General features: G+C 38.9%; 1 protein-coding gene across 2 annotated transcripts; it reads left to right on the top strand.

Moving 5' to 3' along the window:
• Window positions 1-21,070: 21,070 nt before the first annotated feature.
• On the top strand, window positions 21,071-71,830 carry tbc1d12.S (TBC1 domain family member 12 S homeolog). Of its 2 annotated transcripts, XM_018227497.2 has the most exons (14): window positions 21,072-21,925; window positions 32,139-32,259; window positions 42,195-42,251; window positions 48,223-48,338; window positions 53,742-53,824; window positions 55,925-56,042; window positions 57,778-57,884; window positions 58,001-58,081; window positions 60,880-60,974; window positions 62,271-62,342; window positions 64,247-64,375; window positions 65,537-65,646; window positions 67,410-67,668; window positions 70,356-71,830. In XM_018227497.2, the coding sequence occupies exons 1-14, from the start codon at window positions 21,291-21,293 to the stop codon at window positions 70,419-70,421; spliced, it is 2,049 nt and encodes a 682-aa protein (XP_018082986.1). In that variant the 5' UTR covers window positions 21,072-21,290; the 3' UTR covers window positions 70,422-71,830. The 2 variants fall into 2 exon arrangements, with proteins under 2 accessions (XP_018082987.1, XP_018082986.1); XM_018227498.2 differs by lacking the exon at window positions 42,195-42,251 and having other exon boundaries at window positions 21,071-21,925.
• The last annotated feature ends 259 nt before the right edge of the window (window positions 71,831-72,089 follow it).

Raw genomic sequence — 72,089 nt, 5'->3', positions numbered from 1 at the left:
AGGGTTTTTTCCCATCTGAAGTAAGATGGGTTTTTTTTTACCTTGTCATGTTAAGTTGTTGTTAAACGAGCAAAGGGTGGGACTTCATAGACACGTGCAGTTAAAACCTCGTTTGTTGTCTTTGTTTGTCACGTTTGTCCTGTTGTGTGAGGCGTTACACCCGGCGTGCCGGTAACAAGGTTGAAGCCTTGACGTGGCGTTACTGCTCACATGTATAAACATGTGCTAATTCAACCAGTGGTGTGTGACTGTGATGTGTTGTTTCATTGCCAGAATTTGTTTCTATGTGTTATATACTAGATTTATTTATTAAATTGTCTTTGAGATTTGGGATTGAGCTTTTAACATTCATTTAAAGGAAATAATCAAATTTCAGTATGATGTAGACAGTTATATTCTGGTACAGTTGCAGTTGGTCGTCATTTTTATGGTTTTAGAATCATCAGACTGACTTTAAGCCAATTTTCTGAATCTGATTTTGTTAACAAACGTGAATTTGAGTTAATGTTACAATTTTATATAAGTGGCCCTTGAATAACAACACCAAAGCACACAAACACAATCCTATTTACTAAGTGGAGTAATGTTTCCGTTAATCTGTTGTTTTATAAATATATAACCCTGCAAAACCATTTATCCAGTGTTTCTGTTCTCTGAAAAGTGTATTGGCCAAGGCAACTATTCCATATGTGACGCCCCCCCATGATTTTCTGACACCCCACCGATCCTCCAGTGTCCTGAACAGCATGCTTTCTGTGAGTCTACTGATACAAGGAAATACCCAAATCTATACACCAAAATGTATAGGCAGATTTTGGCCTGTGTGCCTTTACACAGGGATCTGCCAGTAATGTGAATGCAGGTGGAAGAGGCACTCAGCTTATCCTACTCCATCTTACAATTGCACAGGCACTTGCACTCACTGTCATTCATTTTTTTATTTACACTTTTCTTACTCTCCCAGTGCACATACTTGTACTAATTCACCCAAACCAATGTATAGACTCCCTCTTTTATAGTCACCTTTGCACTCATAAAATATCACTCTTGCATTCAGCCATACTGTCTCTATGGCACATCAGCACACTCCCATGCACTCTCACTCTCACACTGATTCTTACAGTTCCTCTCTGCACTCAAGCTCTTAGTACATTGACCCATTTTACATTCACATTCATTCTCACTTATTTATACTCATGGCCACACATCTTCACTCCTGTGTAAACACTAATTCATTGACACAACCGTTTCATGCCAGTGTATGGGAATGTCTTGGACTTAATAACAGGTCAATAACTGGCAGTGATTATAATCTCCTATTCACAGATAAAACACACTGGCCTGCTCTACTATTCTGCTGGGCAGGGCCCCATTTACTTGCATCAGTGTTTCCAGCTCTATTCTCTGCATATTGTTTATGCAGATTGCCAACTCAGACAGAGAATATTCAGGGATGAAACAAGCACTTCCGGCTGAGATGTTTAATAAGCATTTCTATGGAAACCTGTTAATGGTACAAATATGTATCCACTGTGTGTGTTACTGGCAGGAGTTATAATAATTGCACATCTGTTAGTTTCTGTCCCAGGTGAGTCTGCTGCAGGAGGGTTGTTTCATTCCTGGGCCTGTGCCCACCTCCTTCTCTTAATATTTGGCCTGTCTCTGATTGACATGTTAAATGTTACCCATATGGAAAAGTTACTAGGGCCCAAATGCCACACACCCCAGGGACAATATATCACACACACAGTGAGCCCTCTGTACCCCTAGTTCCCCCAACAGCCAATGGTTATGAGTCTGACCTGACCTTCTCTATCTACCCCTGTTTGGGAATGTCAGGTGCCTCTCAGTCCAAGGAATCTGTACATTCACAATTTCAATTGATGGTTATACCCAAGTGCTTGCCCAGGTTCTCTCTCTCTCTCTCTCTCTCTCTCTCTATAAATATTGAAACTGGCGAAAGAGGTAATGTTCTGTAAAATTCACACTTTAGTGAATTTGCGGAGTAACGATTGTTCACCTGCGCAAAAGGCGAAAAAGGCGTGAAACTGCGCTAGCGAATTGTCCAAAATGGAAGTGACACCTTTTTCCACTATGACAATGTAAACTGCAAATGGCAAATTTGATGATAGATGAAAGAAAGAAAGAAAGAAAGAAAGAAAGAAAGAAAGAAAGAGAGAAAGAAAGAAAGAAAGAAAGAAAGAAAGAAAGAAAGAAAGAAAGAAAGAAAGAAAGAAAGAAAGAAAGAAAGAAAAAGCTAGGCTTCAGGATTGCTCAATCCCAGAGTGTCACTGCAAAATATGCTACTGCACTGTATTTTTGTATGGTGCAACCCAATGCACCAGACCTCAGCTTGCCCCCTGTTGCGGAACTGACTTTGTGTGCACAAATTATGACGTCACTTTCATTGACAAGTGTATAAAGGAGAGGTTCACCTTTAAGATAGTTAATGTAGCACATTTTTGGACTATACTGGGCAACAGGATTAACAACCAGCTAGTATACTAGAGATGGGTTACACTGAACTCTCACTTAAGGCAGGCCCTTCGCAAAAGTATTGACGGTGCGGTGTAGTGAAACTACAACTCCCACAGGCTACTGTGCTTTAACCAATAAAGAAATGGGCGCCAGGAGGTTCTTGAAGTCAAACAGAACAAATAGTTTATTTGTCAAAGACAAAAGGATCCACAGGTTACTTACATCAATAAAGAGGCATTTGCAGAATATATAGGCACAACACTCAGACAGTATATCAGAGGGAGATGCAGGTACATTCCCTGAGGCTGTAGTCAAGGCAGTACATCACCTCCAGGTAGAAATAACTCACACGTGGTCTGTATCTCACCCAGTGGAGTGGTCAGGAAGGAGAACCTAAAGCCTAACACACTATCCACTGTGTCGCTTCACTGTAGGCAACTCCCCACTGTAGCTACTCCCTGCTACACCTCCTTGATGGAACACACAGCTGATCTCTCTTACCTCTATGCCTTACTCTCCTAGAGAGTCTATAACAATTATATTCCTGCTTCATTCACGGGGTCCCTGCTTGCTGACTTAAACAATAGAGGTTCAGGTCCCTCTAAGGCAAACTGGCTTTACTGGGCCTTGGTGCAACCAGGCTCAATGGAGACATCTGGATGGGTCAGACACCAGGGGCCAAAGAGGAAGATCCACCCTTTCTCACTCACTATACCAAAGTGTGACAGGAAGTGGTCACAGCATCTCCTGGCCAATAATACAACTATGCAAATTACAAATAGCTACATGGGCATCTGCCCAGCAACTAGGGAGATCAGGAAGTGTAGGGATTTAAAGCCATATGGGCACATTAAACTTATGGGTCCCTACAGTAACTTTTAGTATGTTATAGAATGGCTAATTCTAAGCAACTTTTCCATTGGTCTTCATTATTTATTTTTTATTCTTGTTTTTAATTATTTGTCTTTTTCTTCTGACTTTCCAGTTTTTAAAAGGGGGGACTATCCCCATCTAAAAAAACAAATGTTCTGTAAGGCTACAAATGCATTTTTATTGTTACTTTTTATTACTCATCTTTCTATTCAGGCCTCTCCTATTCAGATTCAAATATCTTATTTAAATCAATGCATGGTTACTAGGGGAATTTGGACCCTAGCAACCAGAATGCTAAGATTGTAAACTACAAATCATTTGCAAATTGTCTCAGAATATCACTCTCTACATCATAATTAAAGATAATTCCAAGGTGAACAACCCCTTTAATCATTGGGTTTTGCCCACAAGTCTTCAGCAGAGGCTGGGGAGGTTTTTTATTTTTATAGAGAAAAATGTAATTTGTTATATACAGTAGGCACCCAAGGGCCACCCAAGGCACAGACCTTCAGTTTGTTTTTGGTTTTATGGTTTGGAAGGCAAGGCATAAAATGCATAGAAATAAGTGCAGTATGTCCCTTTTTTGCATTTATTTACCCTGCCTTTCATGGTAAAATAGTTTCCACAGGCCTCTGCACTGTTTTGCAGCACAGAAACCAGCTGCCGCCAATATGAATACAGTGCTCAATGCATTCACATCACTTTATTCATGAGGTGATGCCTTGGTGTCATCCATCCCCTAACTTGTTCATTATTTAGATATGCTATTGGGGAGCAGCGGCAGACACAGGTCACAATGGGGCCCTCTACTGACAGGGGCAAACTTGGTTGCTTATGCTGTGCTTTGCACCTTATGCCATATTTATTTATCTGGTACAAGGAGCAGAGCATTCTTTGCACTCTGATTATATTTTTTAATAAGTGTTACAAAATCTTATATGTATTCTTAATTTCTATTAGCCTTTAAAGTTGAATACCGTTATGCATGTATCTTTAAACAGTTATTAAAATCACCCATAATGCAGATCAGACAGGGGGCAATTGTAGTATTGCCTGACATAGATGGTATAGGCCAGCGGGGCACTGGGAAAAAACTTGGTGAGCCCCGGCCCTCATGGGCTCACGCCAGCCCAGATCTGCTCCATTGGCTGCTCTGTAAAGAACTTTGATGTGGCAGCATTCGTGCAGCATGTCTGTTGCGCATGCGTGTGGCTCGTCTTTTGTGCATGCATGCCGTGCGTGTACATGCATGACCATGCCGGCGCTGACAATTTTAAGAGTAGGAGGGGGCTGCCCTTGTTTTGCAGCCCTGGTGGGCCAACAAGGGTCCAGTCCGACCCTGGCCTGGTTTGTTCAAAAGGTAAACGATTTCTAATTAGAACTGAAATGCCTCTAGCATAAGAAGAGAATGTGGTGTGGTTTGTGTAAGTGACCTATGGTCTCAATAGGAAAAAGAGTACTTACTTGCCCTTCAAAGTGTGTTTCTTGTAACAGGAGAATGTGTGGATTATAGAGATAATTAAAAACAAGTGCCCGCTTTACCTTATCATTTATGTCCCTGAAATTCCAGGAAACTAATTTAACTGTATCCATTTTGTGTTGAGTGTTCCGAGTGGTTCCTCACTCTTAAGGACTCCCGGGTGCCCAGTTACAACTTGACGCTTCATCTTTGTGTAGGAAAGGAGCGTAGAAGTTTTGTCTTTGCATCATATTGGATAGTCTATTTAAATATACAAACGCTTTAGGGAGCTAACTTGTTGGGTGCTTAGCTGTGGTTTTGCATCAGAAACTGGAGAGTTAGCCTTAAGCTGGCTATAGACGCAAAGATCCGATCGTACGAATCATCGTACGATCGTATTTCCCCATCTCCCGACCTGCCACTAACCATTCCGATCAAATAAAGTAGAAAAGAACAGATCAGCATATGTTCTGCCCCTGACAGCAATCGTACGAAAGTTATGTCCGACAAAAGCTGGTGACAGTCTCCCACTGAAAATCGTACAATCAGATCTTTACGTCTATGGCCAGCGTCTAAGGCTCCTCCTTGGTCTTGTCCCAATCCAGTCTAGAGCTTCTTCCGGAGTTACAAACAGTGTGCCTTGTTTGCGTCAATGACTTTAAGCTTAGCTGGATAAATCATAGCCAGATATAAGTTTTGCAGCTTCCTTTTCACGCCAGCAAATGTACAGCATTGCTTTTGTAAGTGTGTAAAGTAATCCAGGTACAATGATTCTTTACCCAATCATGCTTCAGGTGCCCCACTGCCCTTGCTTCTGAGAGAGCTGCGTCTCTGTCACAAAAATGAAGCAGACATATTAAGAATGGGAGCGGGGGGCTCCCGCAGGTCCGGGACAGCCTGGAATGTGAAGAGCCCTTTCCACCATATAGTGTGTGGTGAATAGTGCTTTAGGCAAAAGTTGCTTTAAAAAAAACAAACAAGTAAAATGTTAGCAAATTCCAGTTATTTACAGTAATTGTTCTTTCTCAAAGCTGGAGCTAAAATCCACCTCTCAAGGGACTTACAAATAAAAACAAAGAAGAGAATTCATTGCAACATTGATGTCTGGGCCCATAATCTATTCTGAAATCTATACCTTTACCTAAAAGCATCAGCCCTTCCAGTGCCAAGTCCAGGTTGCAGACAAATAATTAGAGTATTGATGTGCGGATGGGAACATTGCTCCTATAATCAATGTTTGGTGTTTGAGTGGCCTGACTGCTTGTTATAGTTTGGTACATGCTTTCACATGGTTTATGTTAGTCAATTGTTACAGATACAGAACTAATGGGATTTTGTAACAAAAACAATAACACTTGGACCATATTTAAATGCACACTATTCACTGTATACAATAAACACACCTGCTAAACTTATTGGATTTGCAGAACATAAGAACATTATATTCACACATCCAAGTCTAGATTTCGGTAGCCCCCTACTCTGCTAACCCCAACTTGGTTTTTCATTCTATAGTTGCCTCAATAACTCAATACACAATAGTTCCAGCAGGGGATGTGGTTCCCAAGTATACCCACTTTCTGTGCAATAAAAAGCTCAATTGGTGTATTCCTTTACAAGTGTGGGACTAGAGCACCAAGGGCTCATCATGGAATCCAAGCATGGAAGCAACATACTGTATCTCTAACTGTTAATACCTTGGTGGAGGGATGCTCAAAATGTAAAACTATTTAATTTATGTTATTAAGTTCTGACCACTTAATTTCCCCTTCTACAAAGGGACCTGAAGATTCAACTTTATCACTGAAGCTCCACCTTGTTCCTCTGTATGATGCTTTTGACTTTCTGTATTTGCAATGCCAATACTTTCTCATAATAGTAGGGGGACACTATTTTTCTTATTGATCCTCAAAAACTAAGATTAGGGTACGTATTGCACTTTTTTACAGGTTGTATATTTACGTTAAAAGTGATATTAAGGTTATTTTCTTAAACAATGCAATCCTTAATATTATACAGCCTTTATAGAACCATAGTATGTGTCCTTGTCCTAGTTACACTTCATATTAATGAAAGAACATCATTTCTGTTGATAAATGAGTTTATTGTGCAACTGTTTATTGTTGAATTTTATGGGACATATAGTTAATGAAATATCTGCTTAATCAGACTTATTGTTTGCCCTGCATTGAGTTCTTTGAAAGTACATGCATAATTAATTGTCTGAGATGCAAGCTAAATAATTAAAGTAAAAATCAGCAGTGGCCCAGAGTCAATGTAATTATCCAAAATTCAGTAATTGTGTCCGACTTTAAAATATAAAATAAAATTTAAAAAAACGTGCGATGAAGTCGTTGTTTTTATGGTTTTTGTCCTTGTAAGTAAGGATACATATCCAGGTAAGTCAGTCTACATGCTATAGTGGTGATTGCATCTGTATATGTGTGACGTGCAATGAAGAACATCATAGAAATTAAGTACCATTATCCCCAAATTAAACTAGTTACAAATAGTACAGCTTATGTTATCATGCATCATCTCTCTGCAGTGTCAGGGGGAAGATGCCCCCTGATTGCTATGTATGAAAATGAAAGTGTGTAGGCCCAGCTAATTAAGTTCATGTGTGCTCCAAAGGTGGGAAACGGATCTTTGCAGCCCCATGTGCACGATGTGCCCTATGCCAGGGCAAAATTTACGTTGATCAACAAAAATAGCAGCACTCCGGTGTTATTTGTAAAAAGTGACAAAGGGCTACTATGGCCCTTTGTCAAGCCTCTGTCAAGGCTTGAAAAAGGGCCATAGTAGTCTGAAACGTTGCCTGAAGGCTCTTTAATTACAGATCTTCACTTTACATAAAGATCTTCACTTTTCATACATAGCAACCAGTAAAGGTGAAGAGGGTCCTGCCCGAAAGAGCTTAAAGTTGGTAAAGTGCAGTAAATGTTAGCCATGGAAGGACACCACTCTCATTGCAATTTAGGCCCCTTAGGATCCTGTTCCAATAAGCCTTCACTGTAGCTTTTGCAGATCTAGGGCCTAGTTAGGGACTCAGATAATTGCCCCATAAGAACCAGAAGGTTTAGTAGTCAGGCAATCTCTGAGCAGAGTAGGTTAGAGTCCAAGGTTCCAGTGCCTGTTAGGGTCAGTCACCCCGAATTAGCTAGTGGCCCTGTTCTACACAAATTGTGAGCCGGGACTAGAAAGAGGACAATGAAATCCCTGGGAATAGTGCATAGTGATATCCACAAATGGATTACAAACTCTGTGTGAAGAATTACATGGCTATAAAATTGGCAATTACAGATAAGTGTGCACCAACGTAAAGAGTACACAACAAGCAGGCCTGGTGGTGCACCACAGGGTTAATAAATTACGTTTCTCACACTTTTTGTATTTACTTATTCTTTTTTTTCTGATTTACATGTTTTACTAAAACAGGGAGTTCTGTGTTTACTCTCAGTAAAAATAGCAAGTGTGGCATCTCTGCATTGTACCGGGCTCACCATAGCTCACCAGGCTACCCGGAAGGTAACAGATAATTTGGTAAAATCTGGTATTGTATTTAGTACCTAAACTGAACTGAGCATACGTTTCTCTAAATAAATGTGTTTTAAAAGATTTTGAAAGAAGAAACGTTGGAAGAAAGTAAGACAGACCATGGGGAAGAATTGCAGACAAGGGGTGCAGCCATTGCAAAGCCTTGAATGCGAGCATGTGAAGAGGTTATGCAAGAAGAGTTGATGAGCAGATCAGTAGAGGTGTGTAGAATGTGGTTGGGTGAGAATTGAGTGATATTTTCAAAGATGTAGGGAGGGGCAATCTTAGAAGGGCAAGGTCTTAAAGTAAACATATAACCAGGTTGAGAAGCTGTCTGCAGGAGCCTTGGATAGGGAAGGAACTGGAAACATGAGTGCAGGGAAGAGTCCCAGGTTCCTTGGTGAGAAAAAACCCAGCCTCCCAGTTGCCAATAAAAGATTCCCCTCTTTAGAGGTCATGATGAAAACAGATTTGCAGGGTCACAGGAGCCTTGGGAGAGAAACCAACAGCCCGGCCTCTCACTTCCTGCCAGAAGATGTCCCTCTCTGGAACTCACCAGGAAACCATCCTTGGGAGTACAGGACAGGAGTCCTTTGTATAACCAGCCGCACTTCCCACACTAATGTGCGTCTGTCATGATGAGAACGGATTTACATAGTCAGCCCCTACAGTCTTGGGGAGAGACATTGGCAGCCTGGCTTCTAGGTTCCTGACCTGAGATGCCCCTCACTAGAAGTTAACAGAAGAGGAACTAGCTGCTGGAGTGCAGGGCAGGATTCCAGCAGTGTTGGGGAGAGAATCCCAGCCTCTCAGTTGCAGCTAAAAAAAATCCCACTCTGGAAGTCCTAATGAGAACAGATTTGCAAAGCTAGTCCCTGGATCCTTGGGAGAGAAGGTGGCAGCCAAGCATTTCAGAACCCCCAGAGGATGCCCCTCTCTGGAAGTCAACAGGGGGATGGACACAGAGCCCAGGGCAGGGTCCCTAGATGGTGAACACCATATATCTTGGTGGGTAAAAAGGGCAAAGTAATGGCAAGGTGAAGGTCGTGATGGGGTAACCACCACATGCCAAAGACAGGGTCCCAAAAGCCTTGGAGAAAAATACTGACCTCTCGGTTGATAGTAGAAGAGGAAGAAAGGAAGCGCTGATGAAGCAGGTTTGCATAGGCAGCCCTAGTAGTTGGCTACCCACCCTCTACAAAAGCTCCAACAGGAGCTAAAACAACCGGCTTCTCTGCTAAATGACTATGAGAACAGACAGTGCCTTAATAATGTTGTTTTTTTTATAATATGTGCTCATATTGCAGGTATAAATATGGCAATATGCTGTATGAGCTTCAGCCTTGCATTGATCTTATGGCACTACCATTTGATTAAACTATAGTGATTTCTTTTGGGTGAAAGCATCAGTAATATCTAACTACTTGTCTCAATGTAAAGCAGGACTTCACATTGAAGGACTGAACTCACAAACACAATACTAATTTAGGTGAATTATTCTTTACTCATATAATTATCATTTCATTCTGTTGCCTTGATATTTTGATAAATACATTATATTCATCATTGGGGGTGCTGTGGGAATAATTTGCACTTATTGTATATTTATGAATAACAATAATTTAATGTCCCATTGGGTGTTTGGTGCAAATGCTAAGTGCTGTCTGTTGATATTTGATTAGAATATTATTCATTTAAAGAAGACAAGATTATAAGGAATAAATACATTTTCCACATGATTGTTTCCAGGAAATACATTTTATTATGAAACCATTTAAATAATCAATCTAGCGCTGAGACTTCACCATTTTATCCTTTAAGACAAAGTATACATATATTCCCACATGTGAGTACCAGAGGCCATGGCCACTATCAGGCCCAGTTTTGTGGAGAGGCCACCAAGGTCCGGGCCTAGGTGGCAGAATTTTATGGGGCGGCAGGCAGACCAACCACATCCACATTGGTTCAGAAACACTGTGGATGCCCAGGAGATAAAATAGTTTTTTTAAATCTCCCATGCGCCAATCCCCATTGCTCCAGTCCAGATGATGAAAATTTGCGCCAATAAAACGGAGGGGATTGGGGCAACGAACGCCAGCGGGCCTAGGGGTACCAACTATGTGAATCCGGCCCTGGCCACCATCAGAAATTATGGGGCCCTGTACAATAACATTTTCTGAGTCCCCTCTAGCCAACCCTAGCCCAGCCCCAAGCTCCACCACAGATCTTGCCCACACCACAGTAAAAAGGCCACACAGACATCAGTTAAAAAAAAGCTAAAAATAATTATTATTCCCCCATAAAAGTTTTAAAAAGCATTGGTGGCCAGGGTTTTCCATTAAAGTGGAGCATGGCCAGGCCCCCCTTTAAAGTGTAAAAAACACCAGGTTCTGTTGCATAAGGAATCGTACATACGAGCGTAGGAGGAAGAAACATAGCCTATTGATTTAAACGGCCCCCATACTGACAAAGGGGCACGTAAGCACCAAATGCTGGTGGACTGTAGCTTTTTGCGCTTACATGTGCCGTGTCAGTACAGGCCTGCGCTCCCCTGCGCGCTGACGATTTAAAACTGACCGCAGTGGAGAGCACTAAGAAACACTCGTATGAACATGCACTAAACATTTATTAGCAGTGTGTACCTGTGTGATTTAAATGGTTCAACACCAAGAACTACAGGAATAGTCCACAAAAAGAGCCCTGTGCTTACAACCTTGTAAAGGCTCAAGTACTGGATTTTGGACAGCACTCCAAAATAATATATTCATATAATTAAAATGCTTTTATTTGTTTAACTGCCACAGGCCATTACAGCAAGGATTCAGGTCCACATTGACTCTTCACCAAGCTAAATACACATGTTGCACATTCCATTATTTATAGTCTGTAACATACTACCATCTAGTGGGCACTTATGTCATACAATTGTGAGATAATACATTTACACAGTAGCATACATTTACACAGTATTGGATGGTGTAACAAAAAAATCTCTACTTTCAACCTGTACTGAAGGGAGAGTCAATGTTTTGGCTTTTGTAAGTAGATAAAACATTTTGTCAATAAATTTCAACTATATTAAAGTAATCAATACATAACATATGGTTAACCTGCACCAGCAAAAGTTCTGTGTTTGTTTCATAAAAACTGCTATAGTTTATATAAATATGATGCCATGGGGGCAAACATTGAAGCCTGTTTTATCTGTTATCTCTTTTTCCAGCTTATACGGCTGCTTCCATGGCTACACAGCAGCTTTGTTTATATAAACTATAGTAGTGTTTCTGACGCAAACACACAACTTGTACCAGTGAAGGTCAATACTACATAATATTGTAATTATTTTTCCAGTTTTTGGTGTTACTGTTCTTTAAGAAATTAAAGGGATGCTGTCCTCTGGTGAATTTATTCATCATTTCAAGTTTCTCCTCAGTTTTTTGTGTATCAGATATAATCCTCTTTACCACAGTGAATCCGGGACCTAGTTAACGATTTCTTCACTGACTTTGGATAGAAAGACTAACAATAGTGGAGCAATGTGTTAGATCTGTTAATGTAACATACAATTCTGACGTACTGCAACTCATGTATAATGTAGGATTAAACTGGCACACAGCTCTAGCATAAATGATTAAAGTACATTGTGTACAGCATTTTAATGCTGGTCATATTAGCACTGAGCAATGCTCCTAGTGATCATGAATGAGCATTTACATATTGTTGTTTTACACAGACAACTTTACTAAAGATGTTATTATGAAAGCCTATTTGACCAAAAAAAATAATTAAAACTATTAGTATATACAGGTATGGGGTCCGTTCAGAAACCCATTATCCAGAAAGCTCTGAATTTCGAAAAGGCCGTCCCCGTAGATGCCATTATATTCAAATAATCCAAAATGTTAAAAATGGATTCATTTTTCTCTGTAATAATAAACAGTACCTTATACTTGATCAAAACTAAGCCTATTAGGTTTATTTAATATTTATAAGTTTTTTTTAGTAGGCTTAAGACATGAAGATCCAAATTATGGAAAGATCCATTATCTGGAAAACCCCAGGTTCCGAGCATTCTGGATAACAGGTTCCATACCTGTACTGTATGAAGTTATTTCCAACATATCCACCTATTAGCTGCCCGTAATAATCTTGTAACTATGGTTAAATGATTGCGAAATGAAGTTTGTTTTCTTTATCAGTAACATATATTGTGTACACATGGGCTTCTGTATCAGACTTCCTGCCTTCAGCTTAAACCTCCATGCCCAGCATGCTCAGTTTGGTTCCCTTCCCCCCCCTCCATTCTCTGCTGTAATTTGAGCCAAGAACTATGAGTGAGCAGGGAAAGACTCAGGCAGGAAGTGATGTCACAACAAGCTAATACTGCAGCTGCTATCCTAAACAAACAGAGAGCTTCTAGAGCTTTTTACTCAGGTATGGTAAAACATTCTCCATAGCTTCCTTCTCCTTTAAGGCACAGATAAAAGCATTGGGTTTGATTATTGCCTTTTCTAGCATTTATAGATATATACCGTATACACATATGTATGGCAGTTTTGTGTAAATTGAAACCTAGTAGTTCCTGTATTGTTGTACATGCAGAAGCGATCCTAGAGGGGGGCGGGCCCTGGTGCGTGACGCGCAGCCAGGCCCCGCCCCCTCCGTACGGCCACATTTGTTGTGGCGCTTGGACTGCCGGGGGGCCCTGAGGGGGTGTGGGCCTTGGCCCGCTCGCACCCCTGCTCCCCCGGTAGTTCCGCCACTGTGTACATGATCATTCTCTGGTGAAAGATATTCTTTTACTTTGTGGTTTATTACCTTTATACAGCTATAATGCATTTGGCACAGATTTACATTTAGTTACAGGAAGCAATCACTTAGGAAAATTCAAATTTATTATTATTATTCAATTTATTTTGCTTAAAACATGTATATGCACTCTTGATGGCATGATGTGGCAAGTGGCTGACCTTTGGAATTAGCTGATTTAATTTACTTTTTGATTTAATTTACAGAATGATATCATGGATCTCTCGGGAGTGCATTACATCACTTTGAATCTTCACCCACTTAGACCTGGAAGCCGCTCTAATTTATAGCAGTGTATGTCCTGTAGAGTTGCATGTTGTGTCAACACATGTTAGAAATTTGTGTGTGTATGTGTCTGTGTGTGGGGGCATAAGCAATCTATATTAGAGGGAAAATTGTGGAAGCACTCAAGGCTAAATCAAAATATATTTAAATATAATGGAAGTGCTACTTACAATGCACTTCCCTGGGCCCCTGTCGCATAAATAATTCAGTATAAATGCAAGTGCATGTTTACAAAACAGGGGTTTTTAGTTACCAAAGTTATGATCATAAAATTGAAAAGCCACCATACCACGTCAAGGTAAACCCCATATGGCGGTCCCTAACTTATTTTTAAAAAAGAAAGATTTCTCTGCATAATAGCATTACCTGTGTTCAGTGTGTGTTGAGCATTGGTTTCAATTTGAAGGCTGTTTGGGGTTTACCTTGACGTGGTATGGTGGCTTTTCAACTTTATGATCATAACTTTGTAACTAAAAACCCCTGTTTTGTAAACTTACTTTTGAGACAGGGGCCCAGGGAATGTGCATTAAAACTAGCACTTCCTTTATATTTAAATATACTATTACTTAGCCTTTAGAGTGTTTCCACACCCCTATTTTTATACATTGCATAAGCAATCTAGCCTTTCACATATTTTGTATATTTGTGTATATATATATATATATATATATATATATATATATATATATATATATATATTCCAGTAAATGTACCCGCACTCTTTCATTCTGGTGAAATAAATGTGCTTTATTCACAAATTCATCTCCAACGTTTCAGTCCTCTCTGGGACCTTTTTCAAGGGGTGCTACATGGGCATCTCTAGGGTCACAGATATTTACTACTACATGGTTATGGTTGCCCTGGGCTTATACAGAAGCCTTCTTAACCACACTCTATACAAAATATTACAAAACGAATGAAGTAATGTAGTTTGTTCTAATACCATGCCTTGTGAGTCAACTAAACAATGTGTATGCAATGCATTATGTTTTTACCACCACCGATTTTTATTAATCCCAGTAGATGTGCTGTTATGTTTTTTTTTTTTTTTAAATCTGTAATATTAATGTGGAAATGGCAATTCTACAAATAGAGGTCTTGTGACGGACGGGGGAAAGATATTATACTGGTCAAGGCTGCACACCTTCAATCTCCAAGGTCCTATTGGGGATAAAAACCAAAATACAAAGAACAAGTAGAAGGTGGATTGCAAAACCAATATATTTAAAAATACAATTTATTATATAATCACTAAAACACTGGCTGGCCAGTAAACAAAATGAATAATTTATGAATAAATAGTAGTAAGAGCAGTAATAAATACAATTACCCAGGTGGGTAATCACTTTTCCTGTAGGGAAAAATTCAATTGACTAATCCTTGGAGTTGGTATATGCTTGTAATTTTACAGGACAAGGGAACAGTTGTGAGTTGTAGTTCAACAAGGCAAAAAAGTTACTTCCCAGAAATTAGAGCTGGAATTTTTCCAATATGGTGAAGCAGTGGAGTGTGTAGAGTGCTTAGCTAGATATTTCAAACAGGCAGACTGATGGATGCCTGGATCTAGTGAGCAGATTATCAAATGGGGTAGATTGGGGCGTCCCCCACTCCCTCCCCCTTGCCAGCTGCAAAGGTCCCCCAAAAAGAACTTGGAATAATCTCACCAGATACACAGTTCCCGGAATTTCTCAATTCACCTTCATTAGCAAAACTGTAATAACTGAAAAAAACACAGAAATATGTTCAAACTTTCATAACTTGCCAAATTTTGTAAAATAAACATGGTAATTAGGGGGTTTGGCCATGAAAATGGGCGTGATCAAAAAATTTGCTGCACTGTGAGTTGCAACTTTTTTGTGCCTCTTTTTATTTCCAAAATGTTGGGAGGTATGTCTGCCTTTAACATATAAAAGATAAAACAAAAAAGGGTACTGCCTTGTTTTGGCTATTGGTGAAAAATACACGCAACATAGATTGCTTTAATTTAGAGTTTCATTTAAAGGGAACGTGTGCTTTTATACTCACTTCATAAACTAAATGGATTTTTTGTGACATTTGCTCTGCTAGGAATATATGTGTTTTTTGCATATACAGTGAAACCTCGATTTAAAATTTTCCCGCATTTTACATTTGTGGTCCCACCAATTTATAATGCATTTCAATGGGTGCATTTCCTTAATTTTAAGTCACGTTTTCCTGGATTTTACATCTAAATTTTGTCCTGATGTTCCCAAAAACTGCTTTTTTCCCCTCTATGAATGTTATCACAGGTATAGGATCCCTTAGCCGGAGACTCGATATCCAGAAAGCTCCGAATTAAGGAATGGTCTGCCATAGACTACATTTTATCCAAATAATTAAAAATGATTTCCTTTTTCTCTGTAATAATAAAACAGTACCTTGTACTTGATTCCAACTAAGATATAATTAATCCTTACTGGAAGCAAAACCAGCCTTTTGGGTTTATTTAATGTTTACTGGAATTTCTAGTAGACTTAAGGCATGAAGACCCAAATTACGGAAAGATCCGTTATCCGGAAAACCCCAGGTCCCAAGCATTCTAGATAACAGGTCCCATACCTGTATTTGTGAAATAAAGAGGTTTAAAATACTAACAAGATGTACATTTTGCCATGGTTCTGCTTGTAAATGGTCAATTCCAATGAGTCTGCCCCTTATACAGTCCTGCACCGATCGCTGATCGCTCTTCTTCCTGAATTTGGGGGCGCATGTGCAGTAGGTAGGGTTGCCACCTTTTCAGGAAAAAAATACCGGCCTTCCTATTTATTTATTTTTTTTCCCTATTAATAACATTGGCATCTCCCATTTTTACCGGCCAGGTGGCAACCCTAGCAGCAGGAGGCATTTGCCGGTTGGATCTACTGCGCATGCGCCAAAAGTCATGAAGTTTTCCAAAAAAAGAAAACGGAAACTTCGTGAAATTCTGGCGCATGCGCAGGGTCGGACTGGCCTGCCGGGGTACCGGGAAAAAACCCGGTGGGCCCCAGCCTTGGTGGGCCCCTAGGCCCTGGCTCTAATTAACTTGCCACCATAAATGTTCGGAACCGGGAGCTAGGGGGGCCTTGGTCACCCGATTCACTTTACTGAGCTCTTCCTGCTTTGCAACGTTACTCGTACAGTGTGATTAGTCAGTTTCGGGAGCAACGTTACGTGAAGTACGTACGGGTCTCTGAATAGACAAGTGCACGATCGGTATGTGCATGCTGTGTTCGACAGCGACGCATCCCAGAGCCAGACTGTGTCTGGAGAGAACAGACAGGCAGTGCTCTAAATCAACTATGAAAGAGCTGCAACTATCGGGGAATGAATTTCCCACACAGGACTTTGTCGGTGAGGCCATGGTGAAAAGTTTTGTTTCTGGCAGGCGTAGCTGCTCAACAGATTCCTCCTCACCCCCCCCCCCATGTCAAAGCATCGAGATTACTAGTGGTAAGCAGCTTTTATTGCTAGTACTGCCAGCCAGTTACCCTGTTTGGTGTAGAGTTTTCAATAGAGTTAACTCTGGGGGTATTTATACATTTTAATTGCCTCTGTGCCATTATATGATTAATTCTGGAGGTATTTATACATTAAATTGCCTCTGTGCCATTATGTGATTAATTCTGGGGGTATTTATATATTAAATTGCCTCTGTGCCATTATGCTTTTTATTCTGGGGGTATTTATACATTAAATAGCCTTTGTACCATTCTGCGATTAATTCTGGGGGTATTTATATATTAAATTGCCTCTGTGCCATTATGCTATTTATTCTGGGGGTATTTATTCATTAAATTGACTTTGTACCATTCTGCGATTAATTCTGGGGGAATTTATACATTAAATTGCCTCTGTGCCATTATGCTATTTATTCTGGGGGTATTTATTCATTAAATTGACTTTGTACCATTCTGTGATTAATTCTGGGGGTATTTATATATTAAATTGCCTCTGTGCCATTATGCTATTTATTCTGGGGGTATTTACACATTAAATTGCCTTTGTACCATTCTGCGATTAATTCTGGGGCTATTTATATATTAAATTGCCTCTGTGCCATTATGCTATTTATTCTGGGGGTATTTATACATTAAATTGCCTTTGTACCATTCTGCGATTAATTCTGGGGGTATTTATAAATTAAGTTGTCATTATGCCATTATGTTGTGAATTCTGGGGGATTTACAAATTAAGTTGCCATTCTGCTATGAGTTCTAGGGGTCTTTATACAAGGAATTTCTACTGGCGGGGGATATACAGATAATACAGGTTTAAAGATCTTAGTACAAAGTTAATCCAGAAAATGCAAAATCACACTTGTATTTGAGTGCAATTTTCTACTTATGTGTATGTAGGTGGTAAGTCTTCCTATAAAGTTTTCAGTGGGGATCACCTGCTACCCCCAGTATGGTTAGTTGAAGGAAGAGACATCTGGATGGTTGTCTGTGAGCCCCTGGGTTTAAAGAGAAAGTGACACCAGAAACAATAATTTTTGCCATAAAAGTATTCACAGATGCTTTTACATTACCCATCTGATCCCCCAGGTTCCTCTATGAGGGGGCTGTCATAATTGAGCTTCAGTAGTCTGTTAGCATTAGAAACTCTAACTGACATGTTGGGAAAAGCCTGACCCGCACATCACTACTGTACTGCTAGAAATGTGCGCTCTTTGCTGATGTTTAGGGCTGTGGATTGGAGATCTTATTGTTGCTGGCTATGGTGGATTTATGTTACCAGGGGCAAGGTTAGAACTTTTGCAGTCATTTATTCACATTCCACTTTAAGAACATACGTATGTGAAGAGGCCAGGGCAAGAAAAAAAATGGAAAGCTTTGCCAAAAGATTCAGGCAGGAGCTGCATTCTGAAGAAAAAGTGGATAATGAGAGATAAAATGGTTATTGAAGAATAGGAAAAGTTAGAACAATATGTAAAAATAGAAAGAAATGCTGGAAAAAATGCTTGTGCTTCGGTGTAACTATTCAGTGTTTCTAACCGTGTATAATATACTCGGGGTGCCAGTTGCTACCTACAGTATTACTGCCTACCAGGGCCGCCATTAGAAATCACGGGGCCCCGTACAACAAAATTTTTGGGGCCCCCTGGGCCCCGCCCACACTGACGACCAAGCTCCGCCCCATATCCCGCCCACATCGCAGTTAAAAGACCACACAGACATCAGCGCTAAAAAAGTAACCCCCCCCCCCACACAAGTTGTAAAAAGCTATTGATGGTCAGGGCCCCCTTATAAAAAAAATTGGGGCCCCAAAAAAAAAAAAATTAAATTTTTTTTTTTTTAAAAACATTGGTGGCAGGGGCCCCCTGTTAAAAAAAACTTGGGGCCCCAACAAAAAAAAATGTAAAAAAAACTAAAAAATAAACAAACATTGGTGGCAGGGGCCCCCTTCTAAGTTAAAAACAAATTGGGGCCCCAAAAAAAAATTTGAAAAAAAATTAATTTTTTTTTGAAAAAAAAAAAAACATTGGCGGCAGGGGCCCCCTTATAAGTTAAAAACAAATTGGGGCCCCAAAAAAAAATTTGAAAAAAAATTAATTTTTTTTTGAAAAAAAAAAAAAACATTGGCGGCAGGGGCCCCCTTATAAGTTAAAAACAAATTGGGGCCCCAAAAAAAAAATTTGGAGAAAAAAAAATTTTTTTGAAAAAAAAAAAAAATGGTGGCAGGGGCCCCCTTACAAGTTAAAAACAAATTGGGGCCCCAAAAAAAATTTAAAAAAAAAATAATTTTTTTTTGAAAAAAAAAAAAAACTGGTGGCAGGGGCCCCCTTACAAGTTAAAAAAATTTGGGGCCACCAAAAAGAAAATTAATTTTTTTTTAAAAAAAAAAACCAAAAAAAAACAATGGTGGCAAGGGGCCCCTTACGAGTTAAAAAAAAATTGGGGCCCCAAAAACAAAAGTTTTAAAAAAAAGATTGGTGGCAGGGGCCCCTTACGAGTTAAAAAAAAAATTGGGGCCCCAAAAACAAAAGTTTTAAAAAAAAGATTGGTGGCAGGGGCCTATAGAATATTAAAATAATACATTGGTGGCCAGGGGATTAAAAAAAAAAAAACACAAACTGGTGTTCAGTAGAATTGAACTCATGGCTTCAGTACTTCAACTTCGCCTCCTTTCGTGACTTCGGGTCTTTTCACCGCTTCAGGACTTCGGCTTCGGCTGTTTTCGTGACTTCGGGTCTTTGCGCTGCTTCAGGACTTCGGCTTCGGCTGTTTTCGTGACTTCGGGTCTTTTCGGCGCTTCGTGACTTCGGGACTTCGGCTTTTTCCGTGACTTCGGGTCTTTTCGTCGCATCGGCTTCGGCTTTTCGGCACTTCCGCATTCGGCACTGAAGAGGCAAGACGTACGGCTCGGGCGCTCGTAAGGGGGGCCCGGATCTTCAAAAAAATGCAGCGCTGCCGGGCCCCCCTTCATGCCCGGGCCCGGTACGCTTGTCCCCCCTGTCCCCCCCTGATGGCGGCCCTGCTGCCTACTGTGTATCATGTGTGGGGACTCACACAGAGTGATGTCTGGCATTATTGCTGATCATCTAGTTTCTATGGGGATCATTGGCATTTCTGGGGTTAATTACTTATCCATTTCTACAGTGACTACTAGCATTTGATTTCACTATTTTTAATTTGATTTAATTAGATTTGTTGCCCACATTTTTGCCCATTCATTTCAAAAATCGTACTTTCCCAATCATCCGGTATCGGTGTGGGGGGGAGGGTGCGGGCTCTTGACATAAGATTTCCTGGTGGGCCCCAGCCACCCCAGTCCGACACTGCGCATGCGCAGTAGACAGGGTCGGACCAGACCGGCTCCCTGCCCTTCCGCCTTAGGATCTTGGTTGCGCCAGTATGCGTGTGTATGTGTGCGCATGTGCGGGGGGGAGGGGGCGCCGGCCCAGACTGGCTTACTGCAGTTTCTGCTTACTTCCAGGACCCTGGTCACGTCGGAAAAGGTATGCGCACACGCACAGGAGGGGAGATAGGTGGTTTCCCGGCCGACAGGACTTTGCAACTGGGGGGCCCAGGGGATGGTGTGGGGGCCCCCTGAGGCTACAGCCCGGTGGGCCCCCCAGTCCGACGCTGGCAGTAGATCCAACCGGCAAATGCCTCCTATTGCGCATGCACCGCCAAACGCTGATCAGTACAGGAAGAAGAGTGCTTGGATGAAGAAGGCGCCCCTGAACTCGGCAAGAGAGGTGGTGTAATTACCGGGGGAGCAGGGGGTGCAACTGGGTCAGGGTCAGCACCTCCCCCGGCAGCTCGCGCGGCACGAATTCCAGGCAGTTCAGGGCTGATTCACAAGCGGTTCTGGGTGTACGGAGAGGGGCAGTCCCGCCTGCACGTCCCGCGCCAGGGCCCGTCCCCATCTAGTTACGTTACTGAATTACTGAAGAGAAGACCTGCACGGAGGGGTGACTAACAAGTTAGGGGCATTTGCCCAGGGGTGGGGGCCTATGCAGGGGAGGGATTTTAGCGCAGAAGGGGTTGACTTCTCCTTCAAGTGTTATCCCTTCACATTTGCGAAGCTACCATGTACCCCACCATCCCACGCCCACAGAATGACCCCTACAGGCTGCACTGACATTTTAGACGGCCTGAGTTACCGAAACTACAACTCCCAGAACAACACTGGAGGCGACGCCCCGAACACGTCAATGTTCACGGAGAATGTGACGTCATCGCGTCAGAGGAACGTCTTCGCTTAGATCCCAAGTCCCTTTAGTAAAGCGGTAGGCAGACGCCTTTAGCCACGGATCGTTGTACCCAGGCTCGGTGGCGGCCCCTGCACCGCTCCCAGGGGGGCGTTGCCTCCCGTAGGCCGCTGAGGACGGGCGGGGCAGCAAATGGTTGGGCCGGAGGATGCCGGACAAGGTGCGGGGTATCGCTGTGCAGAGGAGCGGCATGGACTGACAGACGGTGCAGACGAGGAAGAGGGAGACGGTGGGGACAGGCAGCTGTATATCAGCAGGCAGGCCATGAAAATGACCAACGGGGACGTGAAGTACATACCCAACATACCCAAGGGAGGAGCAGGGGAAGGGGAGATGCCCAGAGCAGAGGCAGCGGATTTACATTCTCTCTCCATCCAGGAGGATGTGAATCAGCCCAATGGAGGATTATTAGTGGGAGAAGGTACCAGCAGACCCCAGGGATGCGCATGTCACCGCCAGTGCTGCAGCCTGACTGATACCGTCTCGTCACCGGAGACTCCGCCCGGCAGCTCCCCCATGTCCAGCTCCAGCTCATCCCCTGTCAGCGCTCGCACCGTAACCGGTTACTTCGTATCGGAGGAGGCCGATCGCTTCCGCTTCCTGGACGTGAGTCGCCAGAGCTCTCGCAACACGTTCGAGGGGAGCCGGCGGCAGAGCGCCCCCGATCATCTGGCTGATGGGCTCTCCCTCCCAGCGGAGAGTCCCGGGACGGAGGAGCAGGATGGGGACAGACCCTGGAAGACTGGAATTGCCCAATTCTTCTCTAGGTAAGGGGGTGCGCTCCCTATTGGTAGATGCTGTTTCCATGGCAATGGGGCACAGTCTCACTCCAAGGGGTAGAACCACTGATATAGATGTAATTATACCACGTGCCCCTATTATAGAACATTGGTCACGTTGGCAAATCTCACTGTTTATGAGAAGGTGAGCAGGGACCTCACTCTGGGATGGCAGTGGATGTGATTTACTTAGACTTTGCTAAGGCATTTGATACAGTGCCACACAGAACTGGTTTGATTAAGGAATGTTGGCCTGGAACATAGTATTTGTACCTGGATAGAGAACTGGCTAAAAGATAAACTACAAAGAGTGGTGGTAAATGGAACATTTTCTAATTGGACCAGTGTTGTTAGTGGAGTACCGCAGGGCTCTGTACTAGGTCCCTTGCTTTTCAACTTGTTTATTAATGACCTGGAGGTGGGCATTGAAAGTACTGTTTCTATTTTTGCAGATGATACTAAATTGTGCAGAACTATAGGTTCCATGCAGGATGCTGCCACTTTGCAGAGTGATTTGTCTAAACTGGAAAACTGGGCAGCAAACTGGAAAATGAGGTTCAATGTTGATAAATGCAATAGGGATGCACCGAACCCACTATTTTGGATTCGGCCGAACCCCCGAATCCTTTGCGAGAGATTCAGCCGAATACCGAACCAAATCCTAATTTGCATTTGCAGATTAGAGGTGGAAAACATTTTGTACTTCCTTGTTTTGTGACCTAATGTCATGCGATTTCCCTCCCCGCCCCTAATTTGCATATGCAAATTAGGATTCGGTTCGGTTGGGTAGAAGGATTCGGCCGAATCGCGAACCGAATCCTGGATTCGGTGCATCCCTAAAATGCAAGGTAATGCACTTTGGCAAAAATAATATAAAAGTTATACACTAAATGGCTGTGTGTTGGGAGTTTCCTTAAATGAGAAGGATCTTGGGGGTTTTGTAGATAACAAGTTGTCTAATTTTGGGCAGTGTCATTCTGTGGCTACTAAAGCAAATAAAATTCTGTCTTGCATAAAAAAGGGCATTAACTCAAGGGATGAAAACATAATTATACCTCTTTATAGGTCCCTGGTGAGGCCTCATCTGGAGTATGCAGTGCAGTTTTGGACTCCAGTCCTTAAGAGGGATATAAATGAGCTGGAGACAGTGCAGAGACTAAGTGCAACTAAACTGGTTAGAGGGGTGGAAGACTTAAATAATGAGGGTAGACTGTCAAAGCTGGGGTTGTTTTTTCTTGAAAAAAAAAAAAAAAAAGGCGCTTGCGAGGGGACATGATTACACTTTACAAGTACATTAGATGACATTATAGACAAATAGCAGGGGACCTTTTTACCCATAAAGTGGATCACCGTACCAGAGGCCTCCCTTTCAGACTAGAAGAAAAGAACTTTCATTTGAAGCAACGTAGGGGGGTTCTTTACAGTGAGGACAGTGAGGTTGTGGAATGCACTGCCGGGTGATACTGTGATGGCTGATTCAGTTAATGTCTTTAAGAATGGCTTGGATGATTTTTTTTGGACAGATAATATCAAAGGCTATTGTGATACTAAACTCTATAGTTAGTATAGGTATGGGTATATATAATTTATGTGAAAGTAGGGAGAACTTGATGGACTTTGTCTTTTTTCAACCCAATTTAACTGTGTTACTATGTAACATCCCTAATTGGGGTATTCCCTGTAACCTTTTGATGGTGGGCCTGTCATTTAATAGGTGTTACCAATTCAAGATCGTTTCTAAAATATTAATGTTGAACTCCTGCTGATCTCAACAGCAGCTGCTCTCCTTTCTGCATTGTGTTGCTGTGGCTGCGTCAGATTCTTGCTGAGCACAGAGAATTGTGTCCCCTGCAGTTTGGAACAAGGGCTGTGCTTACTTGTACCTATCTAGTCAACTCATTTTAGTCATAGCAATACAGTAAAACTATCCAGTCGTGTCGCAGTTTTCTTAAGCATTGTGTCTGATTTCAGCCATACAACTTGACCTTCTGGACATGTACTCTAAATTGGAGATGGGTTTCCGAAGACCAGCATGAGACTCTTGTCAGATCACAGATAATCTGTCCTTTGCAGCATGTCAGTGGGCACATCAGCAGAGGATAGGGTTGCTACCTTTTCCGGAAAAAAATACCAGCCTTCCTATATATCTAATAATAACATTGGGATCAACCATCATTTTTACCGGCATAGGTGGCAACCCTAGCAGAGGAGGAAGTGAAAGAAAGCTGCAACCTCTGTTCACTTCCTGCATTCCTGATCATTCAGGCTATTGGCGTGAAGTGGTTTAACAATGGCAGTCCACTTTATGGCCCTTTATTTCCAAACGCTACCTCACCACAGGCAGTGCTCAGAAAAGCAATACAGCCTCCGATGTAAAGACAATGTTGTCGGGTAGAGGGTGTAGAAGTAAACAATATTTTGGAAATTATTAATATTTTAATTATGATGAAAAAACACTTTTTAAATATCCTTCAGAAATAAGATATCAATTTATCACCATTCCCTTTAAATTACTGTTCTGGCACTACTTCCAGGGAATTTTAGATTCTTTAGCTGATATGCAGTTGCAACTGATGCAATATCAAAGGTAGAGAGCTTAAACCCCAAAATAAATACCTTTTGCGGTATCCGGTTCTATGCTGAAGGACCCACGCCTGCTTCCATGTAGATTTGAAGAAGTGTGAAGTTTATTGTATCAAAAACATTCAAAACAGGGCAACGTTTCTGGGATTTTTCAAACCATTTTGAAAAATGTGGATTATTTGCATAAAGTACAGTCTATGGGAGCAGGCCTTTCAGTGATTCTGAACTTTCCAGATAACGGCTATTCTGCATAATTGGATCCCACACCTGTGGTCAAAATCCCATGTTTGACTATCCCCTTATGTTTCAGGGTCTGAGTTTTAAAACAGTGTAGCAAGAGTAGCGTCTTCTACAGGCAACATTGTTTCAGCTGTCAGAATGAGGAGTGCAGAGAATTTAAACAGCCATAAAAATACTGCTTGTAATACTATTTACAAATGACTTGGAACTCATTGATTTGGTAATTACTTTTTATTGGAAAGTTCCTCAAGGCAGTGACATACAGAGCTACTATTAGTGGCTACTTGTGACTGTAAAATGGCAAAAAATACTCTGCCATAGACAGTAATGAGAATTGCCTCTGCTAAAACACGTGTCTTAGCAGAGACAATTATCAGTATTGTCTGTTTTGTAGCCGTGAAATGTAGCTGCTACTAGTAGCTTCGTTTATCATTGGCCTTAGAATTAGTTTTTTTTTTTACTATGCAGAAATATGTTTAGTATGGAGCACCACTTAAAATTTCTTTTCTAAGGTGTCAGACTATGGTCTCTACTAGCAAGTCCAAAAATACAGGTATGTGATTCCTTAAATAAAAACCCTAAATTACAAGAGGGCTATCTCCGTTTTAAGCAAATAATTACAATTTTTTAAAATTATTTCCTGTAATGATAAAATCATCTTGTACTTGTGGTAATTAAGCTGCATTATTCCATATTTGCAATCCTATTGGCAAAATGATCCTAATGGTTATATTAAATGTTTAAATAATTTTATGCAGCTTGGTTTCCATTAAGTACAAGATGCTGTTTTATTATTACAGAGGAAACCGAATGTTTAAAAATGAGAATTCTTTGCTTAAAATGGACTCTATCAGAGATGACCATCCTGTAATTCAGAGCTTTCTGGATAATGGGTTTCTGGATAAGGGGTCTTATAACTGTAGTAACATTTCCAAATGTATAAGACTACAAAAATATTCTAATAATACCAAGTGTATATATATGTGTGTGTGTGTGTGTGTGTGTGTGTGTGTGTGTGTGTGTGTGTGTGTGTGTGTGTGTATATATATATATATATATATATATATATATATATATATATATATATATACAGTTACAAAAATGTGATTATTTTCAATGGCCATAATATGTCTAGGCATTTTCCTGGCCTCCTCCCCTTCAGTTATTTCCTGTCATAGCGTATTACAATCTATTTCTCTAGAAAGATGCAGTATCCAAGCTCATGAAAAATAGCAAATTGCGTTAATGACATGAGATATTCAAACTTGTGAATACACTATTTTGGAATAATATAATAAGCCCTATTAGAAGAGCTACCTAGATAGTTAAAGCTTCTTGTGGTTTTGCCCTCTACTTGGTTAAAAAAAAAAAAGAGGTAAGGGAAGAGAGAGATGAGAATGACATCAACTGTGTGTGAATAATAAAATAAAGGGAACTGCTTTTTTTTAAATACTGTATAATTGAAAGAAATTGACCTCATCAGCACTTTCTGCCTTATGAGTAGCCAGAGAAGTGGAACTTGTATATGATATACCAGATATTTGTGGACCTGGAGGGATATATTAACAACTGACCCTAGTTTAGTAACTGAAATTATTCTGCATCCTGGAAAGCACTGACATACTTGTATACATTTTCCTTTGTAGCCAATGCCATAGTTCTCATGCCTTTAGCTCTGTCAAACTTACCTTCACTTGTTCTTGATCCAAACTAAGATATCATTTATCCTTATTGAAGTCAGAACCAGCCTTTTGAGTTTATTTAATACTTATTTAATACTTATATGATATTCTAATAGACTTAAGGTATGAAGATCCAAATTACGGAAAGTTACATTATCCGAAAATCCCCAGGTCCTGAGCATTCTGGATAACAGGTCCCATACCTGCATTAAAAAAAAAAAAGGTAAAGCCATGTATATACATGAGCACAATAAACTGAATTTGTTTTGAAATGTACCTACCTATTTTAATATTAAAAAACGTTTTTATTTTAATCTAAAAGTACTTATGGAAAGCCCCCCCCCCATGGAGACAGTGAGCTCTGTTTAAACAACCCCCCCCCTTCCTAAACTGCTGAATTTAAAACAATGGACTGGAATAAATTAGATCCGCTCTGCACACACACAGGGCAGAATTTGTCAAGAAAACATTTGTGTGTATTTTCCGGCCAAAAATCTGCCCATGTGTGCTGTAACAGGTGGCTCTTATCCATTACTGTCATTACACACAGAATGGGTACAGGAAAGATCAGCCTTCTCTCCTATTTAGGAATTCTTATTCATGCCTTTTCACTGTTCTCAAATAAATGGATGGTTGTTCGGGTCATAGAGCTTAGCAACTAGATAAAATCTCCAAAGATGCAGAAAGAAAAAGGTTAAATAAGCATACTTATTTGAAGGTGAACTTTCCATCTGCTCTTCCAGGTATATTTGTTATAACAGCATTTAAAAACAGATTCAGGAACAAAATGAGTGGCAATTCAACCATGACTTTTTGTTATCACATTTTTAAGGTGTAGTTTCCTTTAGTACATGTCCATTGTATTAAAATGATGGTAGAAATAGCCACAGTCTAATCCAGGGGTCCCCAACTTTATTTTTACCCCTGAGCCACATTCAAATGTAAAAAAAGTTTTTAGAGCAACATATGCTTGGAAAACATTTATGGGCGAAGTGACTAACGCAGGCCAAAATTCGCCAGTGTGGCGTCATTTCGGTACTTTGCCGATTTACCAACGGCCACCGGTGTAACGACTCTAGCGGTACATTGCTCCCTAACGCCTGGTGAATTTGCGCACTGGCGAATGGACGTGTCTACGCAAATTCACTAAGATTCACTAAGATTCAGATTTTTTTGTAATTTCTATCATTCATAGATCTGCAATATCCACTGTGTTCCATCCATGGCTGCTTTGTGATAAGCACTCTGAACACAAGGCATATTCTTTTTATTTTATGTAGATTCCTCTTCTTTTGAAGTGTTCATTATGTATTCATTTTATGCTTCTTATCATTTTGATGATGCGCATACACTGAATATATATGATTAACATAACCAAACAAGGTTTCCTTAGTTAAAAACTAACCAAAGTTACAAAATATAGTACAAAATAGTTGTAAGTTATAAGTATATAAATATCTATATCGAGCAGACAGTAATTCTATGCAACTTCTCAAGATAGTTATCAGAATGCTTTCCCCTTTTTAAAGGAGAACTCAACCCTAAAAATGAATAGGGCTAGAAATGCCATGTTTTATATACTGAACTTATTGCATCAGCCTAAAGTTTCAGCTTGTCAATAGCAGCAATGATCCAGGACTTCAAACTTGTCACAGGGGGTCACCATCTTGGAAAGTGTCTGTGACACTAACATGCTCAGTGGGCTCTGAGCAGCTGTTGAGAAGCTAAGCTTAGGGGTCGTCACTAATTATCCAGCAGAAAATGAGGTTGGCCTGTAATATAAGTTGATGCTACAGGGCTGATTATTAAATTCTCATGCTAATTTCACTGGTTTATGTGCTGCCATGTTGTAATTATCCTTGTTAATTAATAGTCAGCCTTATAATGTGACATTTTATATTCTATGTGTACTGTATATTGTGAGTGGTTCCCTAAGCTCAGTAAGTGACAGCAGCACAGAGCATCTGCAGTGAATCAGCAGAAAAGAAGATGGGGAGCTACTGGGGCATCTTTGGAGACACAGATCTTTACTGCTAAAGGGTTGTGGTTGCCTGGGGCTGGTACAGAAGCCTAAAACATAACGTACAACATTTCTAGCTACTTCTTTAGTTCAACTTTCCTTGTCCTTTAAAGAGCCTATTCATCATACTTTCAGGAACTTCCTGGGCAGGTCTTCTGTGCTCCTATAACTTTTGTGCTCCTATAACTTTTGTGCATATTGTTTTCATGACTGAGTCAGTCTCTGAATCCGGACAGGTGGTTAAACAATGTGTTGCCTAGAATTCCTTAATGACATGATACATGATATGGTGAATCTGTTTAATTCCTTATGACAGCTCAGTGAACTTCAGACTAATCATATTATTTACCTCTGCCTGTCATCTGAACTTAATAAACCAGTTTCTGTTTTACTGCTTGTCCACTAGCATTTGCCCACTGTTATATTGTGACCTTTTGTTCAAGGGCAAGGAAAACTGTCACAGATAACGCTGAGGGAATGCTAAATATAGTAATATGTTGCAGAAAAACACAGTTTTGCTTATTTTGTATCATACAGGGTGCATCTTATTTCTTTCTGCTCAAAGTTTTAGTTTTGCTTATTCATTTTTAGAATGGGTCAAACTCAAATTTAACATACCTTGAATAACTGTTGAGTGGTATATAGCAGCAATTGTATAAAACCTTTTTTATTCTAAAAAACAAGTATTAAAATACACTCACATGGCATCTCATGTTAAAAAGCATATCTATGCTCTGTCCTGTTAGGACTGTCCCCTAGATGGAACTGCTTTCTGGCAGGCTGTTGTTTCTCCTACTCAATGTAACTGAATGTGTCGTGTGAGACCTGGATTTTACTATTGAGTGCTGTTCTTAGATCTACCAGGGAGCTGTTATCTTGTGTTAGGGAGCTGCTATCTGGTTACCTTCCCATTGTTCTTTTGTTAGGCTGCTGGGGTGAAAGGGAGGGTGTTGATATCACTCCAACTTGCAGTACAGTAGTAAAGAGTGACTGAAGTTTATCAGAGCCCAAGTCACATGACTGGGGGTAGTTGGGAAACATGTCTAGTCCCATGTCTGATTTTTGATTGTCCGTGTGCACCGTCTCTATATATATATATTATAACACATTATCCTCACATCTTTATATCATTTACATTGATGGTGATTATTTTTTCTTTTAATTGAACAAACTAAGAGTATAGTTCAGCTTTCAGGGCTGCAAAAAGTAAAAGGTTTATGGAAAAGATTAAGTTCCCTTTTATCCCGGCTGCATAGTTTCTGGTTTAGTTCATGGAAGATGGTGTTGTTTTGACACATGGTTTTACTCAGTATTCTTTGGGAGGAAAGAGAGAGGAAATAGCTGTGGCAGATCACATGCATTTTAAAAGTAAAAAGCACATGCCAGTCTCCTTAAATGAACAGCACAAATATGAATATAGAACTATCGCATGCTGCTAGTATTGATCTGAATATGGATGGGATCTGGCTGCACACTAAATATAATTTTCTATACTAAAAATAAAAGGAAATCCTGTTTTTGATGAGATTATGTTGCCAAAAATAGATAATTGATCCAGTATCAACGGTAACACACAAGTCTGGATTGTGCTTCAAGGGGATCTAAATATAACTTGAACTAAACTTACTCAGAGTGCATCTCTGAGCTCTTTTACAGTTTGAATTAAATTTCTATTTTTGGTGTTTTCTGAGATATGAAGGATTCATATGTAATCTGTAAGGAGGATCAGCTCACCGACTTGCATTGCATAGTGTATGAATTAAAGGAGAACTAAAGTGTAACTAAAGAAATAGGCTAGAAATGTTGTATATTATGATTTTGGCTTCTGTACCAGCCTAAGGCAACCACAGTCCTTTAGCTGGGAAGATCTGTGTCTCTAAAGATCCCCCAGTAGCTCCCCATCTTCTTTTCTGCTGATTCACTTTACGTTCACTGTGCTGCTGTCACTTACTCATCTCTAATATACAGTACACCTAGAAAATAAATGTCACAGTATAAGGCTGATTAGTAAATAATTAGATTATTGGTATTTGGCAGCTCAGAAACCAACACAATTAGCATCAGAATGTTATAATCAGCCCTGTAGCATCGGCTTAAATGACAAATCTCATTTTCTGCTTGATGATTTGCAACGACCCCTAAGCTTAAGGTGGCCATACACAGGGAGATCTCTCTCCCTCGTATGCCCACATTGAGGTGGGCGAGATTGGGCTGATCCGATAGTGGACCCTAGGGCCCAACGATCGAATCAGAATGGAGGCTATACGGGCGGTCGGATCGTGGGACCGCATCAACGAAAAGATGCAGCCGCGATCCGAAGGGATTTTTTACCCTGGCTGACTGTCGGCCAGATATCGATCGGGGATTCCCGTTGGATGGCCCACACATGGGCCACTAAGCTGCTCACTAGGTCTGTCAGCGGCTTTTATCGGCCCGTGTATGAGAGATGCTGAAATCTTATTCTGGTTTAATAAGTTCAGTATATAAAATATGGGATTTCTAGCCAAATAAATGTTTAGGGCAGGGGTCAGCAAACTTTACTATTAAAAGAGCCATTTTGCCCCCTCCTACAGTATAGTAAAATAATCTGGAGCCGCAAAACATAACACCGCTAATAAACTTTTAAAAGTTTTAACCCTTTTTTAATTTTAACCGTTACAACAACAGAAAAGAACAAACAAAAGTGCAGTGTGCATGTGAAGGCCTACTTTGAAATAAATTAAAAACTGAATAGCCCTATTAAATGCTAGTGTTCTCATATGTTTAAAGGCAAGGGCTATAGACGTCTATAGCCCTCGCTCCTCTCGTCTTGAGTGTGTGACTGCGGTAAGGACCATGATGAATCATCTTGCTTCGGCTCTGTCTTGCCTGTCACTCCTGGGATGTCTATACAGCCCTCACACCTACTGGTGGCTTTTTGAGTGTGCTTACTGTGGTCGCACACTCAAGAAGCCGCCAGCAGGTGCGAGGGCTGTATAGACGACATGACAGGCAAAGCTGCAAGACCGAGCCGCAGCAAACAGGCTGAAGAGCAGCATGAGGCTCCGGAGCCACGGGTTGCCTACCCCTGGTTTAGGGTTTAGTTCTCCTTTATCCTCTTTACAGATGTCTGTTATTTTGATAATCAAACTGCCGATTCAGTAGTTCTGATTATAGGCGAGGTAAGGGGCAGAGTGCAGTGTAGGGTATGGGCTTATTTGCGGACTGTCTTTCTCAGCAGGCCAAGTTTCAGCCCCTGTCCCAGACCCATAGTCTCCCTGGTGGCCAATTTTTTTACTAATGGTTGTATTTGTAATATAGCAAATATCCTATTTGTCTTTCTATCATCATTATTTCTCTCTCTCTCTCTCTCTCTCTCTCTCTCTCTCTCTCTCTCTCTCTCTCTCTCTCTCTCTCTCTCTCTCTCTCTCTCTCTCTCTCTCTCTCTCTCTCTCTCTCTCTCTCTCTCTCTCTCTCTCTCTCTCTCTCTCTCTCTCTCTCTCTCTCTCTCTCTCTCTCTCTCTCTCTCTCTCTCTCTCTCCATACACTATGCACAGGAAATCACTATATTCGCATCAGAATCACTACTACAATTTGGAAAACTTGAAATATGGTCATTGGGTACATTTATATTATTGGGTGCATTTACATTATGGGGTTAACTGCTTATTTGATAAATATTTGTTTTTCTTCCCAGGAATTTCTTTTCTAAAAGAACAAAAGACCTTAAATCCTCATCAAGTGTCCCTGGTTGGAAGTTGTTTGGTAAAGTACCTCCGAGAGAAACTGTTCAGAAGGACTCAAAGATAATTCAGCAGGTAAGTATGTTTTTGTCTGTCAGTGAGTTTGCTAACAGAAATAATTCATACTGTACATTTGATGATCTGCAAGTATTTTTTTGTCCTCAGCCCTTTTGCTTTTTTTTTTGTGTCAATGTAATTTCATATGCTTGTGTGACATCTGTTATCTGCCAACCAATTCTCCATAAATGCAGGAATTTAGTTTTAAGCAAACTGTTAATTTTTGAAAATTGAGGTTTAAAAAAGCAAAGTATGAAAACAGTGTGAAATAACTGTACATTTCAAGTATAACCTCTCAAAAATGGAATCTCATTGTACAGGTATTACATTAAATATATTATACTATTTAAACTTTTATAAATACATTCACTTGGCTATGAAATAGGGATATTATATTTTGACATTTTAAGTTGTGGAATTTATGAAGGTAGAACATTATTTGTAACATGAACCAGTTGAAAGATGCAAGCTAAAAACAACCCCCTAGCACAAAAAATACATATGCCTGTTCTTTAAGACTATAGCTGCAGCAGATGTAACGTAGATGATTCCCAAGATTTATGAGCAATGTTATGTGCAGACATGTGATGTCTGCTCACACTAGAACTGATTTATGGGTAGAAAGAGAAGCATTCCAAAAATGCTGTGGTAGACCCAATGTGTGTAATTCCATATCATACCCAGTTATCCAAAACAAGCTTTTCTCCTTTGTTTGAAAAGTGAGAAGTGCTTACCTTAGAGGTACTGTGACAAATAGTCCTGGGGGGGGGGGGTGTTTGTGTGTGTGTGTGTCTTTCTGAATAATGGACCTTTCCATTTTTCATACCTTAAGTCTATAAAATAGTCTATGGGAGATATAATTTCTGTAATTTGGAGCTTTCTGGATAATGGATACCTGTACTTCGGAATCCATAAAAGAAAGGATGACATATATATATATATATATATATATATATATATATATATATATATATATATATATATATATATATATATATATATATATATATATATATATATATATATATATATATATATATATATATATATATGACATATAGACATTACGCCACTCACAGGATCTTTTTCAATTGAAGCAAAAACAATCTTTATTAAGTCAACATTTCGAACCCCGACTGGGTTCTTCGTCAGGAGTATGTAACAAACCAAAAAAAATTTTTTTACATACTCCTGACGAAGAACCCATCTTGAAACAGATCCCTTGAGTGACGTAATTTCTACACGTTCTACATATTTTCTTACAAGCACCCGGGTATAAGCAGAGTTAACGGTGTGCACCATCAAGCTTTGTGTATATATAGGCAAAATAGAAAAATTGCTCATATCCACCAACTTCCAAAGTTTCTCACAGGAGCTCTTACATTTCATATATCCGAATGGTGCTTGTTTTGAGAGCAGAAGAGGACATTTGTGCCTATTTGAATAGCTACTTTAATAAACATATTTCTATGACTGCTGGGAAAGTATTGGATTCTCCAATGTGCTAATTTTTTTAATAAATTTGCTCCTTAATGTATTACGATTAGTGATGAGCGGAATTTTGGCCTGATTTGGCTGCAAAAAAGACACCCATGTTCTCTAATGGGTGAAAATTTGTTACCCTTAGACTTCAATGCATTTGGCAAATTTTTAACTGTTTCGTGAATTTTTGCCAAAGCAAAATGGGTCACATTTGTCCATTACTGATTATAATCATTAAATTGATCATATTTTCCACTATATGTTTGTCAGACTGCCCTTGTTTAAGGCCAAAATGTTAAAAAAGTACGTGTAGACAATAAAAAAATTACAGAAGAAAAATAAATATCAAGGTAGTCGTAGACTTCAGTGTCTGACATAGTAGGGCTTGTTTGCCAATTTCAAATCACAATACTATAGGGCTCATTTATAGCTGCCGTTGCACCATTGGTACAATGTTCTCAGTCGTGTGAATTTACACCCTTCCTTCGCTTCTAGGGTTCCCATAATTGTTTGTATCAGTTTATACAACAGGATTGCACCTAAGGTGTAATTTTGATGTTGAATGCAAAAAGTGACTACAAATGTGTCTGATTCTTTCAAAGTGTAAAGCCATTGCCTGGGCAGAACAGAAATCAATTCATAGGATTAATTTAGTGATGTTAACAATGTAAGGACTGCCAATACCTTGAAATGTAAAAGGAACTCCGAGCAACGTTACATGAAAGGGTGGGTTCACCTTCAATTGGTGGTTCACCTTCAAGTTGACTTTTAATATGCTATAGAAAGGCCAATTCTAAGCAACTTTTCAATTGGTTGTTATTATTTACTGTTTATAGTTTTTTAATTATTTGCCTTTTTCTTTTGACTCTTTCAAATGGGGCTCACTGACCCCATCTAAAATGCAAATGCTTTGTTAGGTACAAATGTATTGTTATTGCTACTTTTTATTACCCATCTTTCTATTCAGGCCCTCTCATATTCATATTCAAGTCTCTTATTCCAACCAATGCATGGTTGATAGGATAAAATATACCCTGGCAACCGGATTGCTGAAATTGCAAACTTGAAGAGCAGCTGAATAAAAAGCTCAATAGCTCGGAAACCACAAATAATAAAAAATGAAAACCAATTGCAAAATGTCTCTGAATATTACTCTCTACTATTACTCTACTCTAATATTACTCTATCGTATTAAAAGTTAACTCAAAGGTGAACAACGCCTTTAAGTTAGTTTATCCCATATGCCCCTTTAAAGTGGACCTGTCACCCAGACATAAAAATCTGTATAATAAAAGTATTTTTCAAATTAAGCAAATTAAGCAAGTAATCCAAAATATTTTATTTATTAAAGCATTCATAGCTGTTGTAAACTCATTTAAAAATCTCAGCTGTCAATCAAATACTACCTGCCCCTCCTCTATGCCTTAGGCACAGAGGCAGGGCAAGCAATTATTTTCACTTTCAATTCCGCTCTTACTAGATGTTACTGCTCTCCCTACTTTCCCCCTGTTCTCTTAGCCAATTAATTGTGTAGCCAGTGCATGGGGATGGACATTAGGTGCAAAGCTTGTCTTAATAACAGTGTCCACAAAATGGCTCCTGACTGCTTGCTATAATTATGAATTCCCAGACTGAAGGAAACGGGATTCAGATAATTTTTACAGTGGTATTAAAGTTCCTTTTGCTTGCCTAACATTATAAAATAGGATTTTGAATAATTTTTTTGGGTGACAGGTTCCCTTTAAATAAATACACTGTTCTCCCCAATAGTTTCTTACCAGGTATGTTGTCCGTATCTTCTGCTTTCATTTCACACACTGCAATAGAATCTTTACGGAATAAAATGTTACTTTGTGCTGTATTTGTGAAAGTGCATCTGTTGACAATATTTCACCAACAACATGGGGAAAGTGGTTAAAGGAGAACTAAACTCCCCACTGTGATAAGTCCGAACTGGCCCCTCTCCCTGCCTCCCCCCTGCTAAATGTTATCCCAGAATTGTGTCCCCTGTAGTATTACTGACCGCAAATGCAGAGTGAGCGCAGAGGAGCTCACGGGCACTATCTTCCAGCGCTTCGGTAATCTTCGGGTCTTCTGGCGCTTCAGCAATTTCCATCACTTCCAGCACATGCACAGTTTTAACAAACCGGAAAACTTCTCAAACTGCGAATACGCCAATATGCCGCTCACTTTACGAAGATTACCGAAGAGAAGATGGCGCCCTTGAGCTCTGCTGCCCTCACTCTGCATGTGTGGTCAGTAATCCTGCAGGGAATATTGGAATATTTAAAACACAGCTGTCCATCCATAGTATAATGAGGAGTGGCCGTGCCTGTATTTAAACTAATTGTATTATATGGTCATATGACTTCATTCCACGTGGGGTATGTGATCTGAATTTTTGTCCGCACACTGTTCAGCTGGGGTTTGCTAATAGTCGTGTGATAAATTCCAGAGGCTAAATCATATGGGGCTTTTGGATCACCATCTCTTCTAATAATGGTTAGAATCCTGTGCTTGCCATAGATTGTTTCACAAGCACGTCAACCTCTTGTTATTGCCCTGAAAATGTGCTGATGAGATGGGTTTGAGCAACCAATAATTAGCTAAAGTGCTGAGGTACATACGACGATCAGGAGTTGTCTGATTATTGATGTTCCAGGAAATCAATCCCATACTGGTATAATAAATTTACTGGTATAATTAATTTAACTTTCTCCAGCTGCTTGAGAAATACAGATATGTGACTTGTAATCCAGCATGCTTGGAACCTTTCCATTATTTGTATCACCTTCCTTATGTTTTCTAAAAAATCACTTAAATTTAAAAAAAAACAAAAAACAAACTGGATTGTTTTGGAACTAATAAGGATCTATTGTATTTTAGATGGACTCAAATACAAGGTACTAGTTTAATATCATATAGAAAAAATAAATAATTTTTTCAAATGTGAAGTGGTTGATTAAAAATGAATGTTTTTCTCTGCACAACAATCCACATACCTTTACAGATGTCACATGTACAGAATAATTCACACCTAAACCTGGTCCTCTCCCTCTATTTAATATTATAGTCAACGGCTGTACCCTGCATCTATTTCCCAGAAGAAGGTGCCTATGTGTAAAATTTAGTTTCAATTGGTCTTCATTTTTTTCTTTTCAATAGTCTTGAAGTATTTTTTCCAGCTTTCACTGACCCCATCAAAAAAACAAATGGTCTGTAAGGCTACACATTTATAGTTATTGCTATTTTTTATTACTCATCTTTCTATTCAGGCCCTCTCCTATTCATATTCCAGTCTATTATGCAAAACAATGCATGGTTGCTAGGGTGATTTAGATGCTAGCAACAAGATTGTTGAAATTGCAAACAGGAAAACTACTGATACTCTCTTTGCCAAAAGCGAATTGAAGGGAGAACTCAACCCCTGCTTCATTAGAAAAGTTTCATCCACTAACCTAGATAGTCCCCCCCCCCCTGCTTCCTCCCCGCATAGCACATTATCCCAGAAAGTGTCCCTAAATATCCTGCTCATGGGTGCCATCTTCCACAGCATCTTTTGTAAGGGACCACCAATACTGAGCTATTTGGCGAATGCACAGTTGGAGCTAGACTGCTATTTGTGGCATCTGTGTTTGTGCGAAGTTCCAGAAATTTCCAAAGAGAAGGAAGAGGATCTAAAGATGGTGGAAGGGCCCATGAGCTCCGCTGTGCTACTCTGCATGGATACAGGAGCATGATATTCAGGGACACTTTTTGGAAAAGTGTGGGAGGAAGCACGGTGCGGGACTATCTAGGCTAGTGGATTGATTTTTTTTTCTTATTGGGGGGTGGGGTTAGTTCTATTTTAAAGGAGAACTAAACCCTAAAAATTAATGACTAAACATGCTTATTGCACCAGCCTAAAGCTTCAGCTTGTCATTAGCAGCAATGATCCAGGACTTCAAACTTATCACAGGGGGTCACCATCTTGGAAAGTGTCTGTGACAATCACATGCTCAGTGGGCTCTGAGCAGCTGTTGAGAAGCTAAGCTTAGGGGTCAAGCAGAAAATGAGGTTGGCTTGTAATATAAGCTGATGCTACAGGACTGATTATTAAAGTCCAATGCTAATTGTACTGGTATCTGTGCTGCCATGTAGTAATTGTCTGTATTAATAACTAATCAGCCTTACATTGTGACATTTCTATATGTGTACTGTATATTGTGAGTGGGTCCCTAAGCTCAGTAAGTGACAGCAGCACAGAGCATGTGCAGTGAATCAGCAGAAAAGAAGATGGGGAGCTTCTGGGGCATCTTTGGAGACACATCTTTACTGCTAAAGGGCTGTGGGTGCCTTGGGCTGGTACAGAAGCCCAAAACATAATGTACAACATTTCTACCCTACTTCTTTAGTTAGGCTTTAGTTCTTCTTTACAGGTGAACAACCCCTTTAATCGCACAAGCATAGTCATTCAAAAACCCATTTCCCCTAATTGCCCCACACCACTAGAAAGCTATGCCATCTTCCATGAGACAAAACACCTGCACCAACTCTGTTCATAGACATATATACAATAAACTTTGGTGCTTATATAGTAGAATAAGCCTTAGTGCTTTAGTGGTGGTAGCAGAACCTGCCAAAACTTTACATTGCTAAATTGGGATGCTTTAGGCTATGTCCCTATTCTCCCAAATCATGTCAAGTTATGCCCAGACATGCCGTGTTTTTTTTGTGATATACAGGAGCCCAATGTCATTCAGAGTATGAATCTTTTTCATATACTAAACTGGATGAGTGTGGATGTGATTTTCATTTGCAGATACTGAAGTGCCAGATATAAATCTGTTTAAAACGGTTTGTTTTTTAATGGTTTCTGTAACGCTTTGAAAAAAATAAAAAGAAACTATATATATATATATATATATATATATATATATATATATATATATATATATATATATATATATATATATATATATATATATAATACACAAAAGCCATGAATATCTTGTAAATGATATCCTTATAAACGGTGAGTAGTGATGTCATCAGTTATAAACGGTGAGTTCTGATGTCATTTCTGTCACATGACTCACTACAATTTGTGTATTATAATAAATAAAGTACCCCCAGTTGTAAAATATGAGGAAATTATAAGTTACCTCGGAGTTCCATGACCTGTATAAAAACACTCGGCCTTCGGCCTCGTGTTTTTATATGGTCATGAAACTCCTCGGTAACTTATAATATCCTTATATTTTACAACTGGGGGTACTTTATTCACTATATATATATATATATATATATATATATATATATATATATATATATATATACACATATATATTCTGAAGATGGACATATGATCTCTTGGTATTTCTAATAAGACCACTGGTAACTGCATCAGTTTGCTTATAGTAGAAAAATGTCATATACCGGTAAGTCATATAAAAAGTTACAGAAGTCATATATGAAGTCAAATGTCAGTTTAGTCATAAAAAAGCTATGAAAGTCATATAAGAACTCGTGTTCGTTATAAGAAGTCTTATAGTAGATGTCAAAGTCATGAAAGAAGTCCTAGGAGTCCCTTAAGAAGTAAGTTGTGTGTAATAAAAGTCTTGTACTGTACATATAGGGGCAGATTTATCAAGGGTCGAATATCGAAGTAATGGGAGTTTTTTTGAACTCCCATAACTTCGAAATCCAAAAAAAAAAAACCCTAAATTTATTTAAAATAATCTGCTTTTTTTCTGTGGGTGAATAGGCTGTATTCGAATCGTTCGAATTGAAGTAAGATCGTATTCGATCAAATTTGATTCAAAGTATTTTCGAAAAAAAAAAAAACCACTTTGATTTTTCAAAGTCCACCAATTGACTCCAACTCTAGGAGGTCCCCCCATAGGCTAAAACAGCAATTCGGCAGGTTTTAGATGGTGAATGGTCGAAGTTTTAAAAAGACAGTACATGATAAATGTATATATTCGAATAGTCACATTTTTTTCAAATTCAAATCGAATTTTGGCCTATTCGATAGTCGACGTACACAAAAATAGCTCCAAATTAATTTTTTTTACTTAGACCCTTGATAAATCTGCCCCGTAATGTCTATCTCTTAAAGGAACAGTAACACTAAAAAAAGAATGTTTTAAAGTAATGAAAAAAGTATGTAGTGTTACCCTGCACTGGTAAAACTGCTGTTTTTTGCTTCAGAAACACTACTATATTTCATATAAACAAGCTGCTAAGTAGCAATGGTGGAAATTGAAAAAAGGCTATATGGCACAGGTTAAATACCGTATATACTCGAGTATAAGCCGATCCGAGTATAAGCCGAGGTACCTAATTTTACCTACGAAAACTGGGAAAACTTATTGACTCTAGTATAAGCCTAGACACAACTACAGCCCTGTCTCCCAGCAGCGCACCTTCCGCCAAAGAGACACCCCCAGCGATCGACCGGACTTCTTTGCAAAGTTGATGGTGACAGAGAATTGTGCAGAGAGTGCTGTGTGTCATAAAACCATCACTGATCTTTCGTATAACCAACAGATGGCGCTGTGTGATATTGCCATCACTGTTAATCCTTTATTCAACCAACAGATGGCGCTGTGTGATATTGCAGTTACTGTTATTCTTTGATATAACCAACAGATGGCGCTGTGTGATATTGCAGTCACTGTTATTCTTTGATACAACCAACAGATGGTGCTGTGTGATATTGCAGTCACTGTTATTCTTTGATACAACCAACAGATGGCGCTGTGTGATATTGCAGTCACTGTTATTCTTTGATACAACCAACAGATGGCGCTGTGTGATATTTCAGTCACTGTTATTCTTTGATACAACCAACAGATGGCGCTGTGTGATATTGCAGTCACTGTTATTCTTTGATACAACCAACAGATGGCGCTGTGTGATATTGCAGTCACTGTTATTCTTTGATACAACCAACAGATGGCGCTGTGTGATATTACAGTTACTGTTATTCTTTGATACAACCAACAGATGGCGCTGTGTGATATTGCAGTCACTGTTATTCTTTGATACAACCAACAGATGGCGCTGTGTGATATTGCAGTCACTGTTATTCTTTGATATAACCAACAGAGGGCGCACTGTTATTCTTTCATAAAACCAACAGAGGGCATTGTGGGATATTGTAGTCTCTCCCCAAGTGAACTGTTGGTATAGGAATGATTAAAAGTGACTGCAATCTCGGCTACTGCCCGCTGACCCGAGTATAAGCCGATGTAGACTTTTTCAGCACATTTTGGATGCTGATAAACTCGGCTTATACTCGAGTATATACGGATAACACAATTGTGTTCTATAGAGCTTATCTGTTGTGCAACTTGAACCTTTTCTCCGTTGAATAACTGCCCCCATTGCTACACAGCAGCTTATTTATATAAACATTAATAGTGTTTCTGAAGCAAACATAACAGTTTTGCCAGTGCAGGGCAACACTGCATCATATTTTTATTACTTTAAAACAATTAAATATTTTGCTGTTACTGTTACTTTAATAAAGTGATTGCTACTTCTAGCACTGACTTAAATAACTTGTACTGACTCTAGCTTGTTTCTTATAATGATAGAAATTAGCCACACACTGTTTCCTAAATATGTACTGTTTGCTAATAGTTGGTATTATAATCTTTGGTTTTCCATGGTGCTTCCCAGCAATTCAGTCTGTTTCCACTTATCAGAACTATCCTGGCTATCAAAACTACCCTTGACATCTCTCAAAGCTTATACCAGTGTCCGTTCACATTGCTTTGTTCGAAGCATGCTTTGACATTTCCTATAGGGTAATACAGGTATGGAACCTGCTATCCAGAATGCTCGGGACCTGGGGTTTTCCTGATAACGGATCTTTCTGTAATTTGAATTTTCATACCTTAAGTCTACTAGAAAATCGTGTAAATAAACCCAATAGGCTGGTTTTGTTTCCAATACGGATTAATTATATCTTAGCTTGGATCAAGTACAAGCTACTGTTTTATTATTCCAGACAAAAAGGAAATAATTTTTCAAAATTTCGATAGTTTGATTCTATGGGAGACGGCCTTTCCATAATTCTGAGCTTTCTGGATAATGGGTTTCCGGATAACCATTCCCATACCTGTAGTGCAACACTGTGCACTAATACCCCTCCAAATCCGCAATCCTGCGTGGGTATCACGTGAGAGGACGAAGGATTCGGATAATTTGTTTTCACTCTGGAATCAATCTTTTAAGTATAATACATTTATCAAATTCCCAGTAAAGTCTTACCAGGAAGTGGCTATCGTTACCATTTGGTAACTGAATGTAAGTTGAAAATTTGCCCACAGAATGTTAGATTCAGGTTGTATAAAATTGTACATTATTATTGATTCCATGATTGTTTGTTTTTTGTTTTTTTTTATTTTGTTTTTCATTTTATTTTAACATTCATTTGTCCTGATCTCTCACTAAGGCTTGAATTCTGTTTTTCTCATTAGGATGACAGTTCTGGCAGCTTATCGTCAGTCTCCACGCCAAATCTATTAAACACAGGGGTATGGAATTTAATATGTTTCTGTCCTAGTCATGCTGCTCCATGCATGGGCCGTCACAATAGTATTTGCATGGAATATTCACTGAAGCATGTTTACTCAGATCAAACTCATCCACTCTCATTATTAGCAATTAATGCTCATTCATCTTCATGTCATGTGCATCATTTAAACGGAAGCAGAAGAAAATGGATGTATAAGCAGTCATTAAAAAATACAACGATTCTGTCTCTGATAATGGAAACAAGAGGATTAATGGGGATGCAAGGATTTAGTTTAAAGAAATGCTTGGGATTGGTCACTTTCAGGATAAGTGATTTTTTTTGCTGGACTTCCATAGTGTAAGTCTGCTAAGAATCATTTAATCATTAAATTAACCCAGTAGGATTATTTGGCACCAATATTGATTCTTGCAGTTTAGGATTAAGTACAGCTATGGGATCCAGTATGCAGAAATCCATTATCCAGGAAGCTGTGTATTACAGGATAACCATCTCCCATAGAATTTCATTGACAGTTAGATCCAATATTGCTTATGGGGGGGGGGGGCTCCTTTCCTAGTAGATTAATTAGAGCTCATTCAAATAACTGATTCCAGTACAAACAAAATCTTACAAAATATCTGCCTTTTGCACAAATTCTGCATGTAGAGAGACATGATGTCTGGTGATTTTAATAGTGAGCTTTAATACATCTTCTACGCAAAAGGAGCTCCCCCAAAAGATATATTGGATCTAACTGTCAATGACTATCTGACACCCTACTCCTACATGAAGAGAGAAAGGATTCTGAGAGGAAACGGTAGAGCATTTTCAATTGAGAATATTTAGAAAACATCTTATTTCAGTATGGTGAAGCTTATATTAAATTTTCACGATAGTTCCCCTTTAAAAATGTTTTAATTATTTGCTTAAAATGGACTCGTCTTTCTGGACAACATGTTTCAACATAAGGGATCCCATACAAGTATGCTATAAACATTTTTCATTTTTAAATAAATGGTATGTAGAGTGTGCCGGGTGAGACTATAAACTGCTCTGGCTAGGGAAGATAAGAAAAGTTTTTCTAATGGAGGAAACCTGGTTTCACAATGACAGGTGTTGGAATGGGTAATGCCTTTCATTAAGGGCACTGGCACACAAAGTATTTTTGGGTGCACAGAAATTGTGACTGTATGCAGTGAAATTCCCTCTTTATTTACTTGCTGCAGATATGAATCTCTACATGGTCGCTAGCTGCTCTATAGAGAAACAAACAAAGCTGCTCGAGTTCTGGGAAGTCCCTCCCCCCTTCTGTTTGAAAGTATGATCTTTTCCCTGCAGAGCAGTTAGAGACCCTCTGACGTTTCCTATCTGCAGCAGTCAGAGCAAGTAAATGAAGGGTGAATTTCACTGCAAACACTCAGGTTTCTTATAAAAACGGTAGACATTTTTATGTTAAGTATATTGAAGATAGATTTTGATTTTATTTTATTTTTTTGCCTTTACATCCCCTTTAACAAGTTACTGACTCAGACTGCATTTTTGGGATTGCCATTGCCCATTTTCATTCTCAAACTGACCGTATCCATATTTCCTCTCACTAATTGAATATTCCACTGCAGCACCAACTCTTTAAATGTTCCTATTGTGAGATACCAATAAACCATGCTGCTGGGAAAAATAAGTACAGGTATTATGTATGGCAGCTGCTGGTGTTTACAGATCCAACCAGGCAATGCTTGATATGCTACTTAATCCAATAATTCAGTTGTACATAATCAGGTTCAGACCGGTCCCACCAGAATCCTGACATCAGGGCCCACCCTTGATTCTTGGCAGAGACTGGCACGATCCGTCCTGAAGCTACCCGCAAACTTAAATTCCTCAGTTTAAAGGAGAAGCAAAGGTTAAATCACTGGGTACTTCTCATCGAGCACCACAAAATACCCCAGGCTGGAACAGTTTTCTATTAATGAGAGGAAAACCAGCAAAGGGTTTCAGATATGCGATTATTATTAATGGAGGGTGCCTAACATTTGACCCCCATTAATCTTTACTTCCCCTTTAAAATTTTAGGAAAAGATTTGCAAAGCCCCCTCCTGTCAACACCAAGCCATTTAACAACAAATCATGCAAACGCATAAGGCATGTGATTGTACTGACAAATGCTATGGCTGGTGGTAGGTGTGGGGTCAGCAGAATATTAGTTTTGCTGTCCTATTTCCCAATGAGAATGCTTGTTGTATAGGGCGTGGGCATGGCATTTCCAGGAAAAAAGCTGAAACCTGTCAATAAAGGGGTGGTTCGCCTTTAAGTTAACTTTCGGTATGTTATAGAACAGGGGTGTCCAAACTTTTTTCACCAAGGGCCATATGCAGTAAAATACACAACAGCCGGGCCACTCACTCGAGGTGAAGTACGATACTTCCTGTTATGTGACTCTGCAATGACTGAAAGCAGATGAAAGCCACTGAAGGGAGACCCGCGCTACTACCGCGCTAGAGGACAATTTACTTTGAATGTCTCGCTTCCAAACTAATATCCAAGACGACATTCTCTATACAGACTTGTAAAGAACAAACAAGTGATATATCGTAATCATTTCCCTCTGCAATATTTAGTGTTAACACTCACTTTACTTATGTGTCCAAGGTTAGCCTGTCGTTTTGTCATAGTATTCCACTCAAAAGGAAGCGTACGTCGACGACGTTCGTAAACCGAACGCAAGTTGCCGGACCGCCTGCTCGCTGTGTGCTCCCGCGCAACAGCAGAGGCCGCCAACGAGCTCCCTCTGTCTGCGAAGGCAAGATAGCTTCCTCTTGCGACGTCAGCAAGAAGGTGGTGCGAATAGGGGATTAACCCTGAAGAGTGTGGACGTCGGCTGAAGTTTGCAAGGCTGCGCTAACAGGTTAGAGTAGATGTCCAGAAAACAACTTCGCACTTTACCGACACGAGAAACAGATGGGATACTATCCATTTACTACTGAGCGCCTTACAGCATTGAATTCCCAACCCCTGCGTAAATTAGGGGTGGGGATCGGGAACCTATGCGCAGTAGCGCCGCTGATTCCAATTGCTGCGGGCCAATTAAACATGGGTATCGGGCAGCATTTGGCCCGCGGGCCGTAGTTTGGACACCCCTGTTATAGAATGACCAATTTTAGGCAACTTCAATTGATCGTCATTATTTATTTTTTATAGTTTTTGAATTATTTGCCTTCTTCTGATTCTTTCCAGCTTTCAAATGGAGGTCACTGACCCCATCTAAAAAACAAATGCTCTGTAAGGCTATAAATGTATTATTATTGCTACTTTTTATTATTCAGGCCTCTCCTATTCATATTCCAGTCTCTTATTCAAATCAATGCATGGTTGCTTGGGAAATTTGGACCCTAGCAACCAGATTGCTGAAACAGCAAACTGGAGAGCTGTTGAATAAAAAAAAAAAAAACACAAATAAAAAATGAAAACCAATTGTTTCAGAATATCACTCTCTACATCATACTAAAAGTTATATCAAAGGTGAACAGCCCCTTTAATGGAATCCCCTTGAGCAGCATGGAAGCACTATTAAAAACAAAAAACTCTAATTTGCATATGTAAATTAGGGGCGGGTAGGGAAATCACGTGACTTTTTTCACAAAAGAAGAATTTTTTCCCCGTTTTCCTTTCCTGACTCTGTATTCGGCCTACTCTTTCACCAAGGATTTCAAGGATTCGGCCGAATCCCAAATAGTGGATTCGGTGCATTCCTAATATTTATATGAGTATTACCTTAACTGACATTCTGGCTAAACTCCCTGTTATTGACCTTACAATTTAAAAACCTCTGATTTACTCAAAACATTATTTTGGGTTACCACCTAAATAGCCTAAAATAAAGTTTTATTATAATTAGGGATGCACCAAATCCAGGATTCGGTTCGGGATTCGGCCTTTTTCAGCAGGATTCAGCCGAATCCTTGTGCCTGGCTGAACCGAATCCTAATTTGCATATGTAAATTAGGGACTGGTAGGGAAATCACGTGACTTTTCGTCACAAAAGGAGAATTTTTTCCACTTTTTCCTTTCTTTTGGATTAGGTTCGGTATTCGGCCGAATCTTTCAACAAAGATTCGGGGATTCGGCCGAATCCAAAATAGTGGATTTTGGTGCATCCCTAGTTATAATGCATACAATTTATTCATTTGTAACATATGGGGTCCATAAATTCCCCTATAAACTGCAGCTGCTTCATTCATTAATCAATGACCAGACGCCTCCAGATATGATGACTCTTTTAGTAAACTTGGAAGAATAAAGAGAGGAATTTATGACATCACTCCAGCTTGAAAATCACAAAGGGAAAAGACTTGCTAAACTTTTGGCTTCTTCCATTAGTTCTCTCTCTCCCTCACTCTCTCTCTTTCTCTCTCTTCGCTGGGTGCTCATGCAAAAATTGATAAATAGTGTCTGTAGTGATGACACTCACAGGATTTACACAACCAAAGTAAATGTAGTTTAAAAAGGAAACCGGTTATTAATCCAACATTTCAGTCCCCCACAGGAACCTTTCTCAAGGGGGGGGGATATATATATTTATGGAATTAATTCAGAATTTTATTAATGTATAATAAAGGGGAACTGTCATCAATATAAAAATTCACTTAAAATGTAGTGGATGTTTGATAAATTTTAATCATAAATTGTTTTTATTATATACTGTATTATTTTAGATTTTGGGATATAAATGGTAAATGAGGGTGCTTCAGCCTAAAATATTCTTTAATTTTTTTTAAAAACAATTCTGCAATGCTGTTTGTCAGTAGTGCAAGTTGCTGGCTCACGCTCGAATCCGCCATCTAGAGCTGTTGAAACCTCTCAGTATCTGCATATTGATCTCAAACCAGTCCTGTAATAGCTTTTTTTTGTTTTTACTTAAAGGAAAACTGTCCATCTGTACATTGCAGGTCTCTATAAAAATATGCCACATAAAACAGCTCGTATGTTAACCCTTTCTAAGAAAAATATCTACTTTTCTTGTAGAACTTGCTATTGGAAAACCCTGTATAGAAAACTGTCATTTTAAGTATGTACTAAAATTTGCCCTCTGTTTTGTAAGAGCCACTGTTCCAGTGTGCAAACTGCATGTGTAATTTGCTGCACCGACCTTTGTTGCACCAGTATTAAAATACCAAAATTAATCTATGGTGGGTGTTTTTACACCAATATTACAACTAAAACAAAATACACTTGCTGGTTCAAGAATGAAATTTTATATTGTAGAGTGAATTATTTGCAGTGTAAATAGTGTAAATTAGAAATAAAAACTACATCATAAAAATCATGACCGAATTCCTTTAAGAAAAGAATGTGACCAATGAACGCAGCATAAAAAAAGTATTGTCACTAAATCGCTTAGGTGTTATGCAATAAAAGGTAACAAGTTTGTTAAAGGTCTCTGGATCCTTAACAACTAATCAGCAGGTAACGCTGCAGGTCATCAGTTTAAAGTAGACTGCTCATTGGTTACTATGGGTAACTGCATATGGTCAGATGTTGTGCCCTTTAAATAAATACGGGCATGGTTAGACTCTAAATTCCATATATAACTTGACGGACGTTTGTCTTTTTTCAACCTAACTTACTATGTTACTATGTAATAAAAGGTACAAAATTTGCCTAGGTACAGTAACCCATTGATCCAATACATTTGCTTTTTAATGGGTGATCAGTAAATTAAACCTGCTGATGGGTTCCACTGCATACAAAAGTTGATGTTTTTGAATTCCTCTTAAGACAGAATAGTGAAAGATCTAATTTACAGGCTAATATACTCCACTTTCACAGGAAAGCTTGTCATTTACTGTTAATGACCACAGCACCCCTAGTTGTCGCATGCATGGTGAGGGTTCATTTTTAAGGCAAAGTCAAGCATAAATTCGCTTCATTGTATATCTCATCTAGATGTGTGTTCAATTAAGCTCTCATTTGTCTGTTCCATTCCATTGCAGGAATATGAAGCTCGAACCGGAAGAACCTGTAAAATGCCATCTCAGTCTACCAGGAGGAAGAAATTTGAATTTGAACCACTTTCTACCACTGCTCTTATATTGGAAGACCGGCCCTCGTAAGTTTACATTCAAGTGCTGACTACAGCATTCTTATGAAAGTTCATGATATTGAAAGCAATGGGTTATTACGTGCAGCAACTATTTGTATTTATTAACCCTGGCATATAAGATACAAAAATAAAACAGAAAAGTTGCACAATTTAAATCTATGGAAATATACAAATGTGTTCATGATCGACCTATTTGAGATTTTCTTTTAATAAATACAACCACAATTGTGGGGAAAAATCACTTTTTATTTTAGTAAGGTTTTTTCACGTGTTTCCATAAATATACAGAGTATAAATTACCTATAAAGGCAGAGCATGCTCAATATGATTATGTATTTTTTAGTAGAAGCTCTAAATATGCACAGGGAATCATGTATGCATATTCTGATTACCGTAGTCGCTCCTTTGTAGATTTAGAAGCAGAGAAGAACACTTTAAAAGCAGAAATTGCATTATTATTCTTATTTGTCACAACATGTTACACTTTTTTCAAGTGTAACAGGAGCACTTTGGAACAACCTAAGTTTGGTTTCATCAACCCTTGTCTTAACATAGTGAGCCACAACCCAATGCAGCCTAATTGTAATAAAGCTATAAAAGTACAATTCAGGCATCCATTATTTAAACATCCTTTTTCTTATTATGTATTCATTAGCTGAATGAAAAGCGTGAAATAATGGGTTGAGCATTTATTAAATTGTACCTTTATTATTATCCAGAGCAATATAAATAAAATAAGTTCCAGTTGTGGTTTGGGTTTTCTTAAGGTCAGTTCAAAAGTTACCTTCTGCATACTTTATAAAAATTCACATGATTGCCTTATTACTAAACATCAGTTAATTATCGCTCATTCTATACTGAAAGGAATTTAGCAGTTATCCATTCAGCATCAAAAGATTTTTAGTTTTCACTTTTCTGGGTGACCTACTTGTTTAGATTTGATATCAAAAAGCAAATCTAATCTAATGAACTGCACCCACTTCAGAAAGTAAATCTGAAGAGAAGTTGAATAGTACAAAGACAGTGATCAAAAACACAGAACAGGTTCCACAATGAACCACGTCAGGAAATGAAAGATTAAGGTTTTGGAACGGCCTTCACAGTTGAATATTATTGGGAATCTTTGGGTAGATCTCAAGCATGCATTTCATTTAGATGAGCTAAAACTATTTCTCAAGTAGAAGCATTCTGCAATGGACAGGAATCATAAAACAAAAATATAGACTGAGTTGGCTACAAGAAACACTTGGATTTGTGTGATCTTCGCCAAAGGGGGTTTTTAAAGGAGATGAACTACTAGAGCTCCTCTACAGCACAGAGACCTCATGGGAATGGCACTGCTCCCCCATATCTCTCATGAAAAAGCAGAGGGGAAGGAGGCAAGTAGAGGGGACAACTACTTAAACTGAGTTATTTTCCTTTAGTAGGACTGAAAGGTTGTCTAAACATAGAAAACTATAAAATGCCTTAAAGGAGAAGGAAAGGTTAAAACTAAGTAAGCCTTATCAGAAAGGTCCATCTAAATATACCAGTAAACCCCCAAAGTAATGTTGCTCTGAGTCCCCTGTCAAAAGAAACACTGCATTTCTTTCCTTCTATTGTGTACACATGGGCTTCTGTATCAGACTTCCTGCCTTCAGCTTAAACCTCCTTGCCCTGGGCAAGAGCATGCTCAGTTTGTTCCTCTTCCCCCACCCTTCCCTTCTCTACTGTAATCTGAGCCCAGAGCAGGGAGAGACTCAGGCAGGAAGTGATGTCACACCATGTTAATACTGCAGCTCCTATCCTAAACAAACAGAGAGTTTTTAGAGCTTTTTACTCAGGTATGGTAAAACATTCTACAGAATAAATATAGCATTTTAGCTTGCACTATTGCAGCTAATCTATTGGCAATAAAATGCCTCTGTACCTTTCCTTCTCCTTTAAATCAGTAGACAAGATTATTTTGATACATGTATTCTAAAAAGTAATATAAACCGGTAGTAATAACCTTTTGTTTGGGGTTTGAACTGTTTGGAACCTCTATTACAATTATGGAACCTGTTATCATGTAAACATTAAATTAGCCCAACAGGCTGGTTTTGTTTCTAATAAGGATTAATTATATCTAAGTTTAGATCAATTACAAAGTACTGTTTTTTTACTACAGAGAAAAAGGAAATCAATTTTAAAAATCTGTATTATTTGGTTAAAATTGAGTCAATGGGAGGTGGTCTTTACATATTCAAGAGCTTTCTGGATAACTGGTTTCCAGATAACAGATCCTATACCTTTATGTCCATTTTATTTTGTGGATGCCTTGGAACAGTAATTCAGACCTCGTCATACTGAACACCTAAAACTCATAGAGCCCAATGACTGCTTTTAGAAACCTTTTTGTAATAAATATTATAATAATCATTTTATTAGGGTATTCAAATGTGACATTAAATATTGATCATAAAGATTTGATTTGAATATACAATGGGTTTCTAGATAATGGATCCCATACCTGTATCAAGATTATTACCAGCATATTGTGCAGTCTAACTAGGTAAGGGCAGAGACGCACACTGCAATTTGGGGAGATTAGTCGCCCCTTGGCGACAAAGCTCCTCTTCTTCGGGATGACTAATCTCCCTGAACTGCTTTCCCGTCGGCTAGAATGTAAATCGCCGCCGGATGGCACTTGGATCGCTTTGTTTTCCGAAGTCGCCTGAAGTTGCCTCATGAATAAAACTTCGGGCGACTTTGGAAAACGAATCGCTCCGAGTGCCAGAGGCAGAGGAAGGCATTTCAGGGAGATTAGTCAAAGAAGAGGAGATTTGTTGCAGGGCGACTAATCTTCCTGAATTGCAGCATGTGTCTGTGCCCTTAAAGCCATATCTTTCCCCATAATGTGCCCTACATATGGCTTATGCCTCTGTATTTTCTCCTGTTCTCTTGATGTTTTATGCGTGACACATTAACTCTGTGGAATGGGTACCAGGCACATTTTAGCTGCATCTTTACCCCCACATTGATGCAGTTGTGATAATATTCGTCCTCTCTCAACAGTGAGGAGCTAAAGGCATTTGAGGGAGGGTGGGGCTGCTTTTCCTTGTGAGCGTGTGAATTACTCATGTGTTAGAATGCAGCCAAAGTTTACAATGGAGTTTTGCTATGAGGTAATTTTAAACAGGAAACTGGCATTGCCTCCATTATGCAGACACAGGAAAAGACAGAAAAGGACAACGATGTCCCACTGGAGCAGGATAAAAGAGCCTGTATTGCTCGTCTGTTCTCCCAGCATGCATACAAATAGCACACGCACAGTGTTTCATCTCATAAACACCAATTATTTACACGCTAATGTAAGCCATTTGTATTTTACCACTTACCTTATTTGTTCAACATTTAACTGTCAGTTACTGTAGTTTAATAGTATCATTAACTTGCCAACCTTTCTGTGATGTTTAATATGACCTGCAAAATAATACTTGTATACATCTAAAAAAGCCGTTTGTCGGCTTCTGTCTGCTTACTGGCTTTTACAACCTATGTAACTCCAGTTTAAGGAAACACCGTAAATTGTAACTTTTAAACATACTTTCCGGTGATTTAAGTGATCTTTTGATCATGATGGCTTTCATTCAAAATATCCTGAACAGGGCGGATCCATTATATTTAAGAGGGGGAAATGGTTTATCATAGATTAAGGGTGTTTGAAGTAATTCCATTTTATAAAACTGATTTTATTTTTTTTTATATTGAATTCAATACAATTTAGTGTTTTGTAATGTTTTCTTGGGATACCATACAAAATCAGCATGGCAGCCTAGAAATCTGCTTAGAGCCAGATATGCACCTATGTTCACATTATCCCTTATCTAGAAACCTGTTATTCAGAAAGCTCCGAATTACAGGAATCCCATCTCCCATAGAGTCCATTTTAAGCACATCATTCTAATTTTGATCATTTCCTTTGTTTTTCTGTGTAAAAATAAAATCGTACCTTGTACTTGATGGGGCTCCATTTTGGTGGCAAAACAATCCTGTTGGGTTTATTTATGTTTAAATTATTTATGAAAAGATTTTAAGGTATGGAGTAAAACCCAATATCTAAAGCATCCTGGATATTAGATCTTATACCTGTACAGGTTTCTTTAAGATGGATAATAAAATCAAACTTTAGGAAAATGTCAAAGCTCATGTAGCTTTTATCACATACAGTATACCAAATGCACATGATTTACAGGTGTTTGGTCCATTATGTGAAAACCATGTAGAAAGCTCCAATTTATGGAATTCCATGTCAAATTTTAAAACGGATCTAGTTTTTTTTTTCCTGTGTAATATTAAAACTGTACCTTGTACTCCATTTAAGGGATGGAGATCCAAAATCCCCAGCTCCTATGAATTCTGGATAATAGATCCACTTCCCCATAATATATCTTGTGGCTATTTTCCTCTTTGCTTAAATTCATTTTTTTTTTCTGCTGTGCATGTGCACTTGGCATTGGCACAGTGTAACTCATGATAAATGCACCAGGAAAGGAAGAGTATTGGATGCCCTTTAAATAATCATTTGTTATAAGCTTTCTTAAATAACAAGTCAACTATTAAACTTCTTGCTAACGTTCATCCTGCATATATATTATTGCGTGACCCCAGTCACTAATGTAGGCAGTAAGCCTATTCTTTAAAAAAAAAATGTGCCAGCCCTGTTGTAGATGCAGTACTACCAACTTGCCAGCTCTGATTTTTTTACATGCGATTCTACATTTGAAGAATACCTCTGCAGATGTATATACTGCATACTGGTAGCATACTGTAGATTTTCTGCACCTATGATGAGCCGAGCTGACTGCAACATCAGCCTATTATATAAAGGACAGGGAGTGTTGTCCCTGCTGTTCCTGCTGTTACTTACACTAACATAATATTGCTTGTGTGTGTGTGTGACACACAAAGTACAATAATTGTTTAAATAAGGACAAGTATTTTTAGGGATGCACTGAACCCAGGATTCGGTTCGGGATTTGGCCAGGATTCGGCCTTTTTCAGCAAGATTCGGATTCGGCCGAATCCTTGTGCCTGGCCGAACCAAATCCGAATCCTACTTTGTATATTTAAATTAGGGGCAGGTAGGGAAATCATGTCACTTTTCATCACAAAAGAAGATATTTTTTTCTACTTTTTCCTTCCCTGCCCCTAATTTGCATAGGAAAATTCGTATTCGGTTCCGTATTCGGCCGAATCTTTCATCAAGGATTCGGCCTATCCCGAATAGTGGATTCGGTGCATTCCTAATTATTTTCTGAGTGTGCCAGATGTATTGGGTAAGCATGCTCCAACTCTCTATGTACATTTATACTTAATACATTGCGTCAGCCTTTTTTGTTTGAGACTAAGATATTACGTTTGATATTTATATTTAATTTTTCTTAGAAATCTTCCTGCTAAATCAGCCCATGAAACTTTGCGACACAGGCAAGAATATGACGAAATGGTAGCAGAAGCAAAAAAACGTGGTAGGTATTACAAATTTGATGGTGCCGAAATTCAAGAGATCCAAACCCTGTATCTTGTGTTACTGGGGTACTTACTGGGGGATTGTTGAAAACTGATACTGCAGTAACACAAATTCAGTTTTAAAAAAATGTTCTCTCTATTGTACATTATTTTAAAGGGCAAATCAGCCCCAAAATAGAAATGTGCCCAATAAAACAAAACATAACTGTAAGCAATGTAACACTATGAATTTATTAAAATTGTCCAATGATTTTAAAGTTGTTTGTAAAAACAAGTACTTGTTTTTACAAAGTACTTGACATGCAAAATGTATCAAAAGTATTTATTTTTAACAGGGTTGACATGATTGTTAGGTTACAAATAAAATTGTTTCCTTGGCGTATGTTGTACAAACTGGTTGTTCACCTTTGAGTTAAACTTTTTTAGTATGATGTAAAGATTGATATTCTGAGTCAAATTGCAATGGTTGTCTTTTTTTTATGTTTTTTGAGTTATTTAGCTTTTTATTCAACAGCCCTCCATTTTGCAGTTTTAGCAGTCTGGTTACTAGGGTCCAAATTACCCTAGCAACCATGCATTAATTTGAGAGACTGGAATAGGAGAGGGCCTGATTAGAAAGTAATATAAAGAAGCAATAACATTAAATGTGTAGCCTTACAGAGCATTTGTTTTTTAGATGGGGTCAGTGACCCATTTAATTTAAAAACTATAGAAAATAAAAATAATGAAGATCAATTGAAATGTTGCTTAGAATTTCTATAACTTTCTAAAAGTTAACGTAAAGGTGAACCACCCCTTTAAATGAAAGCTTCATGCTCTGTTCTACTGCACACTGTAGTGGTATTCTGATAAAACCATTTTATAGGACCTCTAGCACCATAAGCTTTACATTTAGGGGCAGATTTATCAAGGGTAGAATTTCGAAATGGAAAATACTTCGAAATTCGACCATCGAATTGAATGCGAAGGATTTTTTTTTTTTTGCATTGTACGATTTGAACGATTCTATCGTACGATCGTACGATTTTCCTTCGGATACAAAAAATTTTGAAATATGTTCTGGAAGGTCCCCATAGGCTAACATAGCACTTCGGCAGTTTTAAGTTGGCGAAGTATTGAAGTCGAAGTTTTTTTTAAAGAGACAGTACTTCCATTATGGTCGAATAGTTGAACAATTTTACTTCTAATCGAAAGTCGAAGTCGTAGTAGCCTATTCAAAGTATCCAAAAATTACTTTTTTAACTTCGAAAATTCCCTAGATCTCACTTCGACCCTTGATAAATCTGCCCCTTAATACACATAAGCATTAAGTGTGAAATCATGTAGTTTCTCTATAATACTGCCCACAGGTGTATAATTAATAGACCAGACCACTTCAGGGTGTCACAGAATCCAAGAACCTGGCCAACAGAATCTGAACCCTATCTAATTGAAAAAAATCTGTTTGTGCGTCCAGTTTTTCCACTCGAAACTCTGCATTTCCGGCGATGCAGAAGGGTTCGGTATTCATCTGAATCTTTAACCCTGGATTCTGGGATTAAGCTGAACATGAAAATGGAGGGTTTGTTGCATCCCTAAAAATAACAAAGTAAACACAAATAATAAAATGAAGACCAATTGTAAATTATCTTTTACATTATACAAATAAAATATTTTAAATGTACTTCTAGGAAGGAATCAATGTTTGTTGTACATTATATTCTACCAGTATTCTCTGTGATTTCATTTTTCTCCTATCCCCCCCCCCCAGAGGTTTCATTTAACTTGGCTATTTATTTTGATTAAAACATGTATCTGCTCTCTTGATGGCATGATGTGTCAAGCGGTTGGCCACTGGAAGAAGCTGATTTAATTTACAGAATGATATCATGGATCTCTCTGGAGTGCATTACATCACTATGAATCTTCACCCACTTAGACCCGGAAGCCACTCTAATTTATAGCAGTGTATGTCCTGATGGGCTGCATGTTGTTTTTTTAAATGAAACAGAAATGAAATATTAAACTTCTTGCTTTCTGTTTTTTCTCTATTACATACAAATACTTTTTATATGCATATTAGCAAAGTTAAACCAATCATTGCCGTCTGTTTCATACAGAGGTAAAAGAGGCGCAGAGGAGGAAGAAACTAGTGAAAGAACGAATCAGGCAAGAAGAAAATATTGCAAGCGCCATGGTGATTTGGAACACTGACATTTTGCCAAACTGGGATGTCATGTAAGTGTATAAAAAAAGGCTGGTGACTGGCATTATATGATGCATAACCAGCATAATGTGCACTAAAGCAGCTGCCTAGCAATTTTACGAACACTAGGTTGGGGTAGAACTAGGAATGTAAAGGGTCATCCCTCGTGCTTAAATATCAATCACAAACAAAGGCATGAGGCTGTATTAGGGAGACTTAAGCTGGCCATAGATGTTGAGATTTTTAAAAGATCAGATCCTGATCGTGAGACCACGATCTTCTCAGAACGATCGTACAATCGTACGAATTGACCATCAACTAAAAAGACCAATTTGCCAGGAAAACAAAGGGGAGCTGCCTGCTTGGCCCTGCAAACATAGAGAGATTGCACTGGGACCGATAAAGATTTTTTGACCTGGCCGATCAATTTCCTGACAGATGTCGGCCGAAAAATCGTAAGATGTACGATCGTTAGAATCCCACTTACCGCACGATAATTTCGAAGGATTGGTCGGGCTTCCCTAAAATCGGTCGTTCGGCAAGAAGAATCGTTGCGTCTATGGGGAGCTTTACCCTACTAAGTGTTGTGACAGATGCTGTATTTAAAAGACATCAACCTAATCAATATTTAACACTTTTGCAAATTAAACACTTCATGCTTGTGCGGAGTCCCATATTGATCTGTGGTTACTGTTAATGGTTGGAGGTTACCTCTCTGTATTAAAGATAAGTGACTGATTTGCCTTCTGCCATTTCTATTTTCTAGCATTTATATGTTATATAAAGTCTGATTAAACCTTATAGTCAAACTAATTCAGCTTTCGTCAGGGTCATAAATTTACACCCCAACACAAATTGTTTTGTAATAATTTCTTTTTATTATCTGTAGTATAGGTATGGGATCAGTTATCCAGAAACCCATTATCCAGAAAGCTCTGAATAATGGAAAAGACTCCATTTTCTCCAATTGAATCCACATTTTGAAAATAAAAAAAAAGTTTCTCTGTAATAATTAAACTGTACCTTGTACTTGATTCCAACTAAGATATAATTAATCCTCACTGGAAGCAAAACCAGCCTATTGGGGTTATTTAATGTTTAAATGATTTTCTAGTAGACTTAAGATATGAAGATCCAAATTACAGAAAAATCCATTATCTGGAAAACCCAAGGTCCCGAGCATTCTCCCATACCTGTACAAGTATTCCAGATACAACATATATATATAGGCCTAATCAGATACAGCTACTGAATCCCTTCTATCCAAAAACCCATTATCCAGAAAGCTCCTAATTACAGGAAGGCCTTCTCCCATAGACTTCAAGTGGAATTCATTTAATCTGCATATTGACTGGCCTAGCCTCCTGCACACAGAACAGTGCAGGCTTTAATTTTATGCGTATCTTGTAGTTTAGAAAAATACCAGTAATAAAAAAAAAAAAGACTATATACTAATTTAAAATTTCTGTAGTGTTACATGAGCAGGTTGTGTTTCCCGTATCTGTAGAGGGTTTTAAAGCAACAACAACAACTTACATTTGTTCTGGTATAGACTCTTTTCTTGTTAAATCCATTCTTCTATCTATAAGGGGCCTTCAGTTCTAGCATCAATACATCATTAATAATGAAATCCCGAAGAAGCACAAAATGTGCCGTGCATAGTGCAAACAAGAATCTGTGTTATTCTCTACAGTTTGCAGTCAGTGTGAAACCAAGAACCTGTCATATTGGGGATGCTGTTTGTTACATTTACTCTGTCTTACTTAGGAGAAGTACAAGAAGAGTCCGAGATCTCTGGTGGCAAGGATTACCACCTAGTGTGCGGGGGAAAGTATGGAGCCTTGCCATAGGAAATGAACTCAATATCACTCCTGGTAAGCAGAACCACTTATAGTACAGTATGCCTTTGCTTTCCTAGCTGATAGTTTGGATCACTCCTTTTATAGTCTTTAGAAACTGCATGCAACTAACCAGCCTTCACTTATTACAGAACTCTATGAAATCTTTCTCTCAAGAGCAAAGGAGCGATGGAAAAGTTTCAGTGAGACAAACTCAGAAAATGAAAATGAAGGTCAGTCGGCTAAATGTTTGAATTATTTAAAAATGTGTTAATAATTTATAAGTGGCACTTACACATGGGCATGGTTCCTGCGCCTGTCTGTAAGGGGACTTATGGGGGTGGTGAAATTTTCTTTTATGATGGTGCAAATAATAGAGTCAACAAGGTTAGATACCAATATAATAGCATTTAGCCATTGAAATTGGTAAATTGTGTAATCCCAGTTCCTTCCCATTCTAAGTTTCCTCTAACCCCTGGCAGCTCTCTAACACCAACCTGCTCACCAGCTTCCCTCCCCATCTACATCTCAGCCCCTCCACATAGAGTCCTGCGCAAAACCAATTTCTAAGACACAGGCCCAAAGCCGCAAACCCGCATATTTACCCACTTTGAGCCGCTACACTTCCCAGACCCGCAACTGCCTTATCTGCAACCCGCTGACCACCATTAAATAGGAAGTGATGTTGCTGCAAACCAGAAATGACACTATCAAAAGTGGGCGGGAACAGAAGCATGTTTTGTAAAATTTTAAAAGGAGTAAAATATAGACAATATGACATAAGATAAGAAATTTAGATGAGACCTTCAACCCACAGACCCACATCTATACCCGTATCTATACCCACACCTGAAAAACCTACCCTCATTCCGTAGGGTACATGCTTTTTTTGCAGGTAACCCGCGGGTACCTGACCCACTGCAAGACTTTACCTCCTCATGTAGCTCTGTTCCACCCCTTATCCCTTATGTCATGTCCCAGTGCAGGCAAAAAGGTGGCAGCTCTAATAATGATATATCTATACTACACTCTGAACTGAAGAATCCTTGGTTTAAATGGCTAAAATTCTGAAGGGTTGTGTTGCCAAAATGAAATAGAAAGAGCAATCCAGAAGGAGTTCATTATTTGCAATACATCATCAGAATTGCATGGTTTGCCAAGTTAGCCTGTAGGGAACAGAACAATGGCACGAGTGTGCTGGACAATTCAACCCTGAAGAGGCTCTCCTAGTAATATATCCCTAATATATTAAACAGGGAATTAGCTGAGATTTTGCTTATATATAAAAGATCTGATTTTTTATGTTATTGAAAATATATATTTGCTACTTTTTTATTTTTTGTAAAGAATTTTGTCCAGAACCGATTTTCAATGTACAGCAATTCAATGTTCTCGGTTTGTTTGTACGTGCATTGCTATATCTATATTGCACAGATGCTGAAGTACAATCTCTTTCATTGTGCAAAAGAAAGGGTTGAAGGCCTCTTTGAAGTGATTCAGATGGAGGAAAATAGAACAAAGCCATAAAGCAAAATTGCTGCCCGATGACTTTTGAATCTTGACTTTTTGACGTTACTAGGAGCATCAGTCTGTTCCGAGGTTGCTTGGCACATGTGTAATGGAAGTAGAAACATTGGAGGAGTGTAGATCCCCTTTAACATATTAACACGTTTATTTAATTAAAATTGCAAACCTATAGCAACCAGTAATTAGATGGAATTTATAGTTCCCTTTGTTGAAACATCTGACTCTATGCTATGAATTACTAGACTAGACTGTTCACAAATATTATGACATTCATTGACCAATAAATGCTTACCAACTAGGAGCCCTCCAGCTAAGCTGAGTTGCAGCAGTTAAACTACTGAGTAGATTTACAGCTGCCTTTGGTAAACAATATTAATGCTATTCAGTTCACCATTCTTAAAGGAGAACTAAAGCCTAACTAAAGAAGTCTGCTAGAAATGCTGTGCATTATGTATTGGGCTTCTGTAACAGCCCAAGGCAACCAGCCTGTTAGGATAAATTTCACCTGATGTTTTGGAGAGCTGCTGAACAAAAAGCGAAATAATTGAAAAACAAATTAAAAATGAAGACCAATTGCAAATTGTCTCAGATTAGCACTCTCTACATCATACTTTTTTAATTAAAGGTGAACAGCCTGTTTAACATTTTTTTGTTTGTGTATATCCTTTCTGTTACGAATATTTGCATTTGCTCGTTTGGCTGCCTTTCCTGGAATCTACCATTAAAACTTCAAATATTATTCTATTTAGACAAACCAACGAAAGGTCACAGTTGTGTGAGCCCTATGCACTTTTTATCTCTTATTCATTCATGTTGAATACACTCTGAGGCTGCTTCTCCCTCGAAGCCAACAAACATTGATCTACTGAGAAGAACCTTGTAGTCTCATGTGAGCAGCTGTCTAAAGCTGAAACTCTTACTTTGTTGGACTTGTATATAGATAAGTGATGGTAGATGTAGTTCCTTTCCCACGCTGCTAGATAGTCTCCCAACCGGCAATAGTGTTAAAGAAACATTTATATGGAAACAAAATAGCTGTACTCCTTATCTAAGAGATACTGAGTTTTAAACCTAAAAGGTTCTACCTACTCATGAACAATTTCAAAATATGCAGATAAATTATTTGCTGTAGAGGAAGCAGACCCCACATTTACAGGAGGCCCGGGGAACAGGGGGGCCCCGTCTGCTTCCTTTATAGGTAATAAAAAAAAAAAAAAACAACCCTCCTCCCAGTAAATCTCTTGCATGGGACACAAGTTGGGCGGGAGTGGGTGGAGTTAGGGTGGGGAGTGGGTGGGACAGGAAGTAGGCGGGAGGATGGGAATCTGAGTGCGCCGGGCCCTTCTGAAGATTTTTTTGCAAGGTGGCCCGGCGCACTCAAGTTACACCACTGACCGGGCATGTTTTAAACAAGCTCCAGCTTGGAAATAGTCCTGCACACATAAATAAATAGTATCTGCTGAATGTAGTATACATATTAATATGTCTGATCTGTCCTTTGCAGATGCAGGAGTGTCGCTTGCTGACAGAGAAGCCAGTCTGGAACTAATTAAGCTGGACATATCCCGAACATTCCCTTCACTGTACATCTTCCAAAAGGTTAAATAAGGTTTTCTTTTCTGTTTTTTTCCATAAAATGTAGTAGTTTGGATTATGAAAGGAGACATAGAAATACATTTGGAGGCCCATTTATCATGTGATTTTTTTTTAATTCGAATATACTCACAATTCGACTGGGAGGTTATTTAAGAAAAAATTTGAATGTCTAATATTCGATTGAATGGTTCCGACCGGAAGAATCGATTCATACATATTGAGGTTTTTTCTCCTGAAAAAAAAAACTTGAATGTCAGGAAGGCTATTAACATCTCCAAATGGCTCAACGGGCCTGCCATTGGTTTGTACATGAACTTGGCAGGTTTTAGGTGGAGAATATTCAAATTAGGACTGTTTCCATGGTCAAGATGTGATAAAGCTCACATTCGAATTTACAGTACATTCGAACAGGGGGGATTTAAATTCGAATGTGTGAATTCTGAAACTCGAAAATTTCAATTTGAATTTGCTATTTGACCCTTGATAATTCTGCCCCTTAATTATCAACTACATTTGACGTTGCACTATTCAGTTACTGAAACATTGGCACTTCAAGATGTGCAACCAATTTGCTAGTGATGCCCCAGACATTTCAGTTGACTGTTGCATTATCAATTATAGTCATATTAGACTAAAAGTAACAGCTTTCATTAAACTCATTCATTATAAGTGCAGATTTAGGAGCCTATTTATCAAAATTTTAATTTGTGAGTTTTTTTTTTTTTACCACAAATAAATTCACATTTTTAAAAAACAAGAATGCCTACTTACTTATTAAAATATAAAAAGTGCATATGTATAAAAACTGGAATCAAATAGAAAAACGTTGCAATCCTTGATTTTGTACGAATTTTCATGCACTTCTAAACCTGAAAACGAATATAAAAAAATCTTCTCCACTGGCTATAATTGAAATCGCCAATAGTAAAACAGACGCATCCCAATGCCACCTGAAATATCCTCATTTATTACCATCTGCAATTTCAATTCTAGCAGGCAGAGGAGTATTTCAGGCATTTTTAATTGAAGGCGACAAATTTCCCTGTCAGCCATGGCCCTAAAAGCTTGAAGCAAAAAAAGATTTTTACAACTGGAAAATGACAACTCCCGTTGAGTTGTACATGACCTGCCAGATGGAGAAGATTTATATTGGAGTTTTTCATGGTTTTACACAATTTTATAGAATTATGAGTGTGTTGCAGCTTAATTCGCTAATTGACCTTGCCTTTTATGTATTGAAACTTCATTATTATGAGCAGGCTTATACTACTATATTAACTTTGTTTTTTATTCCAACAGGGTGGGCCTTACCATGACTTGTTACACAGTATATTGGGTGCATACACATGCTATAGACCAGATGTTGGCTATGTAAGTATAATTCTGCTGTATATTTGCTTACAGTGCCTACAAGTTAACTTATGTTTGCTATATTTGCAAATTATGTTCCTTTTACTTAACTTGTTTTAGTTTTTAAGTATAAATGTAAATGTTCTGTTTAATGCAAGTTAGTCATCCAGATCTTTATAGAGTTCTTAGGTCTGCTATTGTTTTAGACAAACTTCTTGCATTTGATAAAGCCCATTAAAGTGTTAGAAACTATGACTCCAACACACACAATTGAGAGACAGGCCAAATATATGTATTGCTATTGAAAGCAGTGTTTGTCTGTCCCTTTTCATTCTCTGCTCTGGTAATCCAGATTGTTAAACAATGTAAGGCAAGGCAGCTGATTAACAGTCCTGTCTTTGCATGAAAACTAAGACTTTTGCAACATTGTTTAAAAAGTAACGACCAGGAGTTAAATGCTGCTTTCAATAGCAGCAATGTTTTTACAAATGGCTTTAAAAGTGCCGGAAATATCTTCAAAATGTATATTGGAAAGTTGCATAGTATTATGTTTTATTTTATTAGGCATATTTCTATATTGGGGTTGACTTGCCCTTTAATGAACAAGGGTTGCAAGACACTGGTACAGAGCTCATTTGTCTGCTGCACCTTGTGCCCGATGCCCTGGCCATTCCCATGGTAAATGACTCTACAGATTTATAGTACAGGTATGGGACCTGTTATCCAGAATACTCGGGACCTGGGGTTTTCCGGATAACGGACCTTTCCGTAATTTGGGTCTTCATGCCTTAAGTCTACTAGAAATTCATTTAAACATTAAATAAACCCAATAGGCTGGTTTTGCTTCCAATAAGGATTAATTGTATCTTAGTTGGGATCAAGTACAAGCTACTGTTTTATTATTACAGAGAAAAAGGAAATCATTTTTAAAAAATTGGATTATTTGGATAAAATGGAGTCTATGGGAGACAGCCATTCCGTAATTCGGAGCTTTCTGGATATCGGGTTTCCAGATAAAGGATCCTATACCTGTACAAGTATCAGACAAGGGGTTTGCATTGCTTTTGCTTTTGCCTGGGCAGACCACAGGGCCCTGTGCACTTGTCCGCACCCACTTTTGGAATCAGAAGATAGCACAAAAAGAAAGAGGACAGGGCATGCTTTTCATAATGAGCTCTCAACTTAGTTTCACTTGCAGCCTTAAAGGAATTCTGTAATGATTTTTGTGATGTAGTTTTTATTTCTAAATTACACTGTTTATACTGCAAATAATTCACTCAATACAATATAAAATTTCATTTCTGAACCAGCAAGTGTATTTTTTTTAATTCATAATATTGGTGTGTAGCCGTATTTGTTTGGTCATGTGCTTTCAGTAAGAGCCACCATTTTTACGATGGAACTGTTTTCTGGCAGGCTGTTGTTTCTCCTTCTCAATGTAACTGAATGTGTCGCAGTGGGACCTGGATTTTAATATTGAGTGCTGTTCTTAGATCTATCAGGCAGCTGTTATCTTGTGTTAGGGAACTGCTATCTGGTTACCTTCTCATTGTTCTGTTGTTTGGCTGCTGGTGGGGGGGGTGGGGGTGATATCACTCCAACAGCAGTAAAGAGTAATTGAAGTTTATCAGAGCACAAGTCACATGACTGGGGGCAGCTGGGAAACTGACAATGTGTCTAGCCCCATGTCAGATTTCAAAATTAAATATAAAAAAAATCAGTTTGCTCTTTTGAGAAACGGATTTCAGTGCAGACTTCTGCAGGAGCAGAAATGCGTTTTGATAAAAACATTTTTTTCCCATTACAGTATCTATTTAAATAAATTATTTCTGAATGTCATACATGTCCTGCCTACGACCAGTATTTTGAGCAGTGTCCTATATGTATCATAAATGTATTTAATTCTTTCCTTCAACCTTGCACAGGTCCAGGGCATGTCTTTCATAGCAGCAGTACTTATTCTCAACTTAGAAGAAGCGGATGCATTCATAGCTTTTGCCAATCTTCTAAACAAGCCGTGCCAGCTGGCCTTCTTCCGGGTGGATCACAGCATGGTATGCCATACAAATATCTAGCTGTCTTAATTGACTCATTCTTTGTAGCAAAAACAGGGTTTCTACAAATGGCTGGGTGTTAAAGAGGGTGGATATTTTGGTAGGGGGTGGTTCTGGAGAAGGTCCCAAACATTTTTTTTTTTTTTTGTCGCCACAGAAAAAAAGTTAAAGGATTTTTAATGATTTACTGATTGAAGAGGAAACTGTCCCAGATTTACAAGATTAATGACTACGACAAGCCAATTGCATGTTCTAAATAATATGATATGGTTAAAATAGGGCTCATTTATAAAAGAAAGAGCTGTGTGTAAAATGCAACTTTGTATCCAATTCCCTAAGATTTTTAGCCACAATGCAGTGGATAGGAGGTGACAAAGGTGTACTGGCACAAGGGCACCTAATAGGGAAGTGTAAAGATCATTTTTGGATGCAGATGCAAATACCTTTCAACAAATGTGCACAGTAACCATTTCTGCACAATCACATTTGCAATTGCAGTAGTAAATTCCTGTGATCCCTCATTCAAGCACTTCAGAATCCATATTTTAGGTTTGCAAATAGCTCATCTCTGCAATGAGAGGACTTTTGGGGTATGTGCAAGCTGGTTGGTTTACAGTGGTCGCATTCCTTTCCAGTAATTCTTGCATCCACCATACTCTCCTGTCATTTAAATGAGAAAGAAAGTGTTCTTGCACTTGGGGGTGCCAAATGTTCGGCACCCACAAGTGATTGTATTTACTTACCCTGAAACCCTGGCCGGGTGCTCCTATCAGCACAAAACTGCACTGGTCCTGCGATCCTCTTCCGTCTTCCTCCTTCTTTGCGTGGCTGTGCACGCGCAGTAGAGCGAAAAGCTGAACTTTAACTAAAAAGTCGGCAATTTCGTTCTATTGCGCATGCGCCTGCCCTGGGAAAGTTGAAGAAAGAAGAAGCCGGAAGAGGATGTCTCCATGGTGCTTACTCAGAAGTTATCAGGGCTGGGGCAGTTTTCTGCTAAAAGGAGTTCCGGCACAGGGTACCAAGTAAGTGATTATGATCACTGGGGTTGGGGGTGATTGAACCTTTCCTTTTATGGATCTGTTAAACTTTATGGCCGGCATCACTGCTAATAAGCGTATCATTTACAGGAGTTGCTGTTTCATGATGCCCTTTTTCTCCTAGATGCTAAAATATTTTGCTGCCTTTGAAGTATTTTTTGAGGAAAATCTTCCCAAACTCTTCTTTCACTTCAATGCCTACAGTCTAACTCCAGACCTGTATCTTATAGACTGGTAAGTTTGATGCTATCCATATTTCACATTGCCATTATTATTGTTTTCTGCTCACTACAAAAGCACTATTGTCAAAATGCACAGCTATGTGTACAAATGCACAGCTTAGAGAAGTGGCAGCGAGATGATTCTTGGCCATTTACTTTCCTAGATATACCTCAAAGCCATCTTAATGGTTGATTAAGAGTGAGATTTGGAGTGAATGGATATTTGCAGTCCTACATATTCTGAAAACTATGGCTGAATAGTACGCCACTGTATTTCTAGACCAGTTCCCATTTCATGAGGTTTTTACTGGAAATTCAGTTAATTTACACTTGGTCCCCAAATTAGAAGGTTAGGGGTGAGGACACATGGAGCTACTTAGTAGCAGCTACTTTTCACGGCTACAAAATGCCAGAAAATACCCTGCCATATACAATCAGAGAATTTTCTCTGCAAAAACACATGTAGTGGTAATTATCAGCATTGTCTATTTATGTAGCCATGACAAGTAGCTCAGTGTGTCTTCGCCCTAAAGGGTGGTGGCATCGGTGGTGGCATCAGTTCCTGTCTTAGGCAGCACTGGCCCGGTGGTATTCTTGGTACTGAGTCTTGAAACATTATATCAGAAATAAGCCCATTCGCATTAAAGAAGCATGCAAGGCATTGTGTTAACTGGTCATGCTTCAAATTATATTTACAAATAACACTAAAACCACAGAATTTTTTGTTATTGTTATACAGGTATGGGATCTGTTATCCAGAATGCTCGGGACCTGGGGTTTTCCGGATAAAGGATCTTTCCGTAATTTGGGTCTTCATGCCTTAAGTCTACTAGAAATTAATTTAAACATTAAATAAACCCAATAGGCTGGTTTTGCTTCCAATAAGGATTAATTATATCTTAGTTGGGATCAAGTACAAGCTACTGTTTTATTATTACAGAGAAAAAGGGAATAATTTTTAAAAGCTTTCTGGATATCGGGTTTCCGGATAAGGGATCATTTACCTGTATATTGAAATGTTAGACTTACATTCTCTTTTAATAAGTTATTTGCCCAAAAACATTGTTCAGTGAAAATTAGGGATGCACCGAATCCAGGATTCGGTTCGGGATTCGGCCTTTTTCAGCAGGATTCGGATTCGGCCGAATCCTTCTGCCCAGCCGAACCGAATTCTAATATGCATATGCAATTTAGGGGTGGGGGGGAAATTGTGTGACTTTTTGTCGGAAAACAAGGAAGTAAAAAATGCTTTCTGCTTCCAACCCCTAATTTGCATATGCAAATTAGGTTCGGTATTCGGCAGAATCCTTTGCGAAGGATTCAGGAGTTCGGCCGAATCCAAAATAGTGGATTTGGTGCATCCCTAGTCAAAATAAAACCACACTGTACCAGGGGTAATTTTTAAACACTTGGCAAATTGGCACCTGGGCAGTAACCCAGGTGCCAATCAGATCAGATCTTTAGCTAGTCACTGATTGTTTATAAATGAGCCCTGTATGTTTATTGAATATTTTCCCTACCTAAAATCAACTTTCATTTCAGTCATTTAATTTCTTCACTATGAAAAAGTGAAAGTTCTATGAGACTGTGGGAAACATTTGTTATTTTCCCAAGAAACATGTTTTATTTCTACAAAATCAAACATATTGCATATACTTATTCATCTTCAGTCAACATATTCTCTCAAAGAATATTATCAACAAATCCAGTCTCCATTTGCTACTTTTTTTTTTTTTTTTTTGCAAAAAACTGATCTTTTTTTTTTTGACCCAACAGGATTTTCACTCTGTACAGCAAGTCACTGCCACTTGATCTTGCCTGCAGAGTCTGGGACGTCTTCTGCAGGGACGGAGAAGAGTTTTTGTTTCGGACGGCTCTGGGTATCCTCCGACTGTATGAAGATATACTCTTACAGATGGACTTCATTCACATAGCACAGTTTCTCACTAAACTCCCTGAAGATATCACATCAGAAAAACTGTTTGGTTGTATAGCAGTTATTCAGATGCAAAACAGTAATAAGAAATGGACTCAGGTATCTTAACCTTTGTGTACAACAAACAAGCTTGAAAGTTTGTGAACCCTTTAAAATTGTCTATATGAATGTGACCTAAAACATCATCTGATTTTCAAACAATCCTAAAAGTAGATGAAGAAAACCTAGTTAAACTAATGAAACAAAAAATATTTTATTTGGACGTGTATTTATTGAAAGAAAATGATCCAATAACATAGCTGCGTGTGGCAAAAGTAAGTGATTATCATAGGGTTAGGATTATCATATTATTTGAAGGTGAAATCAGTCAGGTGTGAGTGAGAGACCCTGTTTTATTTAAAGAGCAGAGATCAAGCAAAGCCTGTTCACACATACAACACATTTGTAGTTATGTATCATGGCTTGAACAAAGGAGGTGTCTGAGGGCATCCAAAAAAAGATTTGAAAAGGTTACAAGGTTACTATCTCTATAGAGTTTGGACTCCACCTATTAACAGACCGATTGTGTACAAATGGAGAAAATTCAAGACCATTGTTACCCAAGCGGTCGACCATCATAGATAACTCCAACTGCAAGGAGTCTAATAGTCAGAGAGATTACAGAGGAAACCAGGGTAACTTATAAGCAACTGAAAACATGTGTCACATTGGTGAATTTTGATGTTCCGCCATCAGGAGAACACTGAACAGCAATGGTGTGTATGGCAGGGTTGCAAGGAGAAATCCACTGTTCTCCCCCAAAAATATTGCTGACCATCTACAGTTTGCTAAAGATCACGTGGACAAACCAGAAGGATATGGGAAGACTGTTTTGTGGACAGATGAAGCCAAAATAGAACTTTTTGGCTTAAATGAGGAGCGTTACATTTGGAGAAAGAAAACAGAGTATTTCAGCATAAGAACCTTATCCCATCTGTGAAATATGAAGGTAGGAGTGCTCTGTTTTGCTGCATCTGGATCATGAATGGAACAATAAATTCTGAACTATACCAGAGAATTCTAAAGGAAAATGTTAAGGCATCTGTGAACTGAATCTCAAGACAGTGGCCATGCAGCTAGACAATGATCCTAAGCACACAAGTCATTCTAGCACAGAATTGTTAAAGAAGAATAAAGTGAATGTTCTGGAATGACCAAGTCAAAGTCCTGACCTTAATCCAACTGAAATGTTGTGGAAAGCCCTGGAGCGAGTGGTTCATGTGAGGAAACCCACCAACATCCAAGAGCTGAAGCTGTTTTATATGGAGGAATGGGCTAAAATTCGATGTGCTGATAAACAGTTACTGCAATGTTTAGTTGCTGTTATTGAGGCACAAGAGGGTGACACCAAATACGGAGAGCAAGGTTCACTTACTTTTGCCACATGCCGATATGTTATTGGATAATTTTTTTCAACACAAGACCAAATAAAATAATTTTTGTTTCATTTGTGTAACTAGGTTTTCTTCATCTACTTTTAGGACTTGTTTGAAAAACAGATAAGCAATCAGTTTAGCTCACCACACAAAATGTACCCACTTTCTGTTCATTTCTATTAAATTTTTAGAAGCACATTCATCAAATGATGAACATTGATAAATATGCTTCTGAAAGACCCATAGGAATGAATTGAAAGTGGGTGAGTTTTCCTGTTTTAAGCTCTGACCTGACATTTTGGAAAATTTGCCCCTAAGTCTGCTGATGGTCCAGTAGGGGACTGAAGATGAAAACACAATCTATCACAGTAGGAAAGAATAGTGTTTATAGTGCAGCATAGATAGATGTATGTTTGTTAACTAGGGTCATCGTTCTAGCGACTGTAAAGTGCAATATTTCTGCCATAGTGATCCATCCTGACTTGTTCTCCTAAGTGCCAAAACCTCTTCACCTATCAGGTGGGTTTCCTGTAGAAGAATGGAGAGAGCCTATTTCATATATAGTTATACATCAGACTATGTTGAAATTTAAAGTAATCTTCTGGAATATCAGGAGTTAGGGTTGACTTTCCAAGTGTATTTGTGGGAAGTGGTAACTATTGACCTGTGACTACATCAATATAGATACGTGACCACACTGTATTGCGGAGAAAACAAACCGGAAAAGAAACACTCCTGAAAAGTTTCCTTATCCCTTCCTACCCACCCTCCCAAAACAAGTCACAAGTGTTAGGGCAGAGACAAACGCAGCAATTCGGGGAGATTAGTTGCCCGGCAACAAATCCCTTCTTTGGGGCGACTAATCTCCCCTAACTGCCTCCTGCTGGCTAGAATCTAAATCGCCGGTGGTATGGCACTCGGAGTGCTCCGTTTTCCAAAGTCGCCCGAAGTTCCCTCGTGAGGCAACTTCAGAAAATGAAGTGCTCAGAGTGCCATCCCGCCAGCAATTTTCATCCTAGCAGGCAGGGAGGCAGTTCGGGGGGAGTTTAGTCGCCCCGAGGAAGAGGAGATTGGATGCCAGGCGACTAATCTCCCCGAATTGCAGTGTGTGTCTCTGCCCTTAACATGGGGTAGTGTTTCACACCAATGCAGAAGTGTAAGCCATAAGTACGTAGTTCATGCGTAGCACATAATAACAGGGAATATAAACTTGTAGATGGGTTATATAAAGTGATTATCCAACTGAAAATAAAAAACTATATAATATTGGGTGACCCAGAGTCATAAGTCCCTCTGAAGGTATGTTTGAGTCATCATGCAGTTGAAATATGTCAGATATCCTTATCATGAATTGTTTTCTTGTGTCGGCAGGTTTTCACATCACTAATGAAGGATTACAAAGAGGGAGACAAAACTAGTCAAGCCTTGAAAACCTAACCAGGGCTCGTCCTTTTACTTTGTGAAACCACTGAAGAATATGGAGTATATCTTCTGGCTGAAAACCACTACAGACCAATATGATCTGAGAAGTGCAGGACACTACATATTGGCTTCATGCAGTGGAACACACACATAGACTTTCCTTTTTGTCAGTATTTAGTAGACAGTAAGACATGTTATTGGTTGCATTCTATTCCGATGGGCGTTCTGTTCTAAAGGATCATATTTAATATAATAGAAATATTTAATGCAATAAACCTTTGTAACAGACCTTTTACTTGGTACACTATGTTTGGACTAAGGTTTGAAGCTCATCAATTTTAAACTTTTATTTGCACTTCCCCCCACCAAATTTTTATTAGTTTTAGTAAAATGAATATAATCGGAACCAGTCAAGTGCAGACCCGACCATACTAATATATTTTTATTATTCTTCTTTGCTCTAAAAGTTCAGATCTGTTTTGGACCAAACAGGCAGTTACAAATCTAATTATGCACATAACGACAGAACCGCAGGGTCCCATGTTAACTAAATGAGAAGCCAGCAAACATAGGGAGTATGAGAAGAGAAAGCAGCTGCTTACCACTGTGAATCCAGCCAAACGCTGGCTCATTTCTCTGTCCTTTCCAAAAGGTGCATTTAATCCCTTTCTCATGGACACCTCAGGTAGGTAATGTTTACCTCTGAATGGCCACTTGATGGAGCACTTTTTTTTGTATTCTTTGAGGGCCCACACAAATTGTGAATGATGCATATGTATTATAAGAATGTGTATTTACAAGAAGACACTATGATTGTTAGTAAGGAAGGTGACTACAAAATGTTATCAACATTCCGTGCTAAACGCTGATCTCTTTGTGAATGTGACCTGGCTTACGTTATATAATTTTGTTTGGGACTAATTTGACACTGTAGGATTAAGTTACAATACAAGGGCAACATTTTTATACAAACCACCATATTTTTTAACTACAATGCAAAGTTAATTCCCAATTGTACGGCTTTTGTGCCTGCATTCTAATTGATAGAGCAACTTAAAGCTAATGTGTTCTGTAGTGTAAGTGCACTGGCACAGTGTCAGCCTGTGTGTATGCAGAGTAGATTTTGGGGCAAAAATGCCTACTTTTGGGTTTCTGCACAGAAATCTGTTCTGTGTGCACTCAAGCCAATGCCATGCCTATCGTTGCACTTACACCATAAAGCACACGTGAGAGATCGGCTTTTTCCCCTCCTGCATTTATACACGGGCAACGTAAGAAGTAAAGGGTAAAAAGCAGCAGTAAATTTGGGGGAAATGGATTAAAATTCAAAATTCGATTTTCGAGAAAATCGTACACCAAAAAAAAACATCAATATGTTCGAGTTTGCATTTTACTAACTAAATTTAGGATTATTTATCAGACATAGAATTCTCAAAATTTAAAAACTTCTTCTTTAAAGGTCAAGTGTATCTGAAGTTTCAAACAACTATATATATATATATATTTTTTTTTTTAATTAAACAGTAATTTACAGCTTAATTGAAAATGAATGGAACAATGTTTTTTTTTTTTTAATTGCAGTCTGTTCCCCCATCCCCCACTATTAAATGCGATAACTGTTAAACCAATAAGTATAACTGCAACCCCCCCATGATTGCTATCTCTGCTATCTCTGCCATATGC

The sequence above is a fragment of the Xenopus laevis genome, chromosome 7S (assembly GCF_017654675.1).
Source record: "Xenopus laevis strain J_2021 chromosome 7S, Xenopus_laevis_v10.1, whole genome shotgun sequence".
NCBI lineage: Eukaryota > Metazoa > Chordata > Amphibia > Anura > Pipidae > Xenopus > Xenopus laevis.
Note: the sequence above shows the minus strand (reverse complement) of the source record. Positions and strands in the feature narration are given on the sequence as shown.

Bases quoted from the DNA above. Each gene is read 5' to 3' on its own strand.
- tbc1d12.S (XM_018227497.2), top strand. From the start codon at position 21,291: ATGGTTGGGCCGGAGGATGCCGGACAAGGTGCGGGGTATCGCTGTGCA. The intron at 56,043-57,777 runs GTAAGTGTATAA...TGTCTTACTTAG, and splicing joins TTGCCAAACTGGGATGTCAT to GAGAAGTACAAGAAGAGTCC. The intron at 62,343-64,246 runs GTAAGTATAATT...AACCTTGCACAG, and splicing joins ATAGACCAGATGTTGGCTAT to GTCCAGGGCATGTCTTTCAT.